This window comes from Panthera uncia (assembly GCF_023721935.1).
Source record: "Panthera uncia isolate 11264 chromosome A3 unlocalized genomic scaffold, Puncia_PCG_1.0 HiC_scaffold_11, whole genome shotgun sequence".
In the NCBI taxonomy this organism is placed as follows: Eukaryota; Metazoa; Chordata; class Mammalia; order Carnivora; family Felidae; genus Panthera; species Panthera uncia.
In genome coordinates, this window is record NW_026057578.1 from 26,947,622 (window position 1) to 27,017,175 (window position 69,554).

At 49.3% G+C, this 69,554-nt stretch overlaps 4 protein-coding genes across 14 annotated transcripts in view; 2 read left to right on the top strand and 2 right to left on the bottom strand.

Annotated features, from left to right (window-relative positions):
* The window catches only part of TRIB3 (tribbles pseudokinase 3), a 10,095-nt gene extending 9,030 nt beyond the window's left edge, over positions 1–1,065 (top strand). Inside the window, exon 4 of the mRNA XM_049651006.1 lies at positions 1–1,065. This exon is cut by the window's left edge and continues 181 nt beyond it. Coding sequence (XP_049506963.1) covers positions 1–312 — 312 coding nt within the window. The 3' untranslated portion in view covers positions 313–1,065.
* Positions 1,066–8,186: 7,121 nt separating this feature from the next.
* Positions 8,187–25,210, top strand: RBCK1 (RANBP2-type and C3HC4-type zinc finger containing 1). 5 transcript variants are annotated; one of them, XM_049650988.1, is made up of 13 exons: positions 8,187–8,235; positions 8,853–8,942; positions 10,026–10,170; positions 14,981–15,074; positions 15,218–15,416; positions 16,580–16,701; positions 16,824–16,997; positions 18,131–18,291; positions 19,410–19,521; positions 22,283–22,462; positions 22,957–23,055; positions 23,404–23,547; positions 24,517–25,210. In XM_049650988.1, the coding sequence occupies exons 2-13, from the start codon at positions 8,921–8,923 to the stop codon at positions 24,595–24,597; spliced, it is 1,533 nt and encodes a 510-aa protein (XP_049506945.1). In that variant the 5' UTR covers positions 8,187–8,235; positions 8,853–8,920; the 3' UTR covers positions 24,598–25,210. The 5 variants fall into 5 exon arrangements, with proteins under 5 accessions (XP_049506945.1, XP_049506948.1, XP_049506947.1 ...); XM_049650991.1 differs by having other exon boundaries at positions 23,443–23,547; XM_049650990.1 differs by lacking the exon at positions 8,187–8,235 and adding an exon at positions 8,246–8,350.
* A 1,995-nt stretch (positions 25,211–27,205) lies between these two features.
* Positions 27,206–46,583, bottom strand: TBC1D20 (TBC1 domain family member 20). Of its 2 annotated transcripts, XM_049650995.1 has the most exons (9): positions 46,338–46,583; positions 38,543–38,728; positions 36,809–36,889; positions 33,114–33,300; positions 32,819–32,920; positions 31,746–31,887; positions 30,747–30,934; positions 30,183–30,475; positions 27,206–27,780 (listed from the first exon to the last, which is right to left on the bottom strand). In XM_049650995.1, exons 1-8 carry the CDS (start codon positions 46,405–46,407, stop codon positions 30,220–30,222), a joined length of 1,212 nt encoding a protein of 403 aa, XP_049506952.1. In that variant the 5' UTR covers positions 46,408–46,583; the 3' UTR covers positions 27,206–27,780; positions 30,183–30,219. The 2 variants fall into 2 exon arrangements, with proteins under 2 accessions (XP_049506952.1, XP_049506951.1); XM_049650994.1 differs by lacking the exon at positions 27,206–27,780 and having other exon boundaries at positions 28,151–30,475.
* Positions 46,584–56,074: 9,491 nt separating this feature from the next.
* CSNK2A1 (casein kinase 2 alpha 1) overlaps positions 56,075–69,554 on the bottom strand; it is a 51,569-nt gene continuing 38,089 nt past the window's right edge. For 5 of the 6 annotated variants that reach the window (XM_049650996.1, XM_049651002.1, XM_049650998.1 and 2 more), the window contains 6 exons: positions 65,842–65,952; positions 64,816–64,917; positions 63,089–63,189; positions 62,173–62,321; positions 61,007–61,093; positions 56,075–59,028 (listed from right to left, as the gene is read on the bottom strand). In XM_049650996.1, the coding sequence (XP_049506953.1) occupies positions 58,913–59,028; positions 61,007–61,093; positions 62,173–62,321; positions 63,089–63,189; positions 64,816–64,917; positions 65,842–65,952 (666 nt within the window). In that variant the 3' untranslated portion in view covers positions 56,075–58,912. The other variant, XM_049650999.1, reaches the window with a different exon arrangement.

Sequence of the window (69,554 nt, forward strand, 5' to 3'; positions counted from 1 at the left end):
GCTGGCCACTACCCCTTCCAAGACTCAGAGCCTGCCCTGCTCTTTGGCAAGATCCGCCGCGGTGCCTTTGCCCTGCCCGAGGGCCTCTCGGCTCCCGCTCGCTGCCTGGTCCGCTGTCTCCTTCGACGGGAGCCAGCCGAACGCCTCACGGCCACGGGCATCCTGTTGCATCCCTGGCTGCGGGAGAAGCCGATCCCCTCAGCTCCACCCCGATCCCACCTCTGGGAGGCCGATCAGGTGGTCCCTGAAGGGCCGGGGCTGGAGGAGGCCGAGGAAGAGGAGGGGGTGAGAGAAGCCGGTCTATATGGCTAGGTAGCCTTAGACTCTCAGCTGCAGCAGTGGAATTGACTTTGGGGTATCTCCAAGCTCTCTCCCACCTTTTTTTGTTTTTGCACTGAGCCAAACCTTAGTGCCTTCTAGAAGGGAGAAAGGAGGCATGTGTGGAGTGTGCTGTATGCACCCTTGTGTGGTTCCGCACACCTGTGCACACAGGCTTGCGAATTTAACAAATCCTGGGAGCTCACTGCGCGCCGAGCCCTGTTCTCGGTGCTGGGAGCGCCGCAGTGAACAAAAGACGAACCTCCTGCGGACGACACATCTCCAGCCCACGGTCGGTGTCCACACTGGGCCCTCTCAGCACAGGTGTCCGCATCCACTCGTGCAGGTGCCCAGGCACTTCCGACCTGGGACAGTGCCTCTCACAAATCCCTGTGCCAAACAAAGGCTGCTGGGCCTCTCCCTTGCAACTCAGGACTCCAGAGCCCAGGCTGGGCTGGGAATTGGGCTCCCAGCCGCTCTCTTCTCCGAGCCAAGGACTGGGCTGGAGGAGCCCCAGTTCAGACTGTGAGGCTGGTCCTCGCCTAACTCAAGGAGCGGTTTGGAGCGAGGGCCCGCGCCTGTCCACCTCTGGCCTGAGCACCAGAGTTGGGGGATGGAGGGGGCACGGTCGTCTCCCCCTGGCCTCCTGGAACGTCCCAAGCCCTGTTCTGGGTTTTGGATCAATATTATGGGTTTTGGATGCCAGAAGAATCTATTTTAACCTTGTGCCTAATAAAGGAGTGGTGAGATAGTTTAATGTCTCCGGGACATTCCTTCTAGCCTCTCATGGAATGGCGGCACCTGGGTGGTTCAGTTGGTGGAGCGTTGGGCTCTTAACGTCTCGGCTCAGGTCATGATCCAGCCCCGAGTACGTGAGTTCCAGTCGAGAGTCAGGCTCTGCACTGACGGTGGGAAGCCTGTTTGGGATTCTCTTTCTCTCTCTCTCCCCCCCTCTCCTCCTCTCTGCCCCTCCCCCACTCACTCGTGCGCATACTCTCTCTCTCTCCCTGTCTCAAAATAAATAAACTTTAGGGGCGCCTGGGTGGCTCAGTCGGTGGAGCGTCCGACTTCGGCTCAGGTCATGATCTCACGGTCCGTGAGTTCGAGCCCTACGTCGGGCTCTGGGCTGACGGCTCAGAGCCTGGAGCCTGCTTCAGATTCTGTGTCTCCCTCTCTCTCTGACCCTCCCCCGTTCATGTTCTGTCTCTCTCTGTCTCAAAAATAAATAAAACGTTAAAAAAACAATTTTTAAAAATAAACTTCAAAAAATAAATAAAGGAAGGGGGCGCCTGGGGGCTCAGTGGGTTAGGTGTCTCACTTCAGCTCAGGTCCTAATCTCATGGTTCGTGAGTTCAAGCCCTGCGTTGGGCTCTGTGCTGACAGCTCAGAGCCTGCAGCCTGCTTGGGAGTTTGTGTCTCCCTCTCTCTCTGCCCCTCCCCTGCTTATGCTCTGTCTCTCTATCTCTCTCTCAAAAATAAACATAAAAAAATAAAAATAGAAATAAAAGAAGGAAATGTATTTCACACAAAGCAAGAAGTCAGGAGATGGGATGGGCTTCTGGGCTGGTTGATTCAGCTCTCAGAACTGTCAGCAAGGACTCTGGCTCTCCAGGCTCATTCCGTCTCTGCTCTGTTGTCCCTGGTGACTACTGGCACAATGGCCACAGCAAGTCCCAGGTGTCACATAAGCGATCCACGACCAGAGGAGCTAGGAGGGCGGCTCCGTAGTACCGAACAACTCAGTATTCTGGAGTCAGGTTGCCTGGAATTAAATCCTGACTCCCGCGCTCACTGGCGGTTTGACCCTCTGCTTCTTAACCACCCTATTCTATGCCTGAGGTGATTCATCTCTGCGATGAGGGCAACAGTGCCTAACTCATGGGAGTTCAATGAGTTATTTCACGTAAAGCACTTAAACCCTCCATAAGAGTTAGCTGTTCCTGTGAGCCCCATAGCTCTCTCTCTCTCGGGACGGGCAAAGTTTTCCCAGAAGCGCTCCTAACAGACTTTCCCAGATAGCTCATTGGCCAGAGCTGGGTCACCTGCCCTTTCCTGACCAATCACCAGCAAGGGAAATGCAGTCCCGCTAATTAACCATGCCAATCCCCCAGCTGTAGGTGGGTACAGCCTCCCCGAGGCTCACGCTACACGTGGGAGGGGAGATAGTGGGAGAAAGCACGAGCACTGAGGTCAATAGCCTGCTGGCTGCAGACACATCAGGAAAGCCATCCCGGGATCACCCGGCCACCAGTCCGCAAATGTAGAGATCGGTCAGGCCAATGGAGGCCGGAAGACTTGCCCAGCTGACCCACAGAATCATGAGTTAAATAAAGTGATCGTTGTTTTAAGCCTCTGAGTTTTGGGGTGTTTTGTTAGGCGGCAAAAGCTAACTGATAGACTGGGAGAAGTCAGCCTCATCTGTGTGCAGCCAGCATTCCCCGGGGCAGGGCCCAGCTGTGTTTCGGGTCTCATGGGGCAGGCAGTCCCCCAAGCTTTCCTCTTTCCCCTCCCGGCTTACACCTAGAGACCCCCTTTAATTCTCAGGACGACCCTGTAAGGTAAATGCGCCGGTCACTTTACAGGTAAGAAAAATGTGGTTTAGAGAGCAGAAGACTCGTCCAAGACGACACAACAGACAAAAAGACTCACCTGGTTTTGCCGCGAAGCAGGAACTTTTTGACAAGGCTGCTCAGTCAACGGACAGGTAAAAATGTAAAATCCACTCTCCCCAAGTAACGCACATGGCCGCAGTTACAGAGCACTTCCACGTTCCATTTATACCCAGATAATGATCATCATAAAACTTTTACAGAATCAAACGTAGTGCAAGTATATTCTGAGTACATCGCGAGTGAGGGGCTCTAGGAAATCTAACTGGGGATTTTCTCTATAACTGGGGGCTAAATACAAACGACAGTATTGCGGCCTGCCCTACCATGTATTCGCTCGCTTAGCCAGCCATTCAACCACTCTTATGGACGGTGGCTTAGGCCGGGCATCATGCCAGATGGACTCAGTCTAATGGAGAAGCCAGCTGTGGAACAAGTAACCACACAAATAAAAAACTAATGACATCTGCGGTTAGTGAGTTCTTTGTGGCTAAGGTAGGGCGGTGGGCGTGCCCAGTACTTCAAGGGCTCCCCTAGCTGCCCTGCCCCACCTTACAATCATGTGACCAGTTCTGGCCAATGGGGAGCTGTGCATGCTTGGAAACGCCCACGGTGAGGGCGCTGAGAGGTGGTGAGGCTCCACCCCTCTTGTCCCTAACGCAGGCCACCTCGAGGCCCCGGTGCCCTTAGCTACAAGTTGGAGGAGGACCACCAGATCCACATTGGATTTTACTGAGCAACACACGAGGCTTCCTGTGTGAGATCTTGGTGATCTGGAGTTTGTCTGTTGGGCAGTTAGTGTTAATGACCGCGACTAAGGACAGTTTGCCCCAAGTGAAGGGAGGAAATTTCCCCCGCACCCCCCCCACCCCATAACTAGGCTGTAGCAGTCTTTGCTGCATTGCAAACCCCAAAACTTAATGGTCCCTGATTCTCTGGCTCAGCAGTTTGGGCTGGGCTCAGCTGGCTCACTCGCGCTGTGGCAGGCCGCCAATGCTTTTAAAATACAAACATTTATTTATTTTGAGAGAGAGAGAGAGAGCAGGCGAGGGGCAGAGAGAGAATCCCAAGCAGGCCCATGCTCAGCGCAGCCTGACATGGGGTTCGATCTCACAATGAGATCATGACCTTAGCTGAAATCAAGAGTCGGACACATAACCAACTGAGCCACCCAGGCGCCCCAGGCAGCTGCTGCTTAGAGAGGCGCCCAGGCTCACTCACAGCCCCGTTGTCTGTCAGTCAGCAGGCTGTAGGGACGCCCACCTGGGTGGGTCACCTCTGCTCCAGGAAGTCTCAGCCTCCAACAGGCTTAGCCCCGGGCCCCCTCCTGTCGTGGTCTTGGGTTTCAAAAAACAAGAGAGGGCAGGGGCCAAGGTGCTTGTTGTGCTTGTGTCGCATCAGCAAATGTCCCATTGGCCAAAGCGTGCCCCGAAGCCAGATTCAGGAGGTGGGAAAATAGATTCTCCCTCTTGCTGGGAGTCCCTGAAAAGAATTTATGGCTATTGATTGATTGATTGATTTACATACACAACACGGGATATACTTGATCAACTAACTAAGCCGACTGCCGTGTGCTTCAAACTGCCCCTGCAGGCTGTGTGTCCCTGGACAAATTGCTCTGTGTCTCTGGGCTCCAGCCTGTTCCCCTCCTCTCTGTGTGGCTAAGCCCTGCCCCTCCTTGGAGGCTGGACCCTCCTTAAATTTTTTTTTTTTTTTAACGTTTATTTATTTTTGAGACAGAGAGAGACAGAGCATGAACGGGGGAGGGGCAGAGAGAGAGGGAGACACAGAATCTGAAACAGGCTCCGGGCTCTGAGCCATCAGCCCAGAGCCCGACGCGGGGCTCGAACTCACGGACCGCGAGATCATGACCTGAGCTGAAGTCGGACGCTTAACCGACTGAGCCACCCAGGCGCCCCAAAGGCTGGACCCTCTTTGGAGCAGGACTGGCCCTGCCCTGCATCACTGACTCACGCAGAACAGAGTCTCAGAGGTGGTGGGTCAGTCGCCTGCATCGGTCCCCTGGGATGCTTGTTTACAAGGCAGATCCCCAAACTCTCTCCTGACCTGTGAGTCGGACTGCCTCGGGTGTGCACCTTAACAAGCTCCCCAGGGCGATGCGACTGAGCAGCCAATTTGGAGAACCTCTGTGTTTGGTGAAATCCTGAACTCCTTGGGGACTCAGAGCTCATTTCGGCTCCTCGCAGAGCTTGTTTGACCCCGGGCCCAGGTATAAAATGGGTCGAAGTCCCACCTGCCTGTGAGGCCAGTCGTCATAGCACTTAGCCCCACGTGGCAGGACACTCTATGTCTGGGACTTTCATGAGGCCAGGGGCTATGTTTTGTTCACCGCAGTCTCCCCGGCTCCTAGAACAGTGCCTGGCGCACGGAGCTGCTCAATAAATGTTTGCTGAATGACTAAATGAAAGCGGTTGCTATATGCCCCGAACAAAGCAGGGCACTTGTTAGGGATGGTTAGGGTTTACTGAGGTCACATCACGTGCCAGGCATGGTTCTAAGCGCTTTACCCGCATTATCTCATTTGACATGTGATGGCTGGCCTCCAAGATGGCCTCCTATGATCCTTGACACATGGAATCCATGCCTTTGTGTAGTTCCCTCCCATCCTGAGCCGGGTCGATAGGTGTAACAAATAGGATATTATGAAAATGAAGGAATATGGCTTTTTTCTTTTCTTTTCTTTTCTTTTTTTTTTTTGCTTCCCAGAAGAAGTGTATTATGTCTTCAAGACACTACAACGTAGGCTCTTCTCCCAGAGAAGGATCTTTCCGGCCCAGGGAGCCATCACCCAGATGAGTGGCTCGTCTGTCATTCTCATAAGCAGCCGGATTCTTCCGCTTGGCTTTCACAAACTCCTGGGTCCCCCGTGTGTAGATAAAACACTACAAATGGCGGCACGACATCCAGGATGCATGCCCGAGTGTGGCACCGCCTGCTGGGGATGGCCTTGCCGAAGTGGTGCAGGAAGGCGGTGCTCGCAGGGCAACAAGGCTGTAGGTGGTCACGTGCTGCACCCGTGTCAGATCCCGGAACTCGTGGCCCAGGGTTGCGGCAATGCCTCAGTCCCGCACAGGGGTCACTCTGCCCTCCCCGGTCATGGGGACCACTGTCCGTCTGAAGGAGGGAGGCTGGGCCATAAAACATACCATGGCTCCTGCCTTGCTCGCCAGGATATCATCTGCTCTTGGGAAAGCCAGCAGCCATGTTTCAAGGACACTCAAGTAGCCCTTAGGGGAGGCACAGGTGGCAAGGAATTTAGACATCCCGCAAAGCAGCGCCAACCAGGTATAAGAGTAGCTTTCTCGAAGGCCGATCTTCCACCCTGGTCAAGCCTTCAGATGACTGAAGCTTCAGCTAACATCTTCACTAAAACCGCTGAGAGACTTTGAGCCAAAACCACCTAAGAAGCTCCTGAATTCTTAAACCCTGGAAACTGTGTGAGATCTACATGTTTGTTGTTGTTCTGAGCCCCTAAATTTTGGGGTAACTTGTTAGACATCAATAACCAGGAACTGAGACAGATCCTCAAAAGAGCCTTACGAAGGAGGGACCATCACGATCACCATTGTACAGAGGGGGAAGCTAAGGCCCAGAGAGGGGGGATCTTGTCCAGGGTCACGTACATCATGAACAGCGGGGCTGAACCCAGGTTTGAATGACCAAAGAGTCTCCCCACGGGGTTGAAGGATGTCCAAAGTGACTGCCAGCTCTGCCCTTGAAGGCCCAAGGGTAAGACAAGAACACCTGAAAGAAAATATCTGCCCTCAATACACATTTGTGCAGGTAACCTCAGGGCTGAAGGGACCACGACCGTCAAAAACCAGCAATGGTCACCAGAGGAAAACAAGGCAACAGAAGTGAAAATCAGCAGAAACAAACACTCAGAGTTCAGATGGCAATATTACCAGACACAGATCAGGGGCACCTGGGTGGCTCAGTTGGTTAAGCGAAATCAAGAGTCAGCCACTCAACCAACTGAGGCACCCAGGCACCCCAGTAGTATATGCTTTAGAAAAAAAAAAAAATGAAGCCAGGAAGGAGGATATAAAATGCTGGAAAGGGGAATCTGGGTGGCTCAGTCGGTTAAGTGTCCAACTTCGACTCAGGTCACAATCTTGTGGCTGGTGGGTTCGAGCCCCACATTGGGCTCTGTGCTGACAACTCAGAGCCTGGAGCCTGCTTTGGATTCTGTGTCTCCCTCTCTCTCTGCTCCTCCCCGCTCACAGTCTGTCTGTCTTTCTGTCTGTCTCTCTCAGGAAATAAACATTAAAAAAAATTAAATGCTGGATGTATGTGGGTATATGAAATTTCAGATAGAGTGAACAGGGAAGGGTTTTGGGTAACGACTAAACTAAAGGGAGAGAGCAAGTCATGACGATACTGGGGTTATGGCACATGCAAAGATCCCGAGGTGGAGTGTGTCTGCCTTATTCCAGGACCTAGGAGGCCAGTGGGTTTGAGTGGAGTGAGCCATGGGTTGAACATTCCTCCCGGAAGTGGAGTGGGGAATCCAGGAAGGGGAGCTCTGACAGGTACCACTGGGGAGGTCGATTACGGGAAGAATTGTCAATTACACCCCAACAGAGTCCTCAACAGGAAAGACTCAACTACAAGCCCAACAGGGAAAAGATGTGCATTGGATCTCCTACAAGAAATTCACTACCTCTGTAACTCAGCCAATGAGAAAGTGTCATCACCCTGAACTCTTGCTTTTCTCCAATGGACTTTGGCTCAAAACATGCCTCCCAATTCCCTCCATCTCAGTAATGTTTCTATGCGTTGTTAGATTTGCCCATGGTTTTTCACAGCTTGAATGTCCCAAACTGCAACTCTTGGCTATTCCTGAATAACCTTTTTTTTTTTTTTTTTTTTGGAAAATAACTGGCGATTTTATTTTTTAGGCTTAAAGTAGTAAGAGGAGGGGAGACAGTTTGCAGCTGTGGAGAGGATCTCGGCTTTTACTTTGCTATGAGAGTGTTGGGAAGAACCGGGAGTGTTTTGAGGAGTGACGCGGTTTGATTTACACTCTAGGGACTGTCTGGCAGCGGGCTGGGGCCCTGTTGGGGCCAAAAGGAGAAGCAAGGAGCCTAATGGGGATAGAGCCTCGGTTTGTGTTTCGCAAAAGGAGCTGAGGATGGGGCTGACCCTCCTGGTTGCGGGTGAGTATGCAGGGCTGAGCCCCGCCCCCATACCGTCCAATCCCCGCCCCCGGCGGCCACTGCCCCGCCCCTCCCCTCCAGACCCGCCCCCCGCCCCTTCCCGCGGCGGTGCGGGCGCGGCCTGCCGGGTGAGTGAGGGTCGGGGAGTCCCGGATCAGCCCAACAGGGGTCACCCCGGTCAAGGTCCTTGAGCACCCTGGACCATCGCGACCCCGGCGCAGGGCGGGCGCCGCCGCGGACTGCGTAGGTGCCAGTCGCCGCCGGGTGTGCCGGGCGGTTGGGGGGGAGGGTGTCCGGATGTCCCGACAGTCTGCTGCCCCACTTCCGGGGCCTCCACTTTCACTTTCCCTTTCGCTGTAGCTGCTCCCCTCCCCTCCCGACTGTCTGGGGCCGCCCCGCAGGGGAGGGAGTGTGGCTGCAATCCTCGGCGCCAGGGGTGTTCCCAGAAGCGAGAAGTTGGGGGGAGGGCCCTCCCCAGGGACTAACAGCGCCCGGCTGTGCGGCGTCACCCTCATCCCTGCACCAGGTCTGTTCTGCTTCCTCTGTCGCCCATTGTGGGCTTGGCTCGGTGCCCTTTGCCCTTTCATCTCCCACGCAGGGTCCCAGCCGGTTCCCATACCCGGTCTCCGGTGCTTGTGATGTTACCCGATTCCATCCGGGGACACCAAGGCATAAAGAGGGTTCGGGCCAGGCCGGAGGCTACCGGCCGGGACTGAATTACTTGTGGTCATCCGCCCTCTCCCAGGTGACCCAGGGATAGCATTTCTCCGCAGCTGCTGCCCCCGCCTGGGGGCATGGGCTCAACCACGCCAGATGGACGAGAAGACCAAGAAAGGTGGGCACAGCCTGGAAGCGGCTGGGAAACTTCCTTTAGGCGGTGGGCCCCAGCAGGACCTGGCCTCCCCTGCCTTGAAGGGTGGGAAAGGTGGCTTTAACCGCACCCTCCCTCTATCCACCTGCCCCTCAGTTTCCTTCTTTGGGGCCTGGTTGCTTCCAGGGGCTGGTCCTTCAACTATGGTGTGTCCCTGAGGCCACCACGAGCCAGCACTGTGTTGTGATGGGGGTGGAGAGCTCCCAGAGAACACAGGAGATCTCTCAGGCTGGTGCAGGAGACAGATCTCAGTTGACCTAAATACCAGGGGTCCTTGCGCCCCCTCTTGCCCCCCTCCACCCAGCATTGTAGAACATGTCAGGTCATGTCATCACCCTGCTCAAAACCCACCCTGTGTCCCTCTGTGTTCTTAGGCCAGAGCCCTCGGTTAGCCCACAGTTCCCTTCTGGCTTCACTGACCTCACAGTCTTACCCCATTCACCCCCTTGTTCATTCTGATGGAGCCCCACTGGCTTCTTTCTGTTCCCATCCAATCATTTCTGGCTCAAGACCTTTGCCCTGACCTTTCTCTCCACCTGGAATACTCTTCCCTAACTGGGTTTGGACACATCTAGCTTCTCCTGGTCTCAGCTTCAGTGTCCCCTCCTCCTAGAGGCCTTCCCTGATCTCCTTATGCTGTTTATTTCCTTGCCAGCGTGGATCACAACCTGAATTTTTTTCTGTTGTCTATCTCCTTGCTGGGCCGGGAGGTCCATTAGCACAGGGACCCGTTTATCTTATTCACTGCCGAATCCCAGTTTCTGGGACAGTGGCTGGTACACAGTAGGAGCTCAGTAAATCCTTGTCACATAAATGAATGGAAGTTTGGGGGCCTGGGAGTCTGAAGGACAAATAGAACTACATGAACAGGGAGGGGGAATGGGGAGTATCAGAGAAAGGGACTTTTAAGCTGGGTGCTGAAGGATATGTAGGAGTTCACCAGGGAGACAGAGGAAGCAGTAGGTGCAAGGGACCACCACCTCCCTCTCCCCCAGCTCCTGGAAAATAAACCGTGTGCTAACCTGCTTCCATTGTACTGGATTTCAGCCGAGGAGATGGCCCTGAGACTCACCCGAGCAGTGGCAGGCGGGGATGAACACGTGGCAGTGCAGTGTGCCATCTGGCTGGCAGAGCAACGGGTGCCCCTGAGTGTGCAACTGAAGCCTGAGGTCTCCCCAACACAGGACATCAGGTGAGGAGGGCACGACTGGCCTAGGTCTTAGGGCTTCCTGAAACCCAGTGGGCCGCAGTATATTCTTGCCGGTTATTCTCCTTTTAAAAATTTTTTTAATGTTTATTCATCTTTGAGAGACAGAGCATGAGCGGGGAAGGGGCATAGAGAGACGGAGACACGGTATCCGAAGCAGGCTCCAGGCTCCGAGCTGTCACCACAGAGCCCGACGCGGGGCTCGAACTCACGAACCGCGAGATCATGACCTGAGCCGAAGTCGGACGCTCAACCGACTGAGCCACCCAGGCTCCCCTCTCGCCAGTTCTTCTTAATGGCAGGTTCTGGTGTCAGGAGACCTAGCTTCAAACCCGAGCTGTGTCTGTCATCCACTGTGAGATCTATAGCAAGTCACTTCACCTCTCAGAATTTTCAGAGGTTTTTTGATTTTAAAAATGAGGCAATACTAGTAAGCCATCTCATAGGATTGTTAGAAGGTGTGTTAGAATGTTAGTCCTCGGGGCGCCCGGGTGGCTCAGTCGGTTAAGTGTCCGACTTCGGCTCAGGTCACGATCTCGTGGTTTGCGAGTTTGAGCCCGGTGTTGGGTTCTGTGCTGACAGCTCAGAGCCTGGAGCCTGCTGGGTATTCTGTGTCTCCCTCTCTCTCTGCCCTTCCCCTGCTTGTGCTCTGTCTCTCTCTCTTCCAAAAATAAGTAAACATTAAAAAAAAAAACCAACACATATAGAATGTTAGTCCTCATATAACAGAAAAAACATAGTAACGGTGGCATAAATAAATTTGATGGCAGGCAGTCTGTATGTGGGGGCTGTGCTTCCTGTAGGTCCCCGGAGAGTCAGGCTTCTGTCTTGTTGCTCTGCCATTCATGGGCTCCATTCTGCAGTTCGCTTCATGGTCTAAAATGGCTGTTCCAGCTCCGGCCATCCCATCAGCATTCTTGCCGGTAGGGAGGAAGGTGTGGTGTCTCCCAGCCAGATGGGGGCCCCCAAATGCGGGGCGACCCAATTGGGTAGAAGCTGGCTGTGCAGGCGCAGAACAAAAGAGATAGAACTGTATTGAAGACATCACCAGGGAGCGGTGGGCAGGACAGCAAAGCAGGGACTGTCTGTGGAGGGCTAGAGCTACAGGGGAGAATGAGAAAATATGGGGACGTTTGGAGTTTCCCCTTTTTTGGCCACTGTGCCTGGTGTGAGTGACCCCTTTGTCAGCGGGGGCTTAGGGATATTTCGAGGTGGGTCGCTTAATGAGCCTGTTTGCATTCAGCGCGGTGATGTGGCCCCTTCTGTCTGTCTTACTCAAGTTGCCATTCAAGCCTGTTGGCCAAAAGCGGCCTCTGCAGAAGGGAAGAGGGACCCCCGCTCCCACCCTTGAGGGCACAGCTCAGAGAGTTGCACACACTTCTTCCACTCAATTCCTGTGGACCAGAAGGTATTCTCACAGCCACGCTCGGCTTGAAGGGAGGCTGCGAAACACGACCAGGCATCCAACTAGAACTCAGGGTTTCTGTTAGCAAGTAGAGGCAAGGGAGAACGGAGGCTGGTCATCTTTCCCCAGGAGACTGAATGGCTCTCGGAATGCTTAGCACAATGCCTGGCGCATGTCACTCAGTGAATCGTGGTGCTTATCTTCCCCCCCCCACCTGCTTTTTCATTGCTGCCTAGTAACTTTCTATCACCTTGTAAAGGACCCCGGTCCGTGCTTTTATTTGTAGTCTCTGCTCATCTCCCTCCCTTTCCCCAACCCCAGCCTTAGGCAGCTGCGAATCTTTTATCTCCAGGGACTTGCCTAGTCTGGACATTTCACAGAAATGGAATCATACCGCACGTGGCCTCTTGTGTCCGGCTTCTTTCACTTAGCATCACGTTTTCTCGATTCATCCGTGTGGTGGCGCGTATCAGAACTTTATTCCTTTCTGTTGCTCGATGGTAATCTATTGTACGAATATACCACATTTTCTCTATTAATCATTTGATGGACATTTGGGGTTTTCCCGCTTTGGGGCTAACGTGAATAATGATGCTGTGAACATTCGTGCTCAATCTTCTTTTTGAGTTTTACCGAGCTATAATGGACACAGGACATTGTATTAGTTTAAGGTGTTGTGATATTGTGATTTATAATAAGGAATATTTTCTTGGTCTTTGTCCTTTCCTGGCACAGAGCTCCTTGGAACTTCTTACGTTTTTTGAGTGGTAAAGATGCCTTTTGTTGTGCAAATGAGGTGACCTTTGGAACCTCCCTAGATCACTTAAGGATGGGGGCCGCTGCTCACCAGAGAAACCAGCCAGTGTGATTAGAGGGTTGGAGTGTTCAGTCCCATCCCCCTGACCTCCTGGGAGGGGACGGGGACTGGAGGTAGAATCAGTCCCCAGTGGCAATGGTTTCATCAGTCACGCCTATGTAATGAGATTTTCATAAAAACTGAAAAGGGCGGGGTTCAGAGAGCTTCTGGGTTGGTGAACACGTGGAGATCTGGGGACGCTAGAGCACTCCAGAGGGCAGGGAAGCTACCACCCTTTCCCGGATGGTGTGCCTCGCACTGTGCATCTCTTCCATATTCTTCCATCGGGCTGTCCCCGAATTATGTCCTTCCATAACAAACCAGTGGTCTCGTAAGCAAAATGTTTGAGTTCCGTGAACTGCTCTAGCAAATTAATGGAATCCCAGGAGTGGACTGTTGGAACTCCCGATTCTGTATCTGATGACTCAGTACCGGCTTACGACTGCCATTTGAGAGGGGGCGGTCTCGTAGGACTGAGCCCGCAAGCTGCGGACACTGCTGCTGTTTCTGGGTAGATCGGGTCAGAATTGAGTTGAAATGGAGGACGCCCTGCTGGTGCCTGAGAATTGCAGGAGCCTCCCTCTTCCCATCCACACGTTGGAAATCGAGTCTCAGAACCAGTTTAGATGCACAACGTAATGACTTGGTACATGTGTGTAATTGTGCAGTGATGAACACAGTAAGTTAACATCCATTGCCTCACATACTTAAGTATTATTTTTTTAAGTATTCTCTATACCCCACATGGGGTTTGAACTCACCACCCTGGGATCAAGAGTCACATGCTCTACCAACTGAGCCAGCCAGCTGCCCTTATTATTATTTTTTTTTTTGCAATGAGAGCTTTTAGGATTTATTGCCTGCAGTATTCAGATACATGAGGCAGAAATGTTAACGATAGTCACCATGCCTGTACATGACCTCCCTATGACTTGCTTATTAACCTCAATACCATTATCACATCTAAAAAATTAAGAATAATCCCTTAAAATCCCCTAATACAGTTTATAGTATAATTTCCCTGATTATCTCATTGACAGTTTTTATAGTTGGCTTATTCCAATTAGGAGCCAGAGAAGATCTACACGGATCCTTTCTTTCTTTCTTTTTTTTTTTAAACATTTATTTATTTTTGAGAGACAGAGCATGAGCAGGGAAGGGGCAGAGAGAGGGAGACACAGAATCCGAAGCAGGCTCCAGGCTCTGAGCTGTTTGTTAGCACAGAGCCCGATGCGGGGCTCGAACCCATGAACTGCGAGACCATGACCTGAGCTGGAGTTGGACGCTCAACCGACTGAGCCACCCAGGCGCCCCGACATGTATCCTTTCTTAATCTTGTCTTTTTAATTCCTCCTCTTTATTTTTATGCCATTAATTTAAGAACCTTGGTCTTGGACCTCCAGAATTCCCCCACATGCTGGATTTATTAACTGCCACCTCGGGGTGTCATTTAAGTATCTCCAGTTTTTCTTGTGAACTTGTAGTTGGATCTAAAGGTTAGGTTAGTCCGGAGTCACTTTGTACATTTCCAGGAACTCGTCCTCATTTACTGATTATTTCTTGCTGTTCTTGTTCTGTGCTCTGATGTGTCTGTTTCCTTTGGGATCCAGTTCTGGTTTTTTTCATCGTAGCCCTTCCCTTTCATGCTTTTGACCTTCCAGAAATGTTGAAGGGTCCTTCCTTGAGAAAGCTGGTGTTTCTCTGGAACAACACTGGGTTGAAGTCCTGCCTCTCACAGTCTCAGTGTTACTTGGTAACCTGAGCGTAACCTGTCCGTGCCTCGTGTTTTTATCTGTAAAACAGCAGTGACAACAGTGTCTGCCTCCTGGGTTTGTGGAGAGGATTAAATGGGCTAAAACATACTAAGTGCTGGGGCGCCTGGGTGGCTCAGTCGGTTAAGCGTCCGACTTCGACTCAGGTCACGATCTCGCGGTTTGTGCGTTCAAGCCCCGCATCGGGTTCTGTGCTGACAGCTCAGAGCCCGGAGCCTGCTTCGGATTCTGTGTCTCCTCCTCTCTCTGCCCCTCGCCTGCTCATGCTCTGTCTCTCAATAATAAATAAATGTTTAAAAAAATTTTAAAAAGAAACATATTAAGCATCGTGGCATATAGTAAATAACATTATATATATATATATATATATATATATATATATAACATTATATAGTAACACGTGAAGCATCATGGCATATAGTAAATAACAACGATTGGTGGTTTGGCTAAAGAGCAAAGGAGGGAATGACAGGAGGCTGGAGAGTAGGGAGGGGCCCGGATCACGGAGGCCCCCGTGTGCCGCAGTGAGTCCGGATTGGATTCTCAGAAGAGCGTGGAGCCACCGCAGGGGTTTAAGCAGCGGGTTCTGATTCAGGAGGAAGCACAGGGCTGCGGGAATCCAGGAAAGGCCCCCTAACCCAGACTGGGCGTCTGTGGGCGCGTGCGCGTGTATATGTACACGTGCAGCTGCGTGCACAAGCGTGCAGACAGGTACGTGCCAGCAGCTGGTGGCTGAGGTTGGACCTGTGACCTTCTCCGCAGGCTGTGGGTGAGTGTGGAGGATGCTCAGATGCACACAGTCACCATCTGGCTCACAGTGCGTCCGGACATGACCGTGGCCTCCCTCAAGGACATGGTGAGTTGGGGGGGGGGGGTGCAGGCGGAAGTGGAGGGGGTACACGAAAGCGAAACATCAGGGCAGACGCTTCCCATTTTACGTCCACTTCTCTTTACTCTGGTCCTCCCTTTCCCCTCTCCCTCTCTCCGTGTCCCCGCCAGGTATTCCTGGACTACGGCTTTCCACCCGTCCTACAGCAGTGGGTCATTGGGCAGCGGCTGGCCCGGGACCAGGAAACCCTGCACTCCCATGGGGTGCGGCGGAATGGGGACAGCGCCTACCTCTACCTGCTGTCAGCCTGCAACACCTCACTTAACCCTCAGGAGCTGCAGCGGGAGAGGCAGTTGCGGATGCTGGAAGGTGAGACTCTGCCTCTGAGTGGCACGGGACTCACCTGAGGTCGCAGGGCAAGAGGGAGCAGAGTCCGTGGACTTTTGGTCAGGAACTCTCACCAGGAGGACCTTATCCATAGTGCACAAAGGACACCCCAGGAGGGAGCCATTTCTGGAGCCGGTGGTCTGGGGGAGAGGGGCTGAGTCCAGCCCCCGGCCCCAGCATTTATCAGCTGTGTGACCTTGGGCCAGTCCCTTCCTGTCTCCACTCCTCAGTTTCTAAATCTGTAAATTGGATACCATGATAATGATAGCATTTATTCTCAGTTTTTAAAATTTTTATCTGGAAATAGTTCAGACAGACAGAAAAGTTGCAAAGTTGTACAAAGAATTGCATAACAAATTCCCAAGGACCTTTTGCGTGTATTCCCCCAAATATTAACATTTCACCGCAACTGCTTTGCTTTATCATTCTCTATACACAACTGTTTTTATATGCATAAATACTTCTGTTTTCTGAACGGTTCTGAAGTGCAGACATGATGTCCCTCTCCCCTAAAAATTTCAGTGTGCATTTTCTTTAAAATAGGGTCATTTTCTTACATTACCACATACAGCTACCAAATTTAGGAAACCAACAATGATAAAGTACTGTTATCTAATCCACACATGTTACCCAGATTTGACCAGTTGTCTCACTAATGTCCTTTATAGCAGGAGACCTGGCCGTGGCGTCGTGTCTCCCAGGGTCTTTCAGTCTTTGGTGCCCTAGTCTTCCTGTGACTGTCCTGATACTTGAAGACTCCAGCCAGTTTTTTTGTTTGTTTGTTTGTTTTCCGCTTTTCTGTCCGATGGCCCTTCATGAATGGATGCAGATTCAGGATTTAGCAGGAGCAGGACAGAAGTGTTTGTCCCTCTAGGTGCATAACTTGAGCATAGGAGGCCTGTCTTTAGGCGGCGGGGTTTTAAGCCGGGAGCACGCGGGAGCATTCACGGGTGGAGGAGGGACTCTGACTTTGTGGGAGCCTGACACTCAGCCAGGTCTGGGCTCACCTGGCGAACCGAGCTGGAGACTCCCCCAGGGAGGAGGGAGAGGACCGAGGAGCGGAGCTGTGCGGGGCGCGCGGCTGGCACAGAATGTGCGCCAAGTGGGCTGCGTGGATCTGCCACGCCCTAAATCCTCCTCCCTAGATCTGGGCTTCAAGGACCTCACGCTTCAGCCCCGGGGCCCCCTGGAGCCAGCCCCCACCAAGCCCGGAGCCCCTCAGGAGCCGGGGCGGGGCCAGCCCGAAGCCGCGCCCGAACCCCCGCCGGTAAGCCGCCCCCACCTCCGCGCGCGCCCTTGACCGCGCGCCCCGCCCCCGACTGCGCCTCCACGCTCCCGGACCCCTCCCCGCGCGGTGCTCAGCCCCACACCCTCCGACTCTGCCCCCAGGTGGGCTGGCAGTGCCCCGGCTGCACCTTCATTAACAAGCCCACGAGGCCTGGCTGCGAGATGTGCTGCCGGGCGCGGCCTGAGGCCTACCAGGTTCCCGCCTCGTACCAGCCGGACGAGGAGGAGAGAGCGCGCCTGGCGGGCGAGGAGGAGGCGCTGCGCCAGTACCAGCAGGTGGGCGCGGCGGCCTCGGACCAAACACCTGTGGACCGGGCGGGGAGGCGTACGGTGGGACGGGAGGCACCTCCGCATTGCCGCTCCAACCCCGTGGCTGCCTTGCCCCCTCCTGACCCCCCCGCTGCTGTTGACCCCGCACTTGACTGTGGCCCGCCCTCTCCTGGAGGTCTTAAGTGCTGAGACCCGGGTCCCAGGCTGTGATCACATGCCCCGCCCCCACTTCGGCTGTGGCTCCGCCCCTAGCTTTGACACACACCCACTGTGCACACGACTGCCCCAGGCTGTGACTCCCGCACCCTGTTTCCGACCACGCTCGTATCCACCTTCCCCTTATCCACCTGTGATAGTTACTGCTCCACTTAGACATGACCTCACCCTGGACCCTGCTACTCCCGACCCCCTCCCTCCCTGTTGGGGTTCACCCCTGACTTCCTAGGAGCCTGGACCGGGCCCTTCACTGCTCCCTGTAAGATTGGCCCCGCCCTCTGTCCTGCCCCTTCCGTAGTTATGCCCCCCGATCCTGACACAAGCCCTGATTACACAGATGCCAGACCCTGAGTGTCCCCCATTCTGATTGGATGCCCCCCACCTGCTTTCTCCTCGGACCCAGTGCTGCCCTTGCCCCACCCCAGCCGTGACCTCATTCGTGGTCTTACCTACAACCTTGGCCCAGACCCCGTCCTCTCTCCGGTCTTGCTTTGCTCTCTAGCTTTATCACCACCCCCATACCCCTGACCCACTCTGTGACCCCCCGCCCTGCTTCTGGGCGGGGATGTGAACCCTCTTAAGACCCCCAGACTACCCCCCTCAGACCCTAGCTCCTTCCCTTCACTATTGCCATCACTCCCTCTCGTGGCTTGACCCCTGGTTGCAGCTCCAACCTGCCTCTGCCTGGCCCGCCTCCTGTCATTGGCTTCCCCGCCTCCTCTCCTGCCCTGGCCCCATCCTTCCCATCATCTCGTCTCCCGCCCACTGCCAGGCCACCTCCACCCCCACCCAGGGATCCTGACTCTCCCCCAGCTTTGCCCCGCCTCCGGGGTCTGACCTGGCCCCCCTGGTCCTGCCCCCTTCCTGGTCTGACCCTCCCCCGAGACCCTGACCCGCCCCGCGGCCCCGCCCCGTGTGCCCAGCGGAAGCAGCAGCAGCAGGAGGGAAACTACCTGCAACACGTCCAGCTGGATCAGAGGAGCCTGGTGCTGAACACCGAGCCCACCGAGTGCCCCGTGTGCTACTTGGTGCTGGCGCCCGGCGATGCCGTGGTGCTGCGTGAGTGTCTGCACGCCTTCTGCAGGTGCGGCCCCCAACCCCACCCCCAGCAACGCAGCGTTTGTCGCAGCCGCCGATTACCGGAGGGCTGAGAGTGGGTGGGGCCTGTGCGCTTACATCTCATTGGACGCTCACAAAAACCTGCGAGGTAGGCGCTGTCTCCCCATTTTGCAGAGGGGGAATGTGAGGTTCGGAGGCCAGCCGCTTGCTCAAGGCCACACTGCTCAGGCATTCTGGTTCCAGAGCCTGCGCCCTTTGCCGCTCTCTGCGGCAGGCCCAGCCAAGGGCACTGAGGCCCTAGCGCCGGCAGACTGAGCCAGCCCCGCTCTCCGCCTGGCTGGTGGGCAGACCGTCCTTCTCTGAGGCTCCGCCAGGCCACCGGTCCTGGGCTGTGCAGACCATGTCCGCCTTCACGCAGCGGACATTCGCACGGCCCCTGGGTGCCAGGGACTGTGCTAGGCCTGGGGATCCAGGAGGGAACAAAGAAACTCAGTTCCTGCCTCTTTGGAGCTTACGTTCCGGTGGAGAGAGTCTGATATTAATCGACTAATCGCTGATGGAATTGTAAATTGTGTCAAATGCTAAGCACCAGCGGATTGTGATTAGTGGATTCTGATCAAAGAACAGGGGCCCTGCTCCAGGAGCAGGTCAGGAGAACCCCTAAGGGGGTAGCATTTGAGCAGAGACCGGAGGGTCTGCTGCAGCGGTGTGCCTGGCCTGTCTGTGGCCAAGCAGGCGTCAGTGTGGCTGGAGCAGAGATGGACCGAGAGATTAGTTCGAGAGGGCAAGTCCTCAGGGCTCTTGTGAGCCGTAGTGAGGCGAGCAGGTTTGTTCTGGGCGGATCTGGAGGCCAGTGTGTTGGGAATGGTGTCGGAGGGCGAGGTGGGCCCAGGGAACCCAGGAAGGATGCTTCTGCTCTGCTCCGGCAAGGAGTGATGGGGGCCTGGACCAGAGCAATGGGGGTGGCTGTGGGGTGCACAGAAGTGGACGCTTTGGAGATGGGTTTATGGGAGGGATATGAAGGAAGAGGGGAATTGAAGAGAAGCCCGCCTGGGGTCAGGCCTCACTACGTGAGGGGTGGAATCCAGGTGGATGGGGTTCAGATGACCCTAACCTCCCCCTCCCGCCCTTCACCCCCTCCAGGGAGTGTCTGCAGGGCACCATCCGCAACAGCCAGGAGGCCGAGGTCTCCTGCCCCTTCATTGACAACACGTACTCGTGCTCGGGCAAGCTGCTGGAGAGGGAGATCCGGGCGGTAAGGCCAGGGGTGGAGGGCGCACCCTGAGCTGGCAGGTGGGGATGGGGTTGGGGGCACCAGTCTCAGCACACATTTATCCGGAGCCTTCTGTGTGGGCTGCTGAGGGCCAAGCAGTGAACAGGACGGGACTTGGGGGAAGTAGGTGGTAAAGAAAGCACTCTTGGGAAGGAAAGACAGCAGAGCCATTAGAATGGGGAAATTCTGGGGCCATTGGCCTGGGTGACCTCCGGTCAGATCCTCACCCCGTGCCTTGGTTTTCTCATCTCAGCTAGGGTCGCAGTTAGCTTCTTTGAAGGTTGCGAAGAATATAGTAGAGTGTGTGTATAAAAGACTTCAGAGTAATGGGTGAGCCCTCGTATCCGTTTGCTTTTGCCGCCTGACAAGTTATCCCAGACGTAGTGTCTTCAAACAACCACTGTTTATTTAGTTCACGAGTCTGCAAGTGAGTCATCGGGGTTGGACTTAGCCAGATGATTCTTCTAGCTCCAGCTGGGCCTGGCTGGTCCCATGTGGGTTTAGCCGGTGGATCAGCTGTCACGGGCTGATTTATGATGGCCTTATTTGCAATGGCGGGGCGGCTGGGCCTGTTTCCGCTGTGCTCTGTCACCCACCGGCAGGCTGGCCAAGGCCTGCTCCCGGGCTGGTGGCTTCCAGGGTGCCCCGGAGCAGCCAGCAGGGAGCTCCAGTGCAAGAGTGCTTGCCACGCGTCTGCTCTTTTTACTTGCTGCCATCCCCGTGAGCATGCTCGAGCCCATAGTCCCCGCGAGGGCACCATCCAAGGGTGTGGAGTCAGGGAGACACGAATAAATCAGGGCCCTTTCTTCAGCAATCCATTCCGGTGCTGCACACGTCTGCACGAGTGTGTTCGCTGTTACTATTATGATTATCATCAAGATCCCACCCTTCTTGGAGTCTCCATTTCCCCACCTGGAAAATCGACTGCTGGGCCTGATTCGTGGTGTTTAAACTGCTCGGGACTGGCCTTCTCAGAATTGGGCATCTTGGGGTTCCCAGACCAAAACATGGAGGCAGGGTCAAAGTGGCTGAGGTCCAAATGGGAGACCCCCCCCCCACAGGCACATCCGTAAGACCTCTGTACCTCCTGCCTCTCCCTTAGGAGCCTGCTTCCGAGAACGTCCCTGACTGCACCACGTATTTCCTGGAGCCCAAGGGGTCTACCTCTGCTCCAAAACGGGAGGCAGAAAGGGTAGAATTTGTTGAACTTCTCCCCACATCCAAGAACAGCCTCATTTTTATCTGTTGTCTGTGGGGCACTGGGGAAGGGCGGCTCTGGGTGGTTGCTGAGGCTTTCTCACTCGGGCCTGGAAAGGCCCCCAGACATAGGGTCCTTCCAGATGTCCCGGCACCCATAGTCATCATCCAGGGGTTTTTCCCTTGAGGTCCACCCCTGCCAAGGGCATTGTGATGGGGCCAGAGCTCCTTCCAGGGGGCCGCAGGGCCCCGTGCTTCCCCAGAGGCCTTGGGAGTTGACCCAAGACTCAGAATGCTCAGGTGTGGCAGAGGGAGAAAGGGGCAGAGATCAGCAGGGTGACGCAGTGGAGTTTATCTTTACAAAAAACATGCCTAAACCACATAGAACCGGAACAGAAATCAAAGAGAAAAGTCACCCACAACCCCCGCATCCCAGAAAATCCCCGGATACATTTTTTCCGTTTCCCTTGGTGTCTGTGGGCAGACATGATTTTATTCCTTTTTAAATCAGCTTTACTAAGGTGAACTTTGCAGGCAATAAAAAGCGCCCATTGTAAGCATGCATTTGGGTGAATTTTGACAGACGTAACTCTCGTAACCAGCCCCCAATCAACATGGGGAATGTAGGCATGATTTTTACTTGTGACCAGCATAGATACACCTTTTGCTATGTTGCTATAGAACTTTTCTGAGGATTATTATAAATCTCTATGGCATGTATCCTGCTTATATCTCTTCTCTTAATAATTCCAGTTTCTCAGTTTGTAATGAATGCTTCAAGAACTTTTTGAATGGTGTCTCTTCTTGTACATTATTTTCTTGGGATGAACCTGTAGATGGGGAGTGAGTCCTAAAGGGTCAGAGAAGTTTTGTTGAAACATAATTGCCACACGGCTGTCTCCCAGTGTGATGTACCATGATACTATTTTAACCACATCTTCGCCAGCATTGCTGGTTATTATTTTTGTTCATTTTTCCTTTTTTTAAAAAAAAATTGTAGAATATACATAACAGAATTTCCTATTTTTACTGTTTTTCTTTTCTTTTCTCCCCCCATTTTTACCATGTTAAGTATACAGGTCTGTGGCATTAAGTACACTCACATTGTTGTGCACCTATCACCACTGTCCATCTCCAGGACTTCTAATCCACTTTTTGAATGGAGTTTTTATTTAAAAAAAAAAATTTTTTTTTTTTAATGCTTTTATGTATTTTTGAGAGAGAAAGAGACAGAGTGCCAGCAGGGGAAGGGCAGAGAGAGAGAGAGGGAGACACAGAATCCGAAGCAGGCTCCAGGCTCTGAGCTGTTAGCACAGAGCCCGATGCAGGGCTCAAACCCACGAACCGTGAGATCATGACCCGAGCCAAAGTTGGATGTTTAACCAACTGAGCCACCCGGGCGCCCCTTGAATGGAGTTTTTAAACACTGAGCAGGGCTGGGTTGGACTTCAAGGGTCGAGGGCTTCCTGGAGGATATTTGGTGGCTGGGAGGGCCCTTGTCAGCTGTTCTGAACCCCGAGCAAACAAGGTTGTGGCCTCTCGGCAGCTGCTGCCCCCCGAGGATTACCAGCGATTTCTGGACCTGGGTGTTTCCATCGCGGAAAACCGCAGTGCCTTCAGCTACCACTGCAAGACCCCGGACTGTAAGGGATGGTGCTTCTTTGAGGATGATGTCAACGAGTTTACCTGCCCAGTGTGCTTCCATGTCAACTGCCTGCTGTGTAAGGTGGGGACAGGGGCCCACGCTGTGCAGTCACCCTAGTCCTGCTAGGAGCTCACTGCACCTCGGTGCTTGTTCTCCTGGGAAGGGAGCTGTGACCCCAGCCTGGTCATTTCACCACGGACAGCCGCATGTCGATGGCGGGGCCTGGTCCGGGCCCCAAACTGAGCCTAACCCTTGGACCAAGCCCTGGCTCTCGATGGAACCTCAGCCTAGCCTGAGCCTCGGCCCGAAACTGAGCCCTGACCCTGGCCTCCTAGTCACACACCAACCCGCCCCTGACCCCAGACTGATGCTCAACCCCTGTCCTGAATTGAGCCCGGACCCCAAACCCAGACTGAGTCTTGCCGGACCCTGACCTCAGGCCGCTCCCCGCCCTCATCGTCTCAGTGGTTGACCCCTAACGAGACTGGTCTCGAGACCAGACGAGACGATGCCCGTCTCTGGTCTCTCCAGACTGGTCTGGAGCCTTCTCACATCGAGCCCCTCGCCCGCCACAGGCCATCCACGAGCAGATGAACTGCAAGGAGTACCAGGACGACCTGGCCCTGCGGGCCCAGAACGATGTGGCCGCCAGGCAGACAACAGAGATGCTCAGGGTGAGGCAGGGTCAAGGCTGAGGCCTGGGGATTTGGGTTCTGGGAGGGTTCGGTCCGCGGGTTGGGGGCTTCTCGGTTCTCAGAAAGGGCTGTGGTTCATACAGCCCTGGACAGAGGCTCCGACCCCTTTCTGGCGTCACTGCCATCCAGAAGCGGGACTGGTTAGGACAAGCGGTCAGGGGGTGAGCGGTGGGGAGCACGTCTACAAAAGGCAGAAGAGCGTAGGAGAGTGACCCCACACCCCCAGAGGGCCAGCCGGTTTGTCCCTGCGGTGGGCCAGGGGTCAGGGAGGGCTCTGGCCGGCAGCCGCCCCAGCCTGGCTGAAGGCTGGCACCTGCCGTGCCCCAGTCCATGCTGCAGCAGGGCGAGGCCATGCACTGCCCACAGTGCCGCATCGTGGTGCAGAAGAAGGACGGCTGTGACTGGATCCGCTGCACCGTCTGCCACACCGAAATCTGCTGGGTCACCAAGGGCCCACGCTGGGGGCCTGGGGTGAGTCTTGGGGGCGGACAGGGGGAAGCAGAGGCTGGGGAGCATGATGGGGAGGCGCCCAGAGTGGGGAACAGCCCCTGGGCCAAATCCAACTCCCTGCCGGATCCATCCGGTTTGTAAAGTGAGGACGGTTTTTACATTTTTTAAATGGTTGAAAAGTATCGAGAAAAGAATTTGTTTGGTGTGACACATGAAAATGATGCGAGACGCGAGTTTCACGTCCACAAGCAGCGTGTTCTGGGAGCACAGCCACGTGCATTCATTGTGTACCGTCCGTGGCCGCTTTTGCACTACAAAGGCCGAGGCCCGATGGCCCCAGACACCTGATGGAAGCGGCACTTTGCAGAAAAAGTTTGCTGACCGCACCCTAGAGGGCAGTGAGTGAGGATTCAGTCTGGGCTCAGAGGCAGAGCGGGTCCCCGGCTCTGGTGCACGCCGGCTGTGTGGTTAGGCTGTTCTGAGCCTCGGTTTCTTCATCTGTGAAATGGAGATGATGGCAGGCGTCTTGCAGGCTTGTCCTCAAAACCAAATGAAAGCATGCAAGGGAAGGGCTCCGCCAAAGGCAGCTGTGTTTATCAGGGCTGAGTTCCTGGGGTCGGGGGCTCGTAGTTGTATCCAGGTGGACCCCGGGACGGACGGAGGCAGAGGGAGCGTCTCTTAAGCTGCCAACGTGCTGACCCACCCAGGATTTGCAGAGAGCCATCACGTCCCTTGCCTGCTCTGGGTCTAGGGGAGCATAGACTGGGACCCTGTAATTAGGGGTGCTGTGGGAGCCCAGAAAGATCTTAACTGACTGCCTCTGCCAGGTAGCTGAGGCCAAGAAAGCCATTCGTGGCAGGCGGCCCTGCCCGAGCGAAGGGCCGGAGTGGGGGTGTGCAGGGCTTTGAGGGTGTGATGGAGCAGCGGGGCGGGCTGGGGGCGGGGGCACTGTTTTCACCGCCATGACCTTCTCTCCTCCCCATCCTCTAGGGCCCAGGAGACACCAGTGGGGGCTGCCGTTGCCGGGTGAACGGGGTTCCTTGCCACCCCAGCTGTCAGAACTGCCACTAGCTGAGGATGGTCCGGTCCCCATGCTGACCCAGCCCCCCATCCATCCCCATGCTGCTGTGGGACAGGGCTGGTGCTTTGGCTCTCATTTGTGGCCTGGGAGATGCCCGTTGTGCTTGGCTGAGACAGAGGCTTTGTGGAGACCAAGGCCTCTGAGCTACGTGGATGGCTTTGTTTGCAAGGGATGTTGCAGCCTGAGCTCCCAGTGCGTGTTGTCCCTGGCTGCATCTGCCCCAGTGCCTTTGCCCTCCCTCTGGGGCTTGCTGGCCAGACCTCTCGGCTTTTCGGAACTCTGCCTGACCCAGACTTAAACACGGCCCTGGCCAGAGGTCTTGCAGGATGGAATCTCTGAGAGCCTCGTGTGAGTCCACACTCCTCGCTTCCACCACCCTCGTCTGCCGAACACGTGTAGCCCACCGCTTCGCCAGCGGCGTTGTGGGGCTGGCTTTTCTCTGCCTTTGCGGTCAGAGGCCTGGGGCCTCTTATAGAACTGCTGCTAGTCCTGTTCAGAGCCCCGAGAGAGACCTGGCGGTTTCTAAAGCACAGCCCATCGGGTTCATCGCCCACGGCTCCCTCTTTGCTGCTGTGTAAGCTAATTAAAATGGCTTTTCAGGAAGGGATGAGTATGATGTCGTGAGAGGGAGTGAAAGGGCGGTGGGCTGGGACCCCTACACGCAGGCGGGATCCCCAGCCATCTGGGAATTGCAGCAGGAAATTGATAGGTTGGCCTCTGTCAGTGGTGGAGCGAAGGCGTGACGGAGCATTGGGGTCCTCGCTCCGTCTAGGCGCCCCTGTGCCCACCTTGAGGGGTAGGATGCTCTTGGGCCAATCGCAACTGGACAGGCAGTTTGCAGGGTGGCAAGGGTGCACAGAGCAGAGTCTGGCTGCAGCCAAGCAGAGAGGGTCAGGAGTACAGAGGGGTGCAGGGCTGGCCCAGGTTCTGGCCTCTAGCACCTTCCGTGCCAGTGGGTGAAGGATCCTAGATGGGCAGGCTGCAAGTGCTCCCTACTGTGGGTCAAGTGAAGATGCCTCCACTCCCAAGGGGACAGCCCATTTCCGGGGGCCCTGACCACAGACAGCCCCGTGCCAGCTCACCAGGGCGGACTTGCGGGACAGCCTGTCTCTCCCAGAGCAGGGGAAGCCAAGAGGAAGCCCGCTGCTAAGAGCAGCTGCTGCTGGTACGGGCAGGAAGCGGAGGATGGGCTTCACAGCCCCTGCCGGAGGCGACACATCTTCCTTGAGGGTCTGGGGCGGGCATCAAAGCCACTCGCTTAAAAGGCAGGAAGCTGGAGGCAAGCCCACAGGCCTGCTGGCTCACAAAGGCTGCTGGGCAGATCCCAGCACATGGAAGTCTGGAGAAAAGACTCCGAGCAACTGGAGGGCCTTTGTAAGGACAGGAATGAAGGCTGCAGGAGAAGGCGGGGCAGGGAAAGAAGATAAAGCCAGGCTGAGCCTCAGGCCCCATGGTCTCTTGGTTGGATTTGGCACAAGTGGCAAAAGCCTCCGGCCTGTTCTTCCCTGCAGGCACCGCCTGCTCCCTGGGTGAACTTGGGAGTCTTAGCTCCCGGCTGGCTAAAGGCGTTTATGGATCAATAAACGTTCACCCCCACCGAATTAAAACACTCGCAGCGCCTCACAGTTTGTACATTTCCACAAAGCTCGTCTCATTAAACCGCCCATGTGGGATGGGACTATCCCTATTTTACTGTTCTTGACATTGAGTCTCAGGGAGGGTGCAACTCAGAGCAGCTCACGCTGCCAGGAAGTGACACACCAGCCATCATGCCACCATTAGGTCTCTCACACCCAGTCCCAGCTCCCTTCTCTAGGGCTCAGAGCTGTCCCTGGCCTGGACCCCAAGTCCCCTTCCACTGGCATGACCTACTTCATCTCTATAAAACCACCACACTTTTCCCCAGTAAGCTCTCCACCCGGTGTGGAGCTCCAACTCACGACCCCTGAGATCAAGAGACGCACATCCTCCAGCGGAGTCAGCCAGGCACCCCCCACCCACACTTTAGTCGGCTGTTGTTTTTACACTATTTCCCCCTCTACTCGCCTATCACGTGGCATTTTCTGACACCGCTTCTCCAGTTCCCCAACACCAACTGGCCCAACAATACAACTCAATTCTGACACTACCTGGAGACCTCACAGGTTAACTCGGTCCCACTTCAGATGCAGCCGCAAATGGGGCGCCCAGGCTGCCCACACTTCTCTCCGGTCAACCACAAATTCAAGGGTTTCTACAACACCCCCTCGGGTTCAATACTTTGCTAGAAGGGCTCACAGAACACTTTGCTTACGTTTACCGACTATAAAGGATACAACTCCCCAAACTAAAATGGAAGAGACGCAGGGGGCAAGGCTGAGGGGAGGGAGGTGCAGCGCCCCCAAACCCTCTCTGGGTGCATCGCCTCCTGGCACTGTGAGGTGTTCATCCAGAAGTTTTCCGAATCTCTGAATCCGGAGCTGGTATAGCCATGGCTCCCCAGCTACCGCCCCCCTCCCCCCCCCCCCCCCCCCACCAGTCCCCTCGCCTCCTTGGAAGTCAGTGGGAAGGGTAAAAGTCCCACCCTCCAAACCTGTCCATTCTGGAAACTCTAGTGATCCCACCTCGTCACCTCATTAGCAGAAACTCACAGGGAATCAAACGGAATCACTGTGAACAAAAGATGCTCCTATCGGGAAATTCCAAGGCTTTTAGGGGACAAAACCCAGTTATTTCTTCTTATGCCACACATACACTTCCTTCAATGTTGGAAGGACCAAAATTCTCCTCTTTATATTTAACCATCAACTCTGATGAAACGGACGCCAAATCTGCCTCTCAAAACAAGTTGCTTGTTCAACGTAGCGGTCTGGTGCCTGAGCTCCCACGGGCAGGGCGGTTCCCAGACAGCCCCGTGCTCTGCGTCGGGTCAAGGGGCAGCTGGCCCGAGGTGGTGGGGCAAGGTCCAAGAGCTGAGCGGTGCCTGCTCCGTCTCGGGTGCCCATCCCCTCTGGGCCAGGGAAACGCTAACGAGCATCCCAGACAACTCAGATGCTTCCTCCAGGATGGCCCCATCCTCAAGGTGGAGGCCACAGGCACCTGGCACTGCCCTGGGCCCCCACTACCCAACGGCTGGGAGTGTTGAGGATGTTGGAAGAGCTTGGCAAGAACAGCTGTCAATGGCTCCTCTGTGGCTGGAAATCATATGTGGAAATAAAGTTACATTCACATCAGACTCCGATGAACGTCCCAAACCAAATGTCAGCCTTGCCTTTAGAGCCAAAGGCATCTCCAGAAATATGTGGAGAATAGGCAAGACGACCCCAGACTAATACCCTACGTGGCCTGCGCGGTGACCAGTACCCCCAGGCAGCACCTGGTGTGCGGCTGAAAGAAAAACAGGGCGGCAGGTAATCCCCAAGCTCCCCAGGCCAACCAAGAGTCTGCAGACTACAGCGCAGTCCCAGGCCCGAGGTGGAAGAAGTAGGCGCCTCAAGGCCAGGTGTGTAAGGCCAGAGTCTACTCCCCACAAGTGGTATGCAGGACACCATGTCAGGAGACTGATTAGTAACCACGTATGGCTATTTATTTTATACAGGGCTCTGTACAAAATATTTACATGTATTCTTTACAGAACAGTAAACCACCTGAAGGTAAAGGATAATGCTTTCCTCTCATTGGCAGGGGGAACCCTGATGTCAGCAAAGCCACAAAACAAACAAACCCCTTCCTCAGGCCATGGCGGGAGCATATGACACTTGCTTCCTGGCATCTAAAGGCCGTGGCCCTGGGACCCTGATCACATGCCCTCCTTCCCTCTTCCCCATCAATTCCTTCCAGGCCCCAGCGCCGGGGTAGCAGGCGTCCGTGCTGCCATCTGTCCCTAAAGATGACAGGGGACAAACTTGCTGGGGGGAGAAGACTGGGACTATCTGTCACATCACCACCTCGGGGGCCTGGAAGAATTTCCTTGGTCTTCACGAATCCCCCACTGTCTAGATTAACCCACCCACATTACACTCGCCCCAAGTGGGGCTCCTGCTACAGAGAATGACCCATCACTTTGACCTTCTGTTTTAAAGTGCTTAGTGTCACTTCACGTGACTTGGTGTAGACACCACTCCCCACTGCTCTGGGCCTGCTGGCTGCCTGGCACACTAAATGCCCTCCACTCTGTGGTCTGGGTACGCCGAGGGAGAGGACTTCTGGCATGTTCACGTTAAGAAAACACCTGCCAAGAGAACAGTGCCCCAGAGACCAGGGAAATGAAAGGACATTGCTGCTTCATACCATACGCCTCAACTCTTCAGAGCAGCAGAAGGCACTTTTGTTTTCAAGCCAGAGTTAATCTCAAAGAAACTTGGCTTCGCTTACGGGAAAAGCCGTCCAGGAAGGACCGAACGATCCATCTTGTCCCCTAAGTCCTGGAGGGTCCCCAAGAAGCTCAGGGCGGGAGCTGGCTGCTCTCGGCTTCCCCCAACCTCTGCAGGCTGCAGTGTGTCCCTTTCTGGTTGCTGACGAGTTTCCAGTGACATCTCCAACCAGGAAGGAGAGACCAGCAGTCGAGGGCATAAACTGAACCCCCCCAAATGAAGCCAGCGTGGTGAGCGGGTGCCTACATGGGAGCAGGAAAGTGGTCTGAGGGAAACAGGAAGGAAGGAAAGCTGGGCACGTGGGCACTCCGGAGGAGCGGGGCTGTTAGCACACAGCAACTCGAGCTCAAGTGAGGTGTTAAATAACTGGGGAGAAAGGAAGTTCAGGGTCTTAGAAGCTCATCCTTCTGATGAGAACTATTTTTCCCATGAAGCAACTATCATTTTTAAAGTGAGGGCACTTTACACGTTGGGTATGTGTAATTCTAAAAACAGTAATAAAAGTGTCCTTTAAAAGCAACATCATGTGGTGTGTGCAAGAGAACAGACAGGAAAAAAAGACACAAGGCAGGCAAAACCAGTTTGTATCTGGGCCCTACAACTTGATGTCCCTTCCTGTTCGACTGGAGATGCCCAAGTGCCTTCTAGGTTGAAAACAGGCAGGATTTACCTAGGAACCTAGTTCACGCCTGTCTGATCTCTGACCAGCTCCGCCAGCTAGCAGAGCTGCTCTTGAGAGGGGCCGGTCTTGGTCCCGGCCGGCAGCCTCTGTCCCTCGCCTTTGCTCCAAGGTCCGACTTCCTCAGCAGCGGCTCCCTCCGTCTCTGACCGGGCCGCCGCAGACAGAACCGGAGGAGCCGCGAGGCGGGCGCTCGGTGGCCCAGCTTACTTACCACTGGGCAGCCGAGAGGGTCCCCAGGCACCAGGCCCAGCGGGTTCCCACAGCCGTGGGCAGCTCAAGAAACCCAGTTCCTCCAACACGAGAGGTGGCAGCGGGGGGGTGGGGGGGGACGCTGAGTAACCCCCCCGGAAGGAGAGGAGTCCCGCAGCCAGGCCTCCAAGTGCCGGCGCCAGATGCCAGGCGGGCTCCCCTCTCGGCCTCTGAAGCAAAGGCAAACCACGGGCAGGGTGGGAGGGCCGGCAGGAATAGAAAACCCTTGACAGAAACCCTTTTAATAAAGGAAATTCCACCCCCTCCCAATCCTTCCATGGAAGGGTGAGACCTTAACGTCACGGAAGAGGAAGCGTCCTCTCTGGCGTCTAGGGGAAGAGCTGCAGTTGAAACTTCGGGGCCCACTCCAGGGCGCTCTTCACCACGGCCAGGGCGGCCGCTCCGAGCGCCACCGTCAGCCCCATCACCGCCAGTTTCACAAAGTGGTTGGTCCTTGGTTTGGTCAGGACGTCTTTCGTTCGCTCCTCAGGCCGCAGAAGGCCCCGAAACCGCTGCCGCAGCACCGTGTCAGGCCTCTGCTGGGCCGACGCCAGCTCGAAGTCTTTGAAGGTAGAGGCTGCCGTCCTGCAGAGGGAAGGAGACGGAAAGAACGAGATGGCGCGAAAGAAGACAAGGAAAGAAAAACTGGATTATGAAAGAGGCTGAGGGCAGAGCCACCCACTGCTTAGAAGGCTCTTCTTGATACAGACTCACGAAGATCCAAGTGGGGGTCCTGCTGGAGTAAGCTCAGATCTCTAGAAGCACGGCCCCACCCTGTCCCCAGCAGACACGGTCTTTGCCGCTCCTGCTCACGTACGAACACCCCCGGTTCAACCGGAGCCTTGGCCTCACTCACCTCTCGGCCTGCTGCTGGGCAGCTGCATCCAGAGCCAGCTTGGACGGGGGAAACTGAACGAACAGGTCTCCGGCTCTACTGATCAGTGTCTCGTAGGGCAGGTCCTGAGGGATCTGGGACAACAGGTGGTGGACCGAGGCCATGTCGCAGTCGCAATCCAGGACCTCCTGCTCTCGATGCAACACGATCTGTGGGGAGCAAGGCCTTGCGTCAGAGACCAGAACATACGGGGCCTTCGCCGCTGGCACGTCATTCTCCTTAGCGATGAATTTAAATTGGTGACAGACTGGGCTGGCCCTGCACCTTCAACAAAGTCTCGTGTCCATCTAGGAAGCAATAACACACGTATCTGAGTGCTTTTCCCGGTGAGCTGGTCCTTCCTACAACCGGCAAACTCCCACCCCGGGATGTGGAAGGCTGACCAATAAAATGAGTGAGGTTCTTTTGGGGGGAAGAAGAGGAAAGGGGTATCGGGGAGATGCCTGGAGCTCCAACACGGAAGAAATGGATCAAAGCAGTAGAAAGAACAGGCTTGCTCCCCTCCCCAAAACAGCGAAGGGTTCCCGTGTGCTTCCACTTCCACTCTGACCTCCACGATCCAGGCCCTCCTGACTGGAGCCCCCACCAAGCCACGTCAGTGTCCTCTCGTCATACCGCACCTCGCCTCTTCCCGAGTCTGGAGCTGCAGTCTATACCACTTCCGGAAGACGTCAACAGGAACACTGACCACCCCCAACGCACGCGAGCGTTTTAAAGGTTCAGAGGAGACATGCGGTCAACAGACTGGTTTCACTTGGTTCAACCAAGCATTTATCAAGCCTGTTTTACACAGAACCTTCGTTTCCCATGACACTCCCATTAACAATGCACGGAACGGTGTCCAGGGACGTCAGTCTGGGAAATGCTGTTTTTCCCATCTTTCCCTCGTCACCAGGTCTCCCTTGAGGGAAAATGATCGTGGACGGTGAACCTAGTTGCCGGCTCACGGCCTGTACTTACCACGGCTGCAAAGTAAATGGGCATCAGCGGGTGGCAGGCGAGGAAGAAGTCGTATAACCGCACAACGTGCCTGAAGTCAGATAGGACATGCCCAAACCAGGTGATGAGCCAGCTGAGGGCAAAGATGGTTCCCACCTCGGCACTAGGGGCAAGGAAATCCAGATGTTAGGTTCCCTGCTGGGCTGTCCCTTCCCACTGTCGGGGGTGTCTTTGTCTTCCGCGCTTATGAGAAGAGTTCGGGAAAGACACTCTCTGGAAAATTCAGCCACCGAGGAATTCAGTGTCTTCTCACAAAATACAAAGTCCTTAAAACATACCCACCATCATGACACTAATACTATGATAGGGTCCCGGTTGCCTTATCTCACTGGCTGTTTTCTTAATGGCCAAAAAATGTCATATACAGGAAGAAGTAGCTGTTTTCACAATGTACCATCATTTTCGTTCTGAGAAAGTCATATATCCGTCTGGGGGCACAGGCAATATACATATTCTCAGGCTTAAAGACATAATTGTATTAACTGTTCAGTTAAGAGATCACTGAAACACCTTAACACACAGATATTATTTAAAAAAAAAAAAAAAAGGGTGAGGTGCCGGTCAAAGACACATTGCCAGTTACACAGAAGAGAAAAAAGTCCCGTGAGATTTGCAAAGAAATATTTCTTCTCCTTGGTATCTGGTGAGTAAAACAACCCACAGCTGACTTTGTCTTTCACGCCTGGGCATCCCACAGTAGTTATGTAGTTCTCTGGTGGCAGTAACCTCAGAGTCTACCTCGGCACGCGGACCTCACCGACCTCTCCTCACCCCTCACCAGATGTAAAGTCCTCAAGGGCCTGTGCTGTGACATCTGTTGTATCCCCACGGGAGCACGGTACCCCCCAAATGCTCCCAGAATGTACAGAACTGGATTATCCAGGTCGCTGGCAGACAGAAAGGACGACCTGGAAGAACTTAACGCTCATCAACATACGATGATGGGGACACCGAGCCAGACTCGCGGGGAAGACACACGGGCCAGGAGAAAGCCGAAGGGGTGCGTCTGTGCGTGCACGGAGGGGCGTATATACCTCTGCATGAAGTCGTGGAGCTCTGGATTCACCTGGTCGATGATGGGCATCAGACAGTTTAATATGTGCTTGGTGTTGTCCATTGTGGGGTCCATGAAATCCCTAGAGGGAGACAATGCACTGAGCTCGGTCCGACCGGACACCCGGATCCGGGCTGAGGGGGCAGAACGGGGCTCCCACGCTGAAAACAATGAGCAGACACCGGGCCGAGGCGTTCTCCCGGGGGCAGGGCGGGGGAGGGGCGGGGGGCCTCGGGCAGCGATCGCCTTCCTCCTCTGTTCCTCCGCACCGGTACCTGAGGTGGTGGGTGGACAATTTTTCTACCAGAGATGTCGCCAGCCCCTCGCCGACCACCAGCAGAAAGGTGACCACGATGTCATGGTAGCCCTGATAGTAGTGCAGCTGGGGGTTGCGTTCCAAGATGAGCAGGATGATGTCGATCAGCTCCTCCTGCAGCCCCTCCCTCTGTTCCTCTGGCATGCCTGCGGAGGGGGGAGGGGAGATGCACTTGAACACAGCAAGCAGCCTGGTAACCAGGAGGTTAGGACGGGCAGCAAAGGAGTTCCAAAGCGTTTAATTAAAAACAAAAAACAAAAAACAAAAAACCGAATTAGGAACAATTGGGCAACACACAGGAATCCATACACCATCGATACCACCTGGCACACGGGAAAGAGCCAGAGAGCAGCCACCTCACGGCAGGCGAGCCCGCAGACGCCGTCCTAACCAGGTCCCCGCAGCGGACACTGCCAGGGGTGTGGCTACGTGACGGCACCAGCCTCCTGATGTGCGCACCGAGAACACAGGATCGCTTCCGTGGAATTCCCATCGAGAGCGCATAAACCCGGGGCACCCGGGGGCTCAGTCGGCTGAGCGTCCGACCGGCTCGGGCCAGGACCTCAGGGCACAGGAGTTGGAGCCCTGCGTCAGGCTCTGCGCCGACAGCTCGGAGCCTGGAGCCTGCTTTGGATTCTGTGTCTCCCTCTCTGTCTACCCCTCCCTCGCTTGTGCTCTCTCTCAAAAATAAATAAACAACAACAAAAAAAGCGCATAAACCTGAATCTAATCATAAGGAAATACTAGACAAGCCCAAACCGAGGGAAATTTTACAAAAATAACTGAGTCATAAAACACAAAGGAACTATTCCAGGTTAAAGAAGGCTAAAGAGAAACAACGACTGAATGGGAAATGAATGCATCTGTATCTCCTTTTCCTGTGAAGGACATTATTGCAGTAAACGGTGAGACCTGAATAAAATATACATGAGAAGCAGTATTTTTCAGTGTGTTACTGATTTTAATAAGTGCACTGTGATTATGTAAGGGCCTTGTTTTAGGAACCACACCTTGAAATATTTAGGGGTAAAGGAGCAGCAGGTCTGTAATTTATTCCTAAATAGTTCAGAAAAAAAAAGTGTGTGTGTGTGTGTGTGTGTGTGTGTGTGTGTGTAAGAAAGACACAAAGCAATATGAAAACATATAGCAAAATGCTAACATATAAGGAAATCTGGGCAAAAGGTATCTGAGGAATTATTTGTCTTCTTTTTGCAACTTTTCTATAGATATGAAACTACATAAAAATAAAAAATTTAAGAGTTGTGTGTTCCCCTCTAAGCCAACCTAAGCATCACAGGAATCTAACCTTTTTTCTTTTTTAAGTTTTTTTAATGTTTATTTCTGAGACAGAGCATGAGCGGGGGAGGGGCAGAGAGAGAGGGAGACACAGAATCCGAAGCAGGCTCCGGGCTCCCAACTGTCAGCACAGAGCCTGATGCAGGGCTTGAACTCACAGACCGCGAGATCATGACCTGAGCCAAAGTCGGACGCTCAACCGACTGAACCACCCAGGCGCCCCCCCTTTTTTTTTTAAGTTTATTTTTGACACAGAGAGAGAGAGAGAGAGAGAGAGAGAGAGAGAGAGAGATCGAACACATGCATGTGAGGCAGGGAGAGTTAGAGAGACAGGGAGAAAATCCCAAGCAGGCTCTACACTGTCGGCACAGAGCCTGACACAGGGCTCGAACTCCTGAACCGTGAGATCATGACCTGAGCTGAAATCAAGAATCACGACACCTGACCAACTTAGCCACTCAGGCACTCCCCCAGGACTATATCTTGATCTAAGATATTCCAGAAACGGGGGAGCCTGCCTCAGGAGATAGTGCAGATAACGCAGCTGGTTCTGGCAGTGGTCAGTATGGCTCCTCTGCTCATGTGACTTTTATTTTTTTATTTTTTGGAAGTTTATTCATTTTGAGAGAGAGAGAGAGCTTGCATGAGTTGGGGAGGGGCAGAGAAGGAGCAGGGAGGAGAATCCCCGAGCAGGCTCTCTGCTGTTAGCTCAGAGTCTGAGTCGGGGCTCAAGAACCATGAGGTTGTGACCACAGCCGAAACCAAGAGTCAGACCTTTAACCAACTGAGCCACCCAGGCGCCTCTCATGTGGCTTTTAGTATGAAAATGCCAAAAAAAAGCCCCTGGGTAGCAGGGTCGGTTAAGCCTCCGATTTCAGCTCAGGTCATGATCTCGCGGTTCGTGATTTCGAGCCCTGCGTCGGGCTCTGTGCTAACAGCTCAGAGCCTGGAGCCTGCTTTTGGGTCTCCCTCTCTTTCTGCCCCTCCCCTGCTTGCTCTCTCTCTCTTGCTCTCTCTCTCAAAAATAAACATTTAAAAAAAATAAATAAATAAAAAAAGGAAAGAAAGAAAGAGAGAGAGAGAGAGAGAAAGGAAGAAAGAAGGAAACTGCCAAAACGTGGCCTTGTGAGCTGCTTTGGAGGAGTGGCCCCAGCACTGCTCTCCCACACCATTAGCTCTTCCAGTTATGACAGACATTGAGAGAAAACAGTTCATGGAAGCGCCCAAACGACACTGAACAAAGGGTTTAAGGTAAAAGCAAATTCATCTGTTGCTCATGTTTACACCATGAGCAAAATGCCTCTTCTCAAAAAGGCATACTGTAAAAGATAAGCCAAAAAGAAAATGGAGCAGACCAGCTACAATGGTTAGGGAAAGTAATCAAGGAGGAGAGACTAACCTAAACTCTGAGTTTCAGAGTAAGAGAGGTCGGCTAAGTTCAGAACAACACAGACACAAGAAGAATATGAAAGCACGTGGAAAGGTCAGCCCACACAAAGAGCCTCATGCACCATCGGTCCATAAACGGAAGAAGCAGAAAGGGTTCCAAGGAAAAGATTAGCTGGGGGGAAATGGGGCCTTGGCCCATGCGGTCTTATGTGGACCTGTAGCCTAGGGAAAGGGGACTGGGCCACGGGCACATGTTCTTCTCAAGAGCTACCGGCCACACAGGGATGGCGAGTGTCATCGCCTTGGAGCAAGGCTGCAAGGGGCGAAGAAGGCGCTTTAACGGGCAAAATCTGAGCCAGAGCACGGTTTTGGAAGAGGGAGGCAATGGGTTTAGAGGCTCTCGTCCCCTGCAGCAATTCTCCTTCCTCCCCAGACCTACGCAAAGGCGAGGCTGCCAGAGGGAGAGGACGGGATCAGAAGCACGAGGTCTGTCGCCCAGCTTCCTCTGTTGCGAAGACAGAGACCAGAGCCGGCCACTGTTCTCCTTCTCCCCAGCGTGGGAAGCAGTTTCTCAAACAGCCCCTTTAACCGCGCAGGGAATGGCCTCCCTTCCAGTCCAGGGACCCAACAGAGGCATGTGGGAGAAATCCCTACTTAGAAATCCAATCGGATGAAGGTATGCCTGGCTCTTGTTAGTGCCCACTGGTCAGCCAAGCTGCTCTTTAAAGCCAGACAATGGCTACAGCGGTCCCTACGGAGTCTCTTCCGTGGCTCTGAAGGGGGAAAAACCCCTAGGGTTTTCACCCACCACCTCTAGGCCAAGAGAAAGGACTTCTGGCTCAGACTTTGGCAGTGAGGGGTCTGAAGGTGACCCAGTCGTGAGTACAAGGTCCCCGACCGGGTCCCGCTGGGTGCAGTTGGGGCGGGAGCTCCTGGGGCAGCAAGACCGAGGGAGCACTTGCTTCTCACCGGGCGGGAAGCGCCGTAAGGACCGGCGGACGTCCAGCAGCACTTGCTGGTAGTCCTTGCTCATCTGCCGCAGGTCCTTCCCTGTGGGAGGAAAAGGAACGCGTTACCGCAGCAAAGTCTGAGAAGCCGGAGCAGGGACAAGAACATTCTGCTATGGCACCAAAGGCCGGGAGGGCACACTTAAGCTTTTTCCTCAAGAGGACATATGACACAAGAGACAACATGGGGAGAGGAACCCCCAGGTTAGCTCCAAACCCGCCGTTTCATTCAAGCTAAAGTGACTGTAAGCGGAGGGACAAGGACTGTCCAGGAGACAACCCTGAGACAGAAGGAGCAGTGCACAAGGAGTCAGGAGGCCGGGGGCCTATTGGAGGCGGCTACCGTGTGTCACCGGGGGACGGCCCTGAACTTCAAGGTCCACGTCTGTAAAATGGGGATATTTCCTTCCATATGCCCCTCTCAGGTTACTGCAAGGATCAGATGAGATCGGGGATGGGGAAACCACAGACTGCTGGAGAAACTCAAACATCTGTACAGCCTAGGGAGCACTGAGCCGCTCAGAAAGGAGTATTAAGATAAACGCACACAAAGAAGTACCTCACCTCTCTTGACCGTGAAATTCTAGGACTGAGTGCAAACAGGAGCGGGTACTTGTGTTCAGCTGCCAATCCAACACTGAAAATACCGCGGCAGCCTCTAGCTGCTGTATATACGTAGCAAGCGCACACTTTCCTCAACCGAACCGAGTGTTCTGTAACAAGTGCGCATTTCCATCACAACTACAATCGAAAGCTACCGAGGAGCAGGTGTAACACATCCCCACATACAGACTTCATCTTATAAAGATCTGGGAAGTTTGCGATCTGAGAGAAGGACATCATCTCAGGAGTAAAGAGTGTGAATATGGTGATGTAGCTTCCTTCCAACCCACAGCTGACTGCGCCGAGGCAGCCGGTTTCAAAGAGACGAACAAGAGGCGACTTAACACCCACTCGGCTGCAGTGTGCACCATGACACTGTGAGCTTTTGATCAGCAGAGGCTGTTCTAATCATCTCTAGTACCGGGCGCACAACAGGAGCACAGGGACCACCTGCCAAATGAGTGGAAGAATCTCCAGCACTGGACTTCTGCTATACACGGCAGGAAAGCCACCAGTGTTGAGTGAATGAATGACAAAGTGGATTGTACTTTCTTTGTACGTTGTGCTATATTCCAAGAAACTCCTTCGACTGCATGGGCCTTGCAAACTAGTTAAGGAACAGCTTTTTATACAGTTACAGAATTTGAGCTTTCAAAAGAATCTTAGTATTTCCCAACGAAGAAGTATCGTTTGGCCTTGTTTTTCTTAAGGACCGGAGAAATATTCTCTCTCCCCATGGCCTAAAGTTTCTCAAAATGGAGTTCATTTGCACCAGAACCAGCTGGGGTGCTTGTTAAAATACAGATCCCTACAACCCACCTCTAAGTGAACACAGACCAGAATATAAACTCCCCCACTTAGCCGATAAAAGCTACCTATCAACCTCGTAAAAGCTCACTCCATGTTTGAAGAAAAGTCTTATCAGTTTGGCCTTATTTTCAGAGTGGGCCCAATTTTTAGCGTGGGCCCTAAAATGCTTCAGATTTACTCATCTACAACTGGTTTAAAATGAGCATTAAGAATGAAAGATCCTGAAATTCTTTTGTCCTCGCATCTTAGACAAGTTCCCCTCACAACCATTCCCCACCATTACCTGATATAGGAGGTGGGTCATTGGTATTGACATTGAGGAGCTTGGGCCACACTTTCTGCCTGATCTCATCAGTCAGGAGCCCTCCTTCACTGATAGCCATGCGTCTAAGGGCAGCCACGTCAGTGGGATCACTGTTCAGAGCCTGGTAAATCTCTGCCACTTTCTTTTTCCTTTTGGCGGTAAAGTCTGCAAAACAAAGGGGAAAAAGGCATTAGGCACGTATTCAGCATGTGTACATTTTCTGCGCAGGGCTCAATCTCCTTATTTGATTTGGGGTACAGGTAGATATTCTTAAAGTCCACCTACAAACATGTAATTAGCACATAATGTGCAAAACACTAAGGAGATATACCATGTAAGTAACAAGCAAGGAATTACAATTACAATAAGTGCTCATTAAACTCAGGCATATCTAACATTTACTGTTAATGTTTTAGGATAAGATAGAATAGGATAGTATAGTATAAGATAGGATAGGATAGGACAGAATAGAATACAATGCTTGTTCTTTCTTAATCCCAAACTTCACAGAACATATATATAATGGTTTTTCCTGTTTATATGCATATTGCCAAAATTCAATACTGCATTTTAAAATAAAACCACGAGACAAAAATTTCCCAGTTACATGCTAATACAACTGATAACATTTCAGAATTACGCAGAGACACTTTCTTTCTTTCTTTTTTTCCCCTAAGTTTATTTAAGAGACAGAGAGAGCGAGTGGGGAATGGGCAGAGACAGGGGAAAGAGAGTGCTCCCAAGCACGTTCCACACTGTCAGCGCAGAGCCCGATGTAGGGCTCGAACTCACGAACCATGAGATCGTGACCTGAGCTGAAACCAAGAGTCCAATGCTCAACCAATGGAGCCACGCAGGCGCCCCTTTCTTTTTTTTTAAGCTCCACACTCAATATGGGGCTTGAACTCATGACCCCGAGATCAAGAGTTGCACAGTTTATTAACTGAGCCAGACAGGAGACCCTACATATTTTCAAAAACAGATCAAAGGGTATACTTGGGTCTCCAGCGTGGCTGGTGATAAGACAGGCATGATAGCTGCACACAAAGCAACTGTTTCCTGATGACCATATTAAGTAAGGGTGATGTTCTAAGCATCTTACATCCCTATGTGATAGTTTATTTATACACTGGCATTTTACTGTGTTTAAATTCCTTTTTAGGAAATTGGCTGAGATTTGTGGTTGATGTGTATCATATTATAATTTTTCTATTGAAAATTATGTGGAGGGACACCTGGGTGGCTTAGTGGAAGCATCCGAATTGGGCTCAGGTCATGATCTCACGGTTCATGAGTTCAAGCCCCATGCTGGGCTCTCTGCTGTCAGCACAGAACCCACTTCAGATCCTCTGTCTTTCTCTGCTCCTCCCCTGCTGGTGTTCTCTCTATCTCAAAAATAAATACATCAACTTAAAAATAAATAAATAAATAAATAAATAAGCCATCTCTTTAGAAGAAAAAAAAAAAGGAAAAGAAAATAACGCAGAAAACATGCTTTCACAATTTAATGTGGAATGCCTAACTTTTGGAACTGCGAACTGCAAACGCAAGTTAAACAAGACAATACCAAAGAGATGTTACAAAGCAGTGTACCATAATTGCCCCAAAAAAGGGATGTGCGGACACCAAGAGTTCAAAGAGACCGTTGTAGGTCAGGCTAACTTGAGAAGGCATTACCGGAGAGTGCAATTTCAAAAGGAAGGGGAGGATTTCAAGAGGCAGAGGGCAGGGTAGAGAGAAGAAAGGCCGAGAGATAAGAAACACAAGTCCCTTCCATCTAACAGTAAATCGACTCCTTAAAAAATGTTTATGTAGCAAATACAAGGTGCAAGACACTACACTTAATGTAAGTGGAAGGTAACACTGGAAGGAAGTTTGGGCTTTAGAGAAGATGAACGCTGGAAGTCGGTTAGGCTTTAGGAGGGCCACAAAGCCGCTCTCTCTCAACTATAAACATTAAAATTAAAAAAAAAGGGGGGGGGGATGCCTGGGTGGCTTAGTCGGTTAGGCATCCAACTTCGACTCAGGTCATGATCTCACAGCTCGTGAGTTCGAGCCCTGTGTCAGGCTCTGTGCTGACCGCAGGAGCCTGGAGTCTGCTTTGGATTCTGTCTCCCTCTCTCTCTAGCCCTCCTGGCTTGCGGCTTGCGTGCTCTCTCTAATATAAACATTTAAATAAAATTAAAATTAAAAAAAAAAAAGGAGAGCCACAAAGCAACTTTCCTGAGTAGTTTATTCTGAGACAACAGTCCACAAACTGTTTCCAGGACAAAGACGCACATTATTAACACCAGTGAAAGGTGGTCCTGGTAACCTACCTACCACAGTTGTGACACACTAACCACATAAACAGGTATCACTGCACTGCGGTCACATGCAACGGGAGGTGCAGCTACAAATGCAACACAGGTGACTCTTCACCCGGGGAAACCTGTCCTCCTGGCTAGACTGTTATTTTCACCTAGTAGGATGACCGTCTGCTCCTGTTTGTCTGAGACATTCCTGGTTTGCGCCTAGAGTCCCAGGATAATCATCCACGTAAATCCCTCCTGCCAGCTGCACTCTCAGAAACGTCCCAGTTTGGATGCTCAGTTAAATGGTTACTCTACCTAGAAATCATGAAAAAACAAGTCCCAATGCCCTCTGTTAGCAGAGCACCTAGCTAGTCAGACGTTTGTTTATAAGGTGCTTCAAGTTCTTGGCTTGAGTGTGTGTGTGTCCGTCCGTCCTTCCCTCCTTCCTTCCTCCCTTCCGTCTCCCCAGCCACTCATTAGTCTATCCATCCATGTATCAGTCCATCACCCAATGAGCATCTACTGGTAGTTAAGCACCACACTGGGATAAAAAGATGAATATGACCCCTCAGCCTTTGAGAGGCTCACGTTGGGGAGGAACACAATTATTATAGAACAGAATCATGACGAATTATGAAAATCCAGAGGAAAGAATGCCTACTCCTGGGGCAATCAGGAAAGGCTTCAATGAAAATATATTCTGCCACCTTCTTAAAGCAAATTTTGCACATGGAAGACTGTGCTGGAGAGCATTCCAGGCGGAGGAAAGAGTACGTGCAAAGACCTTATCACATGAGAGAAACACCATGTCCAGAAAACACAGAGAGAGTCTGTGAGGCTCAAGTGTTAGGTAAAGAGAGAAAACAGAACCTGGGAGGACTGCAGGAAATGTGGGTCATAAATGAGTCTGGGTTTTATCCTGCACTCAAGAGGAAGACAAGGAAGGAATTTTAAACTATGGGTCAAAGGGCCATCCTTTGGAGGAGAAGACATGTAGACATGTGGAAGAAAAGAAGACTTTTTTTTTTTTTTAAGTTTATGTATTTATTTTGAGAGAGAGGCTGAGCACACAAGCAGGGGAGGGGCAGAGAGAGGGGGAAGAGAGAGAATCCCAAGCAGGCTCTGCACCACCAGCAGAGTCCAATTGGGGCTCAGACCCATGAACTGTGAGATCACGACCTGAGCCGAAGTCAAGAGCCAGACGCTTAACTGACTGAGCCACCCAGGAGCCCCAGGACTTTTTTTTTTTTTTTTAATGTTTATTTATTAAAGAAAATTTTTTTAAATATTTATTTATTTATTATTTTTTTAATTTTTTTAACATTTATTTTTGAGACAGAGAGCATGAACAGGGGAGGGTCAGAGAAAGAGGGAGACACAGAATCTGAAACAGGCTCCAGGCTCTGAGCTGCCAGCACAGAGCCCGATGCGGGGCTCGAACCCACGGACCGTGAGATCATGACCTGAGCTGAAGTCAGCGCTTAACCGACTGAGCCACACAGGCGCCCCTAAATATTTATTTTTGAGCGAGAGACAGAGACAGAGTGTAAGCAGGAGAGGGGTAGAGGGAGAGAGAGACACACACACAGAAATCTGAAGTAGGCTTCAGGTTCCCAGATGTCAGCACGGAGCCCGACATGGGGTTTGAACTCACGAACTGTGATCACGACCTGAGCCGAAACCAGATGCTTAACCGACTGAGACACCCAGGTGCCCCGAAAAGAAGACTTTTTATATAACAACACAGGCTGAGACGAAATATGGCAGGGATTGGATTAAGTTCTGGCAAAGAAAGAAAAAGCAGCAGATATTTTATATATATATATATATATATATATTCCCCCCCCCCAATTTAGAGTGCCCTTGTACTTTCTACACATCACAAACTAAGAACACTTAGAATGATAACACTGAATGCTGCCTGAGGTAAGCTGACATTTAGAAATCTTGTTAACCTACTTGTTAAGAGTGTGGAAAGATTTCCTCAATTTGTTTAGATATCTATCCATATCACCCCTCTTCCCAAGTAAGCTGCTTGGCAATCTGAGGGAAAGGAAAACTGTTGCTAGTAACTTGGGGGAAATAACACTGTCTGCAATCAGCCAGATTCCCATTATGCTTTGGCAAATAATCTGCCAGAACTTTAACTAATTCGGAACCACAGCTCCAACACTTATCTCTCCTAACACTCTACTCTGATTTTGTTTTTAATCCTGCATTTCAAAATGCACTCCTGTCTTCTTGGTTTTTGGCACTCTGTGGGAACCCAACAAATATGTGCAGAATAAAATAAATAATTTAGCTCAGCCACTGCTCCTCTGGAAAAACTGGCCTACAGCAAATGACATTCTTTTTCCCCATGCTCCTGTTAAGAACGGGCTCACTGCACAACTCTACCATAGATTTCTAGACTCTTTGGCCTTTTTCTAAAGTTACTGGTACTTCCCAGAGTAGGATACTGCTCCAATGTGGACTTGAGCTGCTGTCTGTTCAGGGTCCAATATCAAAGGCACGCCTGTGTGTGCCACTCCCCTCCTTCAACAAATATTTACTGCACCTAATATATAGGCTCTCGTTGTGATGTAAAAAAGGAGAAAACAGAAAACTCAAGTGAATTGCAGATGGAGAAAGCACAGAGTGATAAGGTCAACTGCTAAGCTACACAACAAGGAAGAAAAGGTTAGTGGTGTCAGCTAAACAGCTAATTTCACCTCAGAGAGAAAAATCATAGTCCTATTCTGGGGATGTGCAGGAAAACACCGAGGTTTAACATCTACGATCTACTTTAAGAGAAATTTTATGTATGGATTTTGGGGTGAGACACACATTGCTACACTTGAGACATCTGCATATAGGTCATCCAAAGTCCCTTGAATCCTTTCTTCTCCAGTTTCGTTTTGCCCCCACTTAAAAGAGAGATGTATTATATATATATTCTGAAGCTGATACTTTCCAAATTCCTTTATAGTAGAGGTCTTGGCTATCATAACCATGACAGAGCGAAGTAACTATCCTACAACTGGCTGCAAAATGTAAGACACTGCTATTAAAAAAAAAAAAAAAAAAAAAAAAAAAAGCCTGATATCTGAAAAGTAATTCCCTCAACAAGGAGGGAACAATGATATAAGTACTATTTGACCTGTTCTCCGTGAAAATTATTTTAATAAGAGAATTGAAACAGTGGTTCTTAACAGTTCAGAGAAGGATGGCTGAACCCATTACTTTCTCACGCCTCTCTCAACTCTGGCTGCAGAACCCAGGTAAAGATCCTCCCAGCAATAAGTATCTCCCAAAACCATCTGATATATACAGATGGTATATTAAGATATATCTTAATATACAGGGAAAGGACAATGAGAAAAGATAAACAAACACTAGCTATGCTTCCTCTAAAAGTTTTTCCATATCAGCACAATACATGTTAGTGACTTAGATGAGGTAAATGATGCTAGACACTTAATAACGAAATCTGTGTGAGAGTACAAAATTCCATACTGATTATTCGGTTTAAGTTTGCATATCAAGAATGCTTTAGTCTTCTTTTTTTTTTTTTTTTAAAGTAAACTCTACCTCCTCAAACTCACGACTTTGAGATCAAGAGTCTCATGCTCTACCGACTGAGCTAGCCAGGCACCCTGAGAAAGCTTGACAGTTTTTAAACAGAAGTCAAACTCAAATCAAGCAACGCTAGCCTTAATCAAAACAACGGAAGACCCGGCCAGAGGGGATAGAGAGTCCCCCTAAACAGACACGCCCCTGCCCCATCCCTTGAACTCCTAATGTTGACACTGGAAAATAACTTAAAGTTTTATGTTTGAACTTCGTATCTGTACCAGATAAAGACAGTGGGAGAGGAACACCTTACCTTACTTGGAGTAAGGTTCCTATTAAAAACAAAAGAAAACAAAGTAGCCTCTGTTTCTGGAAGTCCTAATTAGTTTCAACAAACAGTATCCAAATTAGCAGAGATCCATTAACTACCTGAAACATGAAGACAAGCATGTATTAAGAAAGACTGCTTTACCCTAACAATAAAGAAAAAATATTCTAGAGAGTAAACCACTCTGATCGTAAAGTCTACAAAGGGGGGCTTCCAGTATTAGTAACTTTGCCACCAAGTCTCCAATAGGATTAAAAACAGAACAAAAACATTTAACAAAAACAAAAACTCTCATCTCTAAATTCCTCCCATTCATCCAGAGAAGCAAAACATCAAGGAAACTAGGTCTCACAACCTAGGCACAGCCACACGATATAACAGGTCACAAAACCCATACTACTCGGGGCACTACTACGCCATGAGGACAGATGCCAGTCATACTAAAACACCAGCAAAGGGTTGACAAAGGCCAAAGAGCCCAAAGAAATAATACGAGTGAGCTCCACTTCCATCCAGGATTAGAACAGGAGAAAAAGAAAATAACAGAAAATGAGCCCAGAGAAACAAAATGTGGACACCAGGTGCTTCACCAAAAACGTGGGTTGAATACGTGGTTGGTTCTATTCTGGGCAGCGCCCATCAGAGGACGGAAAGGTGGGAAAGTCACCTTAGTCTTAGGGGAAAAAGAGATTATTTTACTCGGTACAGAGTAAACGTGAATAATTTTAAGTGCCGTATTTTAATCGTACGTAAAACGTATTCAAAACCAGTGCACAATTAAACCATGGTTTCACAGAAATTACTGCTTGGTATGAAACTATGAAAATCTGGGAGAATCGCTTTCTCCTACAAAATTAAGTAACATTCAAATAGGTGGCACAGGATTGAGGCAGAAAGTAGATTAGTGGTTGCCAGGAGCTGTGGAGACTGGGGAATGGGGAGTGATGGATTTCTTTTGGGAATTAGAAACGTCCTGGAATCAGACAGCGGCTATGATTGCACAACACTGTAAATGTGCTAAGAACCAGTGAACTGTACATTTTAAAAGGCTGGATTTTTATGGCAATTAAAACAAATAGGTGGTACACGTACACCGCGTAAATCAAGCGGGTGAGCGATGAATGAAGTTTGGGAAACTTGCCTTACAACTAGGGAGGAGGCACCAGGAGCGTGCGGACGTGGCCGGACAGCCTCGGGCCGGGGGTGGAGGCTTGGCCTCAGTTCTCCGGGAGACCCAATTCTCTCCAGACGTGACGAAGCCGGACCAGATTCCCCCGCCCTTCCTTCGCACAGGGGACGCGAGTCTGCCAGCAGGGTTCCTGTGGTCTCAGCATCCGCTGGCTCCCCAGTTCCAGGATCGCTTCCCTTTCAGACGTGACCGGGCCCATCACCCTTTTCCTCTCCCGCCGTCCCGACCCCGGCCCGCGGCGCTGGGCGCACCCCGCGCGGTCCCTCGGGCCCCTCCTGGACGCCGCCTGCGCCCGGGGCCGCTCCTCCGACAGCTGTTCCTTGCCTCCCCCCTTCTCCACCCGCAGGGCCGCCCCTGCCCCTCGCGCCGTCCCCGAAGGCCGCTCCTCGGCACCCCCGCCGGCTTCCGTACCTGTCTTCTCGGCGCCGCCGTCCCAGCGGCTGGAGGTGGGGCCGTCGCCTTGCGCACTCCGGAGGGCCATGTCCCGGGGGCCCGGGCCCGGGCCCGAGCCCCGGCTGGTGGCAGAGCCGAGAGAAGACGCGGCTATGGCCGCGGGACCCAGCGCCGGCTCGACCGGACAGGATAGGGATCGGTCAGCCCGCGGCGCGCAAGCGCGCAGGCGCGCAGGCGTCCGCGCGGGCCCCGCCCCCGCGCCTGCACGTGACCAGCCGCTACGGTAGGCCGACGGCGGTCGGGGGACACGCGCGCGGGCGCCCTAAGCGGCGAGAGGAAGCGCGAGCCCCGGAGTTCTAGCCGAGCTATAGCGCGCGGCACACTTGAGTGGGTGTGTACGGGACCAGATTTTGTCATTTCTTTTGCTCTTCCTATCTGTAAAATGATAATGATGATAAAAGTACTGTCTTAACCAGGTCTTTGAATATAGAAAATCCCAGAAACCGAGACTCGTGATTGAGTGTAGAGCACAGGGACACAGCTCAATTCTTGCCTGCGGGAGTGATGGGACCGAGACAGGCTCTCCTGCCCGTCACAGCTCTAGGGCTAAAGTGTGTGGTCCTAGCAAGGCTTGGGCCAACTTTGATGCTCTGTAAAACAGGGGAGTGGCTGGCTCTCAGGGAAAAGGGGAAGGGAAAAGCTACTGTCAAATGCTCAGCAACTGGAACAAGGTGTCCCAGAGGAGGTAACCAGTTCTTGTCTCAGGCTGGTTCCTCATCTCTGGGCAGCACATTGTCTAACTACAGTTCATCACCGTGAAGCTCTAAGTGAGAGCAGGACCAGGAATGCCAGCCTCGTAATTCCCCATGCCTACTCTTTTTGAAAGGAGCACTAGGTGGTGAACGAGAATTTTTAAAAAGCCTTCCCGGGCCAATAGAAAACAGCCTGTTGTTTGAACATTGTGATGGCCAATGCCCATTGCCCTGTGGCCTGGGCTTGGAACCTGTAGGTAAGCCAGGGCCTGCTAGGCTGGCCTGCCACGGGGCCCAGGACACCGGGAAGTATGAATATCTTGAAAGATCCTAAATCACAAAATAGAGATGGAACGCATTTCTTTGTCCAACAACTATTCGTGGTCCTTACCCAGACCAGGCCAGTGTTGGGACCCCAAATAACGAAGCTTTGTTCTCTGCTCTCTGGGACAGCTCAAGTTGGTAGGGGAGGTGGACTCAACTTACAAGAGATAACAAGTTCTAGGAAAGGGGGAAAGAAGCTTAGAGGGTTATAGAAGCCCAAGGAGGGGCATCAGCCACACACAGAGGCAGGAGAGGGTGATGAAGAAAAATTTCCTGGGGTGGTGATTTTGTTTATTTAGATGATGAACAGCAGGATTAAGTCAGTTGATGTAGGGAAGAGCATTCTAGGCTAAGGAAACAACTAAGCAAACCATAGCCTAGAAATGAAGTGGTTTAATGTTCTTTCTTACAGCATAGTATGATAGGGAAGTGGACTTTGACAGTGGTGAGGGCAGAGAAGTGTGCATGGGGCAAGTCAGTAGGACCTCTTTTTTTCTTTTTTTTTTTTTAACATTTATTTATTTTTGAGACAGAGAGAGACAGAGCATGAACAGGGGAGGGGCAGAGAGAGGGAGACACAGAATCTGAAACAGGCTCCAGGCTCTGAGCTGTCAGCACAGAGCCCGACGCGGGGCTCGAACTCACGGATCATGAGATCATGACCTGAGCCGAAGTTGGACGCTTAACCGACCAAGCCACCTAGACGCCCCGAGTAGGACCTCTTAAACCATACTTGAGTTTGGACTGGATGCAGTCAGCAGGGTGGGATTAAAGAATTTTCACAATCAATGTGGTCCTTAAAGCCATCTAGATTAATCCTCATCCCCAGTGTAAGAATCACCTCCACTTATCCATACAACAAATGTTTATGGAGCCAGGTTGTGAGCTGGGATGTAGAATGATGAATATTCATTTGGTTTTTTAGCTTCTGATGGGGAAGAGAGACAAGTAACCAGGTAATTGTAAAGCCAAGTGAAAAGAGGTCAGACGGGAAACAACCTTGAAGTCTAGTAGAACATGGAAAATCCCAGAAACTGATTCATGACTGAGTGTAAGGCACAAGGGCATCAGGTTGATGTCTGTGGTATGCAGAATTCTAAAGTGGTCCCCAAGATTCCCACTCCATGGTGTACGTGGCTGAATAATCCCTTCCCTTTGAGTGTGGGCAGGACTTGTGGATATGATGGGTTTTTCTCTCATGAATACATAATGTTACACGGCAAAGGTAAAGGGATTATGCAGCCATAGTGAAGGTTCCAAATCAGTTGACTCTGAAGTAGTCAAAAGGGAAATTGGCCTGGGTGGACTTCATCACAGAAGTCCTTCAAAAGAAGGTGCAGGCCTTCCTGCAGGAGAAAGTCAAAGCAGCAGACATTCTCTTGTTCACCTTGAAGACGTAAACTTCCATGCTGCGGAGAGGGACACATGGCAGGGAGGCGAGCAGCCTCTAGGTAGGGAGGGGCTCGGTTCTACACCACAAGGAACTGAATTTGGCCAACAGTAAGCTTGAAGAGGACCCTGAGCCTCATTTGAGATCAGAGACTTGGTGGGCAGCTTGATTTTAGACTGGTGAGACCCAGGGCAAAGGACCCAGCTAACCCACACTCGGATGCCGGAGCCGTGGGAAAGATAATACATTTGTGGTACTTTGTTACACAGCAAGTGACTGAAAATCGCAGCCCAAACAAACTCAGGCCAAAAGCCTTATTGGCTCACAGAACTGAAAGGTTCTTGCCCTTCTGTGTCCTCTCTCCATCTCTCAGCTGCTCGCCCCTTCCTGTTGACTGCACTCACCTACAGGTCTTGGGTCACAACAGGGCTCTGGCAGGGTCTCACGTACTTCTACATCTGACTCTGTGAAATAACAGTGGATTTGTCTTTGTCCCAGAATTTCCGAGAACAGCCAGAACATGTCCCATTGGTGCTGCCACCTGCCTGGGCCTGGACCAGTCACTGTGGCCTCTACATGCTGATTGGTTAGGCCTGAGTCTCCTGCTCCACCACTAAGCCAGGGTGGAACCCTGTACCAAACTCTGGGGCTGAGAGTGGGAAAGAGATGGAGAGACTAATTTTAGTGATTGACCTCGGATTTACAACACACGTCTTTAACCAGTTTGCCTTCAAAGGATATCCTGCTTCGTGTACAGTATAAGGCCTTAAAAAAGTGGATTCCCATTTCTTCCCTTCTGTTCTTCATGCTGTGGTCATATACTTTATTCTTTATTACTAAAAAAAATTTTTTTAATGTTTATTTTTGAGAGAGCGAGAGAGCGTGCGACTGAGCACGAGTGGGGAAGGGGCAGAGAGAGAGAGAGAGGGAGACACAGAATCCGAAGCAGGCTCCAGGCTCTGACCTGTCAGCACAGAGCCCGACGTGGGGCCCAAACCCCACGTGGGGCCATGAGATCATGACCTGAGCTGAAGTCGGCCGCCTAACCGACTGAGCCACCAGGCGCCCCTATTCCTTAAAAAAAAAAAAAAAAAAAAACTATGTTTATTCATTTTCGAAAGAAAGAGACGGAGTGCAAGGAGGGGAGGGGCAGAGAGAGAGGGAGACACAGAATCTGAAGCAGGCTTCAGGCTCCCAGCTGTTAGCACAGAGCCTGACGCGGGGCTCAAACTCCCGAACCGCGAGATCATGACCGGAGCCGAAGTCGGACGCTCCACTGACTGAGCCACCCAGGTGCTCCTGTTCTTTACTACTTTAAATCCCTTCCTTCTCTTCCCCTTCTCCCACCCCTGGCCCCCACCCTCCACTTGCAGAGAACTACTTAACTACATTCTGTCACTAGAGATTAGTTTGCATTTTCTAGAATTTTACGTGGATGAACTCAAACGGTACATACTTTTGTCTGGCTTTCACTCAGAGTTATTTCAAAACCAATCCATGTTATTGGAGAAGGTTATTCCTTTTATTGCTCAGTATTTCATTGTACAGATATATCACCATTCACGTATACATATTTTTTATTTTTACATTCACTATAAATACACATTCTAAAGGGTGGCCCATGAGTCAAGAATGGCTTTAAAACAATTTTAAATGATTTGGGGGAGAAAGTCAAAAGAATTAACTTGTAGCACATAAACATTACGTGAAACTCAAATCTCAGAGTCCACAGTTTTATTGAAACACAGCCATGCACATCTACCTATTGTCTAAGACTCATTTCACGCCACAGCGTTAGAGTGCTTACAAGAGGACACGCAAAACCTAAAATATTTACCTGCTCCTTTATAGGCTTGCTGACCTCTTTAGACTTAAGGCAATTCAAAACTTTGAAATTTTGCTTTCATTTATTCCATTTCCGGCACTCTTTATTTCACGGTAGGCTCGCTCACATTTCCGTCTGGTTTCATATTCCTTCTGCCTGAAGAACTTCAATATTTCTTGTAGAAACAGATCTTCTGGCAATGTATTCCTCCAGTTCTTTTTTAGTTAGAAAAGGCTTTATTTGTCCTTTATTTTCAAGGATATTTTCACCGGGTGTGGGACTCTGGGCTGATAGGTTTTCTTCTTTCAGCACTGGTCACTCCATTGTCTTCTGTCTTGCATCATTTGGTAATTTTTGGCTTCCCCAGTACATCATATGTTATTTTCCCTCTGGGCTGGCCTCTAAGATTCTTTGTTTTAGCATTTTTGATATGCTTAGTGTGTGTATAGATTTGTTTGGTGTTCTCTGAACTTCTTGGATCTGTGGCTTGGTGTCTGTCCTTAATACTGGAAAATCCCCAACCTTTATTTCTTCAAGTATTTCTTTGCTTGTATGAATTCATTTGGCCTCTTGTGCTCCAACAACCCACCGTGAGAAGAGCATACCCTGGGTAGCTTCGGCATGGGTCCCAAAAGGAACCACATGGAGCAAACCAGAGTCCAAAAACACAGGAGCCCAGCCCAGCCTTAACCTGAAGCAGAGCTGTTTGGCTGAATCCAGTTTAGATCAGCTGAACTATAGTTATAGTTGACCTAGAGATCTGTGTGAAGAGTTAGTGTTTTTGGTGAAAGGGACAGAGAGCAAAAGAGAGAAAGAAAAAGTTTATAATGACTGGCTAGAAACCTGGACAGAGATTCTTGGCAGTGCAGCTATGGAAAGGCAGTCCAGGAAGAACTGGGCCGGGAGACATGGGGTCTGATCCCAGGTGCAGGCCGTGGTAGCTCAAACTTGCTCAGGCTGAGCCTCTTTCCTAACCAGCTCCAGCAGCCCTACCTCTGGGAAGCCTTCCTTGACTGTTCTCTCTGCCCCAAGTGCTCAGGATTCCTTTCTGCAGATTGAGTTTTTGTGACGTTTATCTTAACCTCACCTCCCAGAGGCGACTACAGCTATTATTTTATTTTCTTCCAATCTTTTCCTTAGGGGCAGTCTGTTTCAGTTTCTACCTTGAAAGGCCCTGAGGCTGTCTCCTATCTCCCTTGGGGCATTCAAACCCTACCCCCTAGCCTCTGTGGCCCATCTGTCTCCATGCCTGGGGTCTTGGGGGTCACTGTGACTTCCAATATCCACTTACCTTCAGAATGAATGGTCTTCCCTTCTGCCACCTGGAAATTTCCATTTCTTTCTTTGAAATTGGCTATGTACTTGAAAGTAAAGTGTTATTTTAGTCAGCATCTTCATGTATTTAGAACAAGAGGCAGGTGGTTATCTGAGTTAGCTGGGTCTACTATGTTGATTGGCAATGTGATTTTTCCTGGAAACATTTTCTTTTGAGTACAGTTGCCCCATTTGCACAGTTTTGTTTCCCACTTTTCTGTTTGACAAGAACACATTTCCCCTTGGGCTTATGTCTCATCTCTTTCAATCTCCACTGTTTAGCACAGGGCCAGGTTCATGAACACCAACTAATGTTTGCTGAAGGGCCTCTCATATAAACACATGACGTCTGGAAAGACCAGTCAATCAGGTGAATGTATAAAGGACACTGGGCTGAGGGGGACGGAGCTGAGTGGGTGAGCAGGGAACGGAAGAAAGTATTTATCAGAGTGTGGAGAGCTGTGGGTATGTAAGCTTCTTCGTAGGAAATTCACCGTGGGGTTCCCAGAACCGTTCATACAGAAAGAAGCAAGGTCCTCCCTTTCTGGGGACGTCTACAAATCTGTAGCTGAGACTGACTCACAGGGTGAGACCAGGAAATCATTTACCAGCTGCTGCTGCTTTTCCTTTTTCTCATTAGAGAAGGCAAGAAAACTCCGTCAAAGCGGGTGATGCAAGAATGAAGTTGACTCAGAAATACCCAATCCCCTCAGGAACTTCTCCAAGAAATGGATTGGCCATTTTATAAACTCCCATCTGGAGACATTATAGCGAGACCACGAAGAATCCCTGGTGATTATCATGGCCACAGGGAGCCAAATCCACACTGAAATTTGCTATACTGCAAGATTACTTAGCTTTCAGAAGATTAATTAAAAATTCAAAGAGACAGAATGATAGTCTTAGAGGGAAATGAGTGAGATGGGGTGGGCACAGACAAGGTAATGCTGGCCTACATGCTAATTAGAAGCGACTTACATTGTTAAAAATCTGTCACATTTAATGCATAGATTTTTTTTTTTAATGTTTATTTTATTTTGAGAGAGAGAGAGAGAGCGCGCGAGCATGAACAGGGGAGGGGTAGAGAGCGAGCGAGACACAGAATCCGAAGCAGGCTCCAGGCTCTGAGCTGTCAGCACAGAGCCCAACGTGGGGCCCGAACCCACAAGCCATGAGATCATGACCTGAGCTGAAGTCTGACACTTAACCGACTGAGCCACCCAGGCGCCCTGGATTTTTTTTTTTCTTTTCTTTCTTAAAGAAGACACTTTACAATCATCTACTGTGAAACTGTAGGGATGAATGCACAAATCTATGGCCTCCCTATACGTGTGACCTTGTCTTTCTGCATATGAATCTGCACAACTGTACAATTCAGAGTGGAAAGGAGCATTGAGTCCGCCTGCAGCATGTGCCAGGCACTTTCCAAGCACTGACTGTTGAGTCTGAACCACCACCCTATGAAGCAGGTATTTAGACCTCAATTTTACAGATGCAGAAAACGTTAGGACTTCTGGGGCAGAGGGGAAGAGAGGAGGATATGATCAGGAAATAAAGGGCAAAGGGGGCTTCATCTGTATTGGTAATGCAGACCTAACCTGAACGGTAGGCTCAGGGGTGTGTTATAGCTTCTTTGTAACTGGCACAGGTCCAAAGTGTTATATGGTAATTTAAATCACTTGTGAAGATGCAGAGAGATTAACTAACTGACCCCAAACCATACACCCAGACAGAACTCTGTTTAGAACCAGGACACTTAAGTTCTACTAGGTTATTTCTCTGACATTTAGCACAGCATCATAGTAAGGTATAAAATCTAGAAAGTACTTGAATACGTGAAGATTGATTCCAGAACCAGACTATCTTGTGACACCCTCTATACGTCTATTTTACACAGAGAACAGCCTGAATTTCCTATTACTATATACAATGGTGGAAAGCAGGACTCTCTTAGCATCCAAGTCTACTAAATTGGTAAGGATCACTGTTTAGTCTTCAGCCACTTATGATTTCACCAAGGCCTCATTAAATAAACATCTTCTTGTCACGTTAGTTCAGTCTGGCCTGTGGCTTATAATTACAGCTGCAAACTTAAGAGCAAGATTCTTCTGATCTGAGATGCCCTTCATGCGACAGTACTTTCATTACTTACTGTGTGTGCGCGTGCACACACGTGTGGTGGAACGTGTGCGTGTGTGTGGGAAGGTGGAAGTGGGAGCCGAGGATGGAATTACCATTTACTGAGCATCTATTATGAGCCTGGTATGGTGCTAGGCATTTTCCTTGTGCTACTCTATTCAATCCTCTTCAATCCTCAGGGATATTGGCATACTTTCCGAAAAGTTTTTATGAGGATGCACAGATTAGTAAGACCTACAAGGTCAGCGGGAGTTTACGTGTAGGCCGAGAGAGACAACAATACAATCAACGTTCAGGTGTAACCAGGCAGAAGGGCAAAGGGATAGTTATGGCAGTGGGGGAAGCAGGCTGAGGGCACTTGAGATAGGGTGGAACATCTGCTCAGATCAAGGTTTTTAGACACGTGTTTTTTGAGGAGGGAACCAGGGACTTCTTTACTTCAAAGTCTTCTGGTTACTAACTTTTTCCTTAAGCAGGGAAAGGCCCTGGGGAGACAGTCTCTCTAACAAGCATGTCACCAGGGACCATCAGCCACAGTCCCTATCGCTTAGGCACAAGGTAGGAGGGGATTACCAGCAGGGGGGGTAGGCAAGGACTGGTGACTGCACAATCACCCAACCCAACCCTAATCTTGGGAGAGAATCTGCTGGTGGGAATCTGCAGGCAGTGGTCAACAGCCAGATTTTTCCAAGAGATGTCTAACGGTCAGTTCTAATTATAACCACACTTGACAACAGGTGAGGCAAGATGAAATTTAAAGACTGAGAGGAAATGAAAATCCCCCAGTCTATCAACCAATCTCCAGTTTTCTCAACTATTTTAGGACTATGGTAATTAGCCATACTCTGAAGACAATTTTAAAAACTAGATTGCTCTGTCTCTAACGGGCCCACTCCAGCAATTTAGTCTTCCTGTCTCCTGTGTAAAATGGAAATAAATTCATGAGATGAAGTTCAGGGAAATAAAATAAAGTTCATGAAAGTTAGACATTTCAGATACAAGGTATTACACAATAGTTCCTTTCACCTAAACCACACGTTTCAACGCCCAATATTAATGACATGTAGATGTCATAAAATAGTATGCAGTGAACACTGAAAGGAAACTAGAAGTTTGGGATAACAGCACTTCCTCTGATTTCAATTTTTTAAAGCTGTGGTTAAAGGAGAAAGATCGAATGGCAATTCAAATATATAATCTTACAGAATTTACTCATTTGGCAGTGGTAAGCAAGTCAACTAAATTTCACCTCTTTTACCAGCCCTTTGAGTAGTTTCTGCTTAAGCTGCCAAGTATGTTCCTGTAAGCTCACCAGAACATCTTCATTCCAGGCCCCAAGACTGCAAGTTGCCTCCAGGGCTAAGGTATCTCCAAGGCCGACCTTCCACAGGGCTTACTGCCATTCACTCAACACCGATCTTTTCTGCTAATGAACAAGCTGTCTCCATGGACCTTTTTATTTAAAACATCACTCAAAGCTTCTAAAATCAGTGTTAGAGCTGAAAAGGAACTCTGAAGACAACTCACCCAACCTCACCCTGACTGAACACACAGAGGTCCCGGGAGGTCCCAAGGATGGATAGTACTGTGAATCACTTGCAAAGTCAGGACCAAGGACCAATCCTCCATACCAGGGGGCCAGGGAAACTAGGTTTATCAAGGGCGTAACAGGTGCCAGATACTTGACATTTACTCTCATTCAATCCCAAGGCAGCAGTGGCCCCATTTCATAGATGATGAAACAGATTCAGAAGTTAAGTAACTTGCCAAGTGGCCAAGTATGTGAAAAGGGCAAGAATGAAACCAGTCCTGTTTAGCAACAACATCACACCCTCTTTACTGAATCTTGATGTCAAAAACGTCCAGACTTCAGTGCTCCTCAACCAATCTTAATCCATCCCATTTCACATCTCCATCAACCCAGTATTAAATTCAAAACACACGAGACCTAAGCCATCTAACACAGACGGTGTCGGTTTTTGAGAAGCATATTGCTCAGGCTGCAGGGACATTTCATGTTTAAATGTTTTTATTTAAAAAAAAAATTAAAGACCTTCATGGCACAACTTCTTCCCAGCACAGTTATGTTTTAGTTATACCAATTACAATACAATTACAACCAATAAATCAAGGGGACGAGGGGGAGATTCTAACTTCAAACTTAAAAAAAAAAAAAAAAAAAAAAGAGGGGGGCACTTCAAACAAAGTTAAAAATTACTTAAAAAACCTTTCAGAGTAATTGCCAACACAACTGTCTTATACTGGCATTGCGTTTCCTGCCATCTATCACTGCAGACACAGGCAGCCGCTGAGAAATAAAGTGTCCCAGTACAAGGTATACAGATGAGGTAATTTACAACAACACAGAAGTTGTTACTCTGTAAACCCTTGCCCCCCACCCACCCGCCCAACTGGGTCTTCTTTTTTTTCATGCTTCTGCAGTGACTCCTTAAGTAGCATTTTAAAAACTTCTATTTATTTTAAAAGGCTCTTGGGTGGCATTTCAGAGTCCTCTGCATTCACCTTCCGTCTCTTGCAAGGCCTGATGCGTGTTAGGAGGTCCAGCTGTCTGCAGCTCCCCACATCAGCCTCAGCCACAACTAGATTCTCTGAGCTACAAGGGTGGGATGTGAAGTCTCGATTTACAACCCTCCTCCCCACCTCAAAAGAAAGAATTCATTAGCGTAAGTGTCCTGTTCAAATCACAATCCAGTGCAAACGTAATCACAAATTGCATCTCTGGCACATCCGGTGCTTTTAGCTTCTGCACAAATTCCACATGGTAACCCCCACAGCATTCTAGGGCATAAAAGGGTCAAGAACAATAAATATCCACTGTAAGTGGCCACAAGAAAGAAAATCACCCTGCCACACTGTCAGAATGTTTTCCCTATGGTTGAGAAGCATTATAAAAGGAGGCTTTAGCTTCCTCTAAAGTTTACCATTATTATTCACGAAAGCCACCACCTTGATAAAGTTACTAGAGCCAAGATGGGTTATAAAGTTAGATAAGTTCATTAAATTCAACTCCTGAAACAATTATGTTTGTCTATGGCGCCCAGGCGAGAAAGGCTTATGATCTATAAAGGTAGGAGAAAGGGGAACTAAGACTTTAGGCCTTAAAATGTGTTGGAAGAATTTTTCCTAGTTCCCACAAGCAGCTACTGTAATGAAAGAATAGGAGAAAATACAGAGCTGATGGTTTTGCTATTGTGCTTAAAAAACTAGGCTTCCTCAGTGAAGCACCTGATAAACTTAGGTGGTTGGATTACAGTGGAAAATCCACTTTACACACACACAAACACACAAAAACTGGCGACTTTTCCATCCCCAATCCCTGCACTGCTGAGACACAAAATGAGTTTTATGGCAAAGGATCCTTAATCCCCAGAGACGCTTTGGCTTGTGGTGCTTTTTTAAGGCCTCTCTGCCCTGCCCGGTACCATGGGTCAAATGAGGGGTGTATAAAAATGGGGGCCTTGGGAAGCCTCCACGGTACAGGGCTGCAGGCCCCTCAGATGTGAACGTGAGACACCCACCCAGCGAGACCTTTACACAGGGAACTTAAATCTAACCTTGATAAATAAAACCAAACGTTTATTTACACCAAAGAATTCCAACACTGGATCTTTCACATGTGAAGGACAAAGTATTATATATATACACACAGCAAGGGGTGGCAGGGCTGTAACAAGAGAGTTTATAGTTTTCCCACAATTACAGGTCTACCATTTCAGTTTCACTGGAGATAGTGGCTCTGCTCCTACCTCTCAGATATATTTACAAGACTGAGGGGCAGGTCTTCTCACTGGATGGCATGTGAAGGAAGGGGAAGAAAGGAAGAAAAGAAGGCAGGAAGCTTAAAATGAAACTCCGTGTGGCCACATCTTCCATTAGCTCTGAAAGAGTTGCTAGCATGAAACCTATATAGACAATGTTTGTTTCTTTTGCAAAAAGCAATAAGTTAAGCCCAGTAACTAACTGAATTCAAAATGGCCAAGTCAAAGAAAACTGGAAAAGATTTTGCCTCCCCCTCCCACCAGCTACAGAGCATGTGGGGAGATGAAGGCGGAGAGGACCAAGATAAGGAGACTGGGAGGGAAGGTATTAACATTTTAAACTAAACTGGAACTAGAAGTCTAAGTGAGTTGGATTTAGGGCTCGGTTAATAAGACATGATTCAGATTGAAGTTTTCAGGACCTGTCTGCACTTTGGGTAGGTGATATTCAGCATCTCAATGAAACGAAGACATATTTCCACCAGATTCACCATGACAACCCCACTGAAGCACTTGGAGTAAAGTGATAAAAGTGACCAGCAGCACAATGCTCTTGTAGGTTGGGTCCTCCCTTCCTTCTTCCTTCCCACCTCCCTTGAAGAAGCTACATTTTTATAATCTCTGGAGAAGAGCATGAGATATAAATCCCCCAAAGTGTGGGATGGTGGGGGAGCAATGATGGACATGGGAAGAGATCTCCACCCAAATGCAGCAGCCGGGATTGAGGCTGGTTCATCTTTGTTCTTTAGTGATGAGAAATTAAATTTAAAAGGGGGGAAAAATTTTGTCCGTGAAATATTCCACCTGCAGGTAATTTTTCAGGGAATCCCCTGAGTTATGAAAAGTTCGAGTTAAAAAAAAAAAGAAAAGGAAAAAAAAAAAGGAAAAAAAAAGAAAATCAGCCTATTATAATTTTTTTTTTTTATGACTGAACTACTATAAATCCACAAGCAACGGTTCAGACACGGTGCTTCTGAAGTATTTCACCCCTCCCCGCCAGGCGCAAGCTGCATCAAGGAGAGCGTCGACTCCCCCACCTCTGCTTAGGCATCAGGAGACAGAAGGGGCCGTTACTGCTGAGCGCCAGCGGCAGCTGGAACAGGCATCCCAAGGGGGTTGGCAGCAGCAATCACTGGTGAGCCTGCCAGAGGTCCAAGGGGTGAAGGGGTTGGCACTGAAGAAATCCCTAAAAGAAAACAGCTGACAATGAGCCAGACACCAACCATGGAAACCTTAGTCCCCGGTTTTTCACCTGTTTCAAAAGTGACACAACAGTTATTCTCTTTTTCCCTTTTTTAAGTCATCTCTACACCCAACATGAGGCTTGAACTTATGACCCGGAGATCAAGAGTCACATGTTCTTCCGACCGAGCCAGCCAAGCGCCCCAGTAATTCTTTTTTTTTTCTGAAGGCCTCTACACAGCCAGATTTTTACAAATTAAATCTAATTTCAAGTTACAATTAATTTCTAAGTCAATTGAAGAGACAGGTAAAGAAATCTAAGCTGGGGGAGTTTAAGCAGTTTGTACAAAGTACACAGCTGGTAAGTAGCAACTATCCTTGAATTGAAAACCGAGGCCTGTCTCCAGGGCGGCGCTTTCCAACCAAACTTTCTGCTCTGTAATCTCTGTGAATATGGTAGTCACTAGCCACAAGTGGCTAATGAGAACTTGCAATCTGGCTAGTGCAACTAAGGAACTGTGTTTTAAATTGTATTCAATTTTAACTAATCTAAATAGCCACATGTGGCTAGTCTCGGCTCTACTGAACAGCACGAGGCTAGAGCCAAAGCTCACGTGTTCTTACATCATGACGCCTAGTTAGCTGGCAGCTTTCCAAATTACCAAAAGTCATTTTCGGTGGGGAAATGCGAAAATGGTGTTTTAGAATTTATTTGGTTTCTTCTACTCACCTAATGACCAGAATTACCAGTTAGACTGCCTTCCTCAACCATCCAGTTAATTTTCAAATTGTTACATATACACTTCTAGAACGGGTAATAAATTCTCATGGTTCAAAATACCAAAAGTGCAGAAGAGTATGTAGTGAAAAATTTCTCTTACCCTTTTGCTTGGCCAACTTATGGTACCATTTTTGGGGTGTATCCTTCCAGAAATATTTTATGCATATATATGAATATAATTATGTAAGAATGTGCATATAAAAATCACATATAAAAATGTGATTATGTATTCTTGCCACTCCTGGCCTTGGACATGGTGCTGAATCTTGTTTTTATTCCACATGACTATTTTGGAATTAGAGGTAAAAAAGAACATGAAACATTTATTCTTTTCTCTGGCCATATAGCTTTCCACTGAATGGATATCCCATAATTCATTTTATTAGTTCCCTACTGAAAGCTGGAATGTTTTGCTCTTACAAATAAGGCTACAATCAGCAGCCTTGGATTTGGATATATATCATTTTGCCCATAGGCAACATACCTTGAGGATACCTCAAGGTACCTTGAGTTCTAAAAGGTAGCTAGTTCTTTAAAAAAAGAATTGTGACAACAGTTCTTTGAGGGTGTCTGACTAAATGTCCTGACTACAAGTACACCCATATGGATGTTACCTACATGTAGAATTCTTAGGGGATAAGTCTATTGTTTCTTTTACAAAAGTGTGTATTCTACACACAAACTTGCTTTCAATCAAGAAGACTCAACAATAATGAAAAATCATTTCATACAAACCTTTACAATTTGCTAGGCACATGACAGATGCTCTGGGAGAAAACTGGAGAAGCATCCTTGTACACGTACAGATCTATACACCTTTACCCCCACCCTCAATTTCTTAGTCTTGTTTCTGGGAATCATGCAACTACTGTCACTCTAAACTGTGAGACAAAGATCTCCTTTTACTTTTCATAGTTTACTGGGACTTTCAAGCCTCTCCGTGAGAAATTTTTGGGACTCCGGCCTAGAAGCGACTGTCGATACCCTACTCAAGGCAGTGTCACTAACATAACCAGGTGTCAAAAAAGCATTTGGAAGCCTGGTGAGGAGACCACACAGGTCAGTACTGTCAAGAAGAAGATCAGCATTATAGAAAAGAGAAGGGCCATAAGAAATCAGGCCACAAAGAGGGAGCAAAACTAAAAATAACTGATTTCTACACCACCACCCCCCCTCCCAGGAAAGTTAGCAGAGAACTGACCTGACATCATATTGGCGCTGCTGACAGGCGTACTGCCCCCCGGCATGCTAGATGAGCCCATTCGAGCCTGGTCCTTCACAACAGTATCTAGAGAAAACAAAAAGGGTTAAGTTCTGTTACACTTGAAGGTAATGGTCTGGGGCCTTAAAGCAGCCATCCTCATTCTCTGTATGTATTTTATTTATAGTCTATGTTATTCCCAGAAGAACATAAAGTGGCAAGAACCTTCACCATGAATTAAACAACTAACATAAAATAGGATTATCTTTCCTATCAAACTGTGGTAAAGGCCAACTCTTAAACCAAATGGAAGGAAGATGTGGTCCTTATCCATAGAAAAGCTGATTTAAAACAAAATGATCCTGTTAGTTTTTTTTTTTTGGATCTTGTTAGGTTTTAATGAGACAATACAATCTAACCTGGCCAAGACAGTAATATTTTATCAGAGTAAATTGCTTTTATTTCAGTCCGCAGCTCAGCTGGTCAAGCATGGTGCCAAATGGGCAAAAGCTACAGGTTTGTGCAGGTTGATGCTATTACCACAGACCTCACTCTCCACCTCAATCAGCCTGTCCATTTGCGTCAGGCACAGAAGAGTGGGCAGGATTATAATCAGTTCACTATAAAACCATCCCACCAATCCCCAAGGAGTGATCCAACGTTAAGGCTAATGTCACAGTGAGGATGGGGTGGGACTAAGTGGCATTTACATTCAGAACAGCACAGTTAGCTATGCTCACAAACCCAGGTCAAGACGTTCATACAATAAGATATTCAAACCTCCTTGACTCTCTCCAGTGAACGAGTGCCAGACAAGGCCAGATAAAAGGTTGCCGTTCTAATCCAACTACTCCAGACTAGCCACTGAGAAATATCTCCCACACAGGAAGTAAAGCAGTTTGTTTAGGAGTGATCACGGGTCAAGTAGCCTGTGAGAGAGACAACCACGGTCCTCCCAACAATTCTGCAAGACTGTTGCCATTACTGTCTCCCATCTGAAGAAACCGAGGTTCACCGTGAGTCAAGTAACTTGAAGGCAAGCTAAAAGCAGCTGGGATTTCAATTGTTGGGCCCAGAGCTTTCTTCACAACACATATTCTCCCCTGCCTTGCACAGTCTCCTGGGTGGGCCTGCACAGGCTCTGTGGACTGGACAGTTAGACTCACAGAAATAGGGGTGCTCCATGGCCTCTCTTGCGGTAAGCCGTGACTGGTGGTCATATCGCAGCAGCTTGTCCAAGAAATCCAAGGCCTCGGGGCTGACAAGGTGCTGGTTTTCACTGTGGACAAAGCGTTCCCATCGCTTACGGGAGTGTCTGTAGAGCCAAAGTGGGAATGAGAAATAGACCGAGGGGCACAGAAGCCCAACATTTCACTCCTACATTTTCTTTAGTGGCTAGGAGCCCAGCCAATAGCAAAGAGAGATCAGAACTCAAGAGAGTAGGTCATGTACCCTCTGCCACTAGGGAGACAACAAAGCTAATTGGAGAGACTGGAAATAGCAGTGTTGCAGAAAAGAGAAATCTGGGTCCTCACGATTCTACAAAACATAATTCAGGTTACTTGATAGGATTAAGGGCCCCTGTCCTGCGTAGTAAAGAGGTCAGGTGGCTGGGTCACCAGGCCTCTTTCCCACCCCCACAGCAATTCCTGGCATCTCTGCCACTTGGCCAGCAGAAGCCTTTTTTCATCAGGCAAGTCCACCTCCTCCAGTTAAGTGGCTAATCGATTCGTATTGTGTCTAATTCCTATTGTCAGCATTCACGGTTTGCAAATCAGTCTTGAAGCATGCATTTCCTTTTCCTATTTCTCCCTTAGAGAGGGCTTTTGTCATTTGGAGAAACAAGCTAAATCAAGAGATTTTGGTTTTTGACTCTACACATTTCATTCACTTGACAGGAATCTGTAACCATAATCTCCACACTCAAACTCCTGGTAAGTGAATCTGGGAAATAGGCCATTTGGTGCAATCCTTTTACAACAGACCCGTTCATGCAGCACCCTGCATGGCCAGACCACCGACATACTTGCAGAGAAAAGTGTGTTGGCAAAGAAAATGTAACTATTTTGTTTTAGGACTTACCTGCCCAAGATATCATTGAAACGTGGATCTAATTCAATGTTGTATTTGTCAATATAGTCATATAAATCTTCTGTCCCCAGAACCTTGGCTATCCTCACCAACTAGGATTGAAGAGACACAAAAACCCACACCACAAACACATTACATAATTAAATCAACCGGCTTTAACTGAATTAACAGAAAGGGGTCACCATGACTACAGGTATGAATGCTAACTTCTAACAATATATTTCAAATTTCTTTGCATGGCAGGAATGGATTTCCATATAAAATTCCCTAAATTATCACTCAATGTGAAGGTGTCAGGAAAAAAGCAAAAAAAAAAAAAAAAAATTTTTTAACGTTTATTCATTTTTGAGGGATAGAGAGACACAGAGCATGAACGGGGTAGGAGCAGAGACAGAGGGAGACACAGAATCCGAAGCGGGCTCCAGACTCTGAGCTGTTAGCACAGAGCCCGATGTGGGGCTTGAACTCCTAAACCATGAGACCACGGCCGGAGCTGAAGTCGGACACTTAACGACTCAGCCACCCAGGCACCCGAACAAATGGTCTTATAACCTGCTTCCTTCCCCTTGAAATGTCTCCTTGATCAAGCACTGTCCTGCTTCACAGCCCAACTGAAGATGTCCCTTCTTCTGGGAAGCTGCTCTTGTACATTCAGACCACTCTCCCACCACAACTGCCTTTTTGTACCTGGTCTATGATTCTACTCTGACATTTATGACTGTAACTTATTTCCTTATATGTTCAGTTCCCTTACTGGATAGACTATGAACTATTTGAGAGAAGTGACTATTCTTTTTTTCTGTACTGCTTGGACTGCATGGTCCTGAGAATAGGGTTACTGATTTTTAACTGAATTCAGGTGGTATTCTTTGACTCATTAAAAATGGTCATTGTGCTCAAATAAGGCAACAGTACCTTCCACAATGTCCTAGAATCATTCCAGGTTCTTTTGAAAGAAATGGCCCCTTGTTCTTTATGGGAAAGTGAAGCTAGTATAAAAAACATCATCTACAAACATCAACTTAATCCGTATAAAGAGACAAAAGGATCACAGAAACACTACATATAAAACCCAACACGTTGGAGGAAACATTCCCAACATGTTGGGGGAAACAACTCTTTAATGAAAGCTTACACTAGGAGATTCTAAGGTAATGTTTTATTTCTTAAACCAGTATTCTTTTAACTGTATATGTTTTATAAAATAATTTTCAGGGGCACCTGGGTGGCTCATTCGGTTAAGCATCTGACTCTTGGTTTCGGCTTAGGTCACAATCTCATGGTTTATGAGTTCGAGTCCTGTGTCGGGCTCTGTGCTGATAGCCTGGAGGCCGCTTGGGATTTTCTCTCTCTCTCTGCCCCTCCCCTGCTCACACTTTCTCTCAAAATAAGTAAACTTATAAAAATAAAAAAATAAAAAATTTACACGTATATTTTGCAATAAAGCAAGCACTGCAAATTAAGACGACTAAGAGAAAAACTCTGATTTCAAAAGGCTCCCAAAACACCAGTCTGAAAATCAATGTCAGTTTGGCTGAATAAGCAATGAACTGAAGATATTATAGGGCCCCCCCATGAAGATTCTGAATTAACAAGTCTCAAGTGGGGGCTGGTCATCCGTATTTTAGCAAGATCCACAGTAGTTTCTAAATGGGTAGGCAGATCTAGCCATCATTAAGTTAGACCAGTAAGTTCCCTAATAGGAACAAAATTATCACCTGATCATAATTGTCATGTCCATGGAAAAATGGCTCCTTCCGGAAGATCATACTTGCCAGCATACAACCCAAGCTCCACATATCCAAACTATAATCATACATCTGCATTAAAGTAAAAAAAAAAAAAATATAGTTATCATACATGAAATATCTTGCAATTCAAAATAAAATACTGCTTTACTATTAAAAATATATATCACTCCACTGACCCAAAGTCCAAAAGTCCAAAAACCAGTTAACACCTTCATGTATTTCTTTTCAGTCTTTTTTCTATATACCCGCCCCACCCCCGTTTCAAAACAATCTGTATACTATTTGGAATGTACTCTTTTCACTTACCTAAGAAGGTCCCAAACTGTTACAGGCCATGGAAACCTTTTAATGTGTAGCATTATTTTAGTGCATAAATGTTTCAGAATTTAATCTTTAATTTCTCCTATAATTAGATAGTGTTTTGTTTTTCATCACCATTATAAACAATGTTGTGAAGAATATTTTTATGCATAAAATGTGTTTTGGGCTCTGCATTATAGCTTCAAGATCCCAGAAAAGCCATTTCTAGGACAGAGTCTGAACTTCTCAATGTGTCTGATAAAAACACCTGCGAGGAGCGGGCATGAAAGGTACTCCCAAGGATTTTGTTCCTGTGAGGAGAAAGAGGGCTTTTGTTCTTTTTTGGTCAAGGGGAAGGTCTTTAAAATACAATTTAGGAAAATCACAAGAGAACATTTTTGAGTTTATTTTAAGGTTGGTTAAACCTTACAATTCTCAATTTGACTCCAAAGAGTATCTCTGGTGTACCTTCTCTTCAGTTAGGATCAAATGCAGATCTATTCATATTCTCCTGACGTTATGAAAATAAGAACAAGTTATGATGGATGAACTGAAGTGACTCATGTTTTACATTCATATAAAAGGGACAGCCATGTATGTGCATAAATGGCCTACTCAAATGCACAAAACGACATTTTTACAAATTATGTGCAAAACACAGGACCGAAATTTTATCTGCCTTTCTCTTCTCACCTGATAGTCTACAAGTAGCTCGGGACCTTTGAAGTATCGGGAAGCAACTCTGACATTGTATTCTTGGCCAGGATGGTAAAACTCAGCCAAACCCCAGTCTATTAGTCGTAGCTGAAATAAAAAAAAAAGGGAAGAATAAATCATGAGCAATTTTATCTTTCATGCTACCCCACACACTGCCATCAGAATACTCTTAAAAGGGGCGCCTGTGTGGCTCAGTCGGTTAAGCGTCCGACTTGGCTCAGGTCATAATCTCGCAGTTGGTGGGTCTGAGCCCCACGTTGGGCTCTGTGCTGACAGCTCAGAGCCTGGAGCCAGCTTCGGATTCTATGTCTCCTCCTCTCTCTGGCCCTCCCATGCTCATGCTCTGTCTCTCTCTGTCTCTCAATAATAAATAAACGTTAAATAATAATAAATAAATAAATAAATTGGGGGAAAAAAAGAATACTCTTAAAAATACCAGCCATGTCACTACTGAAACCTTTCCAGTGACTACCTATTTACAGCATTTAGAATGAAAATCAAACTTCTTGGCTTGGCATACAGGGTTCTCCATGATCTAGTTCCTGTGCTCCAGTGAGACTTCTAGTTTCCGAAAAACACCATCTATTCTGCATTTCTGCACAATTTCTCAAACTGCTCTTCTGACTAGAATGTCTTCTGCTATCCAACCTAGACTCCTACTGAACATATCCCTATTTTTTGAGATATTTAAGTTAGCCCTTCAATGAAGTCTTTTCTAATTATCCAAGTAGAACTAACCCATGCCTTTAGTCCCCTGAACCCCAAATATATTTCTTTAATAGAACCTACAACTCTTTACTGTATATTCATTTTCTCTCTTTCTTTTTCAATATGCACTGTAAGCTCCTTAAGGGAAGAGACTGTGTAATTCATTTCTGCAATTTTTAGAATGCAACATAATGCCCAGTACACAAAAGAAAAATAAAAAATATTTGCTGAGTGAACGAAGTAAGGGAAAAGCCACACAAACAATTCTGACCAAACTGTATCCTCAAAATGGAAAAAGCAGTAGGCAAGCCCAAGAGGCAAGCTTATTTGCTCACTGTGCAAAGCATGACCATGATCTCAAGTATAAGCAGTAGGGCCTGAGTAATGCCGATCACTCTGGGCCTGTCCATGTAAGTTCACTGTTAACTAGGTACAGCGTTTACCTTGTATCAGCAATGAGTGGAAATGTAATAAAAAGCACAAAAGAAAGCATAACCTTTTTACGCTTTTTCTTTTTAACCCCTTAACATTAGTGCCTCAGAGCTCTCCTTGACCTTTTTTTTTTTTTTTTTTTTTTTTTTTTAAATCAACAAGTACTTCCAGATGACCATTTCTGGTCTATGGCTTCACACACAGCACCTCAGCCTTCCCCCCCTAGACTCTCCAGCCTGTGCCTCCTGCCAACTGACTCTTTTAGCCACCCAATAGACCTATCAAACAAAACCTCCTGAACACTCCCTGCAAAACCCGCTTCACCCACAGCCTCTCCCCTCTCAGTTAAAAGTAATTCTATTCATCCTGTCATTCAGGCCAAAAATTTTCACCCTGGGTTCTTGTTTCCCTTACACCTCACAGCACATCTGACAAATGGCTCTACCATATTCTGACCGTGATCATCACATCCACTGCCACCACCATCTCTTGTTTGACTTCCTGGAACAGTCTCTTTTCCTAACTGGTCTCCCTGCTTTCACTCTTGCCCTGCGCCTCTATTCTCTACTTTTGAAAGACCAAAAGCTTTTCATTTAAAAATGATTATGATTCAGGAAGATCTTATTTTTCAGTTTGATATACATGCATTTGTGTGTAGTTCTTGCAATTTTATCACATGTAGATTCAGGTAACTTCCAGAAGACCTTGACCTGTTTAATCACCACATATATCCCTTGTGCTATCCCTTCTCCTCACTTCCTAACCCCTGGTGCAACCCCTGTTTTCAAGCTCCAATTTTGTCATTTTGAAAATGGACCCATTAATGTAACTTTTTGTGACTGCTTTTTTTCACTCAGGATGAGATTCACCAAGTTGGTGCATTACTAGTAGTTCTTTCCTTTTTTTAAAAAAGATTTTATTTTTAAATAATCTCTACAACTAACACAGGGCTTGAACTTACAACCCCGAGCCCAAGAGTCACATGCTCCACCAACTAAGCCAGCCCCAGGAGCCCCTAGTTCTTTCCTTTTTAATGCTGAAGAATACTACTTAGTAATACTACCACATAATGCCACAGTTCAATTACCCATTCACCCACTGAAGGACATTTGGGTTTTTCTCCATTTTGAGCTATTACAAATAAAGCTATGTCCATATATAGGTTTTTGGGTGGACCTAAGTTTTTTGTTTCTTTGGGATAAATGCCATATTCCTGGACTGTTTGGTAAGCATATGTTTAGCTTTTTAAGAAACCAACAAAGTAGGGGCATCTGGCTGGCTCAGTTGGTTGAGTGGCCGACTTCGGCTCAGGTCATGATCTCGCAGTTTGTGAGTTCAAGACCCACATCAGGCTTGTTGCTGTCAGTGCAGAGCCTGCTTCAGATCCTCTGTCCCCCTCTCTCTGCCCCTCCCTTGCTTGCAATCTTACAAAAAAAAAAAAACGTTAAAAAAAAAAAAAAAAAAAAAAAGAAACGAACAAACTAAGAAACAATAGTCTGATACTTTCCAAAATGGCTGGGCCACTCCATGTTCCTGTTGGCAGTGCATTAGAGATGGAGTTTCTCTGCATCCTTGCCAGCATGTGGTATTGTCACTATTTTTAATTGTTCTAAAAGATGTGTAATGAATTCTTAAAAATTTAAGTGACAGCATGTCAACCCTCTGCTCAAACCCTGCAAAAAAAGCTCTGCATCTTCAGAGAAAAGGCCTGACAACGATCTTTAAGGTTTTACATGATGTGGTTCTCTATCTCTTTGATCTCATTTTGTTTCGCTCCCCCCTGTTCATTCTATCTAGCTCTATCTATCCAACATGCCAGGCACATTCTTGCCTCAGGGCCTTTGCACCTGCCATTTCCTCTATCTGGGACACATTTGTTTTTGAGATTACATGGCTGGTTCCCTCCAAATGTCATTCAAGCGTCACCTTCCCAATGAAACCTTCTCTTTTACAACCTTATTTAAAACCCTAACACCCTTTACGATTCCCTATTTATGATTTCTCTTCCACATCACCACAGAGACTATCAGCAGGGGAGGGGCAGAGAGAGGATCAGAGGGAACAGAGGATCCGAAGCGGTTTCTACGCCGACAAGTAGTGAGCCTGATGCAGGGCTCGAACTCATGAACTAAACCGTGAGATTATGACCTGAGCCAAAGTCAGCACCAGCTGGGCCACCCAGGTGCCCCTCTTCCAGTAATATCACTATTAACTTTCTATTCCACCAGCCTCCTGCAAATGCAAGCTCCCTACGGACAAGAATTTTTTTGTCTATTTGCCTCACACATATATCCCCAGCCTCTAGAACAATACTTATTAAACAGTGTGAGTCTAAATGAATATTAGTTGAATGAATAAATCAACTATGTCCCCAAAGTATACAACAGATAGCTATTACTGCCTATAAAAGGTGGGCTTGGTCACCTTAAAAAACTGATTATAAAGTCATGTGGTCAGTGTAGCTCTCATTAAAAGCATTTGTAAAGTTCGGGGGCCTCATGACACTTGCTAATAAGCAGCAGCATTTTCTGAATATTTTATCTATGTCA

What these genes read in the sequence shown, in the direction of transcription:
- RBCK1 (XM_049650988.1), top strand. Translation starts at nt 8,921, where the DNA reads ATGGACGAGAAGACCAAGAAAG. An exon ending in TGGCCTCCCTCAAGGACATG is followed by an intron (nt 15,075 to 15,217) that starts GTGAGTTGGGGG and finishes TGTCCCCGCCAG; the next exon opens with GTATTCCTGGACTACGGCTT. An exon ending in TCAACTGCCTGCTGTGTAAG is followed by an intron (nt 22,463 to 22,956) that starts GTGGGGACAGGG and finishes CGCCCGCCACAG; the next exon opens with GCCATCCACGAGCAGATGAA.
- TBC1D20 (XM_049650995.1), bottom strand. Translation starts at nt 46,407, where the DNA reads ATGGCCCTCCGGAGTGCGCAAGGCGACGGCCCCACCTCCAGCCGCTGG. An exon ending in TGACCCACCTCCTATATCAG is followed by an intron (nt 36,890 to 38,542) that starts GTAATGGTGGGG and finishes TTCCTCCCACAG; the next exon opens with GGAAGGACCTGCGGCAGATG. An exon ending in CTCCACGACTTCATGCAGAG is followed by an intron (nt 31,888 to 32,818) that starts GTATATACGCCC and finishes CCTTGCCCCTAG; the next exon opens with TGCCGAGGTGGGAACCATCT.